This window comes from Agelaius tricolor, unplaced genomic scaffold (genome assembly GCF_023055355.1).
Source record: "Agelaius tricolor isolate 1412-34295 unplaced genomic scaffold, bAgeTri1.0.p SCAF_8, whole genome shotgun sequence".
Lineage (NCBI taxonomy): Eukaryota > Metazoa > Chordata > Aves > Passeriformes > Icteridae > Agelaius > Agelaius tricolor.
Genome location: NW_027269268.1, coordinates 20,127,462 through 20,188,409, shown reverse-complemented (window position 1 = coordinate 20,188,409; position 60,948 = coordinate 20,127,462). Strand labels below are relative to the sequence as shown.

The window sequence follows — 60,948 nt, the reverse complement described above, 5'->3', positions numbered from 1 at the left end:
GTCAGAAAGGGAAATACCATCTAGATGAAAGATGGATGTAAAATTAGAGCAAATAAAGCACCTTTACAAGAGCTATTCCTGGCTTACAGTCAGACTAGAAAGAAATATACAAAAAGGAACCGCAGGAAAATGGTCCTGGCTTTTATACTATTCACTGCTTCCATACTGTGGGTTAGAAATCACAATACACTGTCTTAGAAATATTGTGGAAAATGTTAAAGAAAACAAAGCCAGAGCAATGCCAGAAAGTAAACCCATCAGATGACCTTAAAGACCTGGCAAAGACAGGATTTGACATGATCCAGATGAAATTCAATTCAAGTCAGGTATAAAACACTTTGAAATTGGATCAGTCCACCCCATGGAGAGAGTGGGACGTGGGATCTGCTGGTAGGAAGGCTCTGGGTTGAGGGGCCGAGGTATGACAAGGCCAAATACTGGGTCCTACATGTTGGCCACAACAGACTTTGGCCTCTTCAGGGATCTGCTTTGTAGAGGCCTGAAGGGAAGAGGGGCAGAAAGATGACTAGTATTAAAGGATGACCGCCTGCAAGCTCCAGAGCAATGCATCCCAACGAAGAGGAAGACTGGCAAAAATGCCAGGAGGCCCATGTGAATGAGCAAGGAGCCCCTGGACAAACTCAAACTCAAACCCTCCTGTAGGGAGGCTACAGAGAGTGGCAGCAAGGCCAAGCAGCCTGGGAGGAATACAGATAAATTGCAGCCAGGGATCAGATTAGGAATTGCCCACCCTGACAGAATTAAACCTGACCAGGGTGTCAAGGGCAACAAGAAGAGCTTGTATAGGTGCATCAGTAATAAAAGGGAGAATGGGAGACTTGATTACCCAGGACATAAAGAAGGTTGAGGTACTCAATGATTTTTTTGCCTCAGTCTTCACTGCCAAGTGCTCCAGCCACACCAGCCAACTTGCAAAAGCCAAAGGCAGGGATTGGGAGAATGAGGAACTACTTGCTGTAGGAGAAACGGTTTGAGAACATCTCAGAAACCTGAATTTGCACAAATCTGTGGGACCTGATGAGATACATCTGTGGGTGCAAAGGGACATGGCAGAAGAAGTGGCTAAGCCTCTATCCATCATATTTGAGAAGTCATGGCAGTCTGGTGAAGCACCCACTGACTGAGAATGGGGAAGCATTTTTTAAAAATGGAAATAAGAAAGACACAGGTAACTACAAGCTCTCAGTGCCACCTTGGTGCCTGGCAAGCTCATGAAGCAGATCCTCCTGGAAACTATGCTAAAGGACATAGAAAATAATAAGGTAATTGGTCACAGTCAGCATGGCTTCAGTAAGGGCAAATTATGCCTGACAAATTTGGTGGCCTTCTGTGAGAGCGTTACAGTGTTGGTGGCTAAGGGAAGAGCAACTGACATAGTCTACTCAGACTTGTGCAAAGCATTTGACACTGTCCCACAAAACATAATTGTCTTTAAACTGGAGAGATGTGGATTTGGCAGATGGACAACTCAGTGGACAAGGAATTGGCTGTGTGGTGGCACTAAAAGAGCTGTGGTCATCTGTTCAATGTCCAAGTGGAGGCCAGTGACAAGTGGTGTTAGGTGGTCTCAGCTGGGACCAGAGCTGTTCAATGTCTTTGTCAGTGACAGGGACAGGGGGATCGGGTGCATTCTCAGCAAGTTCACAGATGACAACAAGCTGTGTGGTGTGACCAACATGCTGCAGGGCAGGGATGCCATCCAGAGAGACCTGGGCAGGCTTGAGATGTTCAACAAGGCTAAGTGTAAGATCCTACAGTTGGGTTGGAGCAATCCCAACCAAAAATACAGGCTGGGTAGAGAATAGATTGAGAGCAGCACAGAGGAGAAAAGCTTGGGGATTTTGGTGGACAAAAAGCTGAACATGATCTTCAATGTGCCCTTGCAGCTCAGAAAGCCAACTTGTCCTGGGCTGCATTCGAAGCAGCGTGGGCAGCAGGGGAAGGGAGGGGATTCTGTGCCTCTACTCCACTTTAGTGAGACCCTACCTGTCTCAGGTTGCTGTTGTTAATTGCTGCCCCGAGATGTGTGGGATGTCTCTGTTTTGGCCTGTGTGGCTGAAGAACGAGTCTGGATTCTTCACTTTTCGGTCTTGAGGTTGTTTATTAATTCTTATCTATAAAATTTTCTTTCTGCCCAGTGGAGGTCTGCTCAGCAGGGCAGCCACAGGCACTCTGACCGCCCCCGAGGCGGTGTTGTCCTTTTATACTACAAACTACGTATAACATATTTACATTTAATTCCCAATACCTATCACCTATGTTAGACAGTGTACTTCTACTCTAAACCAATCCCAAAGTGCCAACATCACTGCAGAAAATCAAGAAGAAGAAGAAGAAGAAAGGCTAGACATGCCCAAGTTCCTCCACCTTGTCCCCATAACCTCCATACCAAAAATCCTAAAATCTACATTTTCACCCTGTGATAATTTTATTATTATACTATTCAAAGTTCTGTGACTTTCAGGTCCTCATACAAAGCTGGTAACTTGCTCCAGGGGTCATAATCAAATCCCCAGGTGTTTTGGGCTGCATGCCAGGGTCTCCGAGCCCCCTGGTGGGGTCCTTGGCAACTCTGGACATCTGCAGGGATGTACTGAGTTCCAACATACCTGGAGTGCTGCATCCTGCTCTGGGACCTCCAGCATGAGAGGGACATAGGCCTGTTGGAGCAAGTCCAGAGGAGGTCCAGAGGAGGGCTGGAGCATCTCTCCTACAAAGACAGGTTAAGAGAGCTGGGGTTGCTCAGCCTGGAGAAGAGAAAATTCTGGGGAGAGCTTACATCAGCTTCCAGTATCTAAAGGGGCCTACAGGAGAGCTGGAGAGGAATATTTTACGGGAGAATGTAGTGGTAGAACAAGGGTTAATGATTTTACACTGAAAGAGTGTAGGTTTAGATTAGATATTAGGAAGAAATTCTTTACAGGGAAGGGGTCACAGCACCAAGCCTGCCAGAGTTCAAGAAGTGTTTAGACAATGCTCTCAGGCATATGGTGTGATTCTTGAGGTTGTCTTGTGCAGGGGCAGTAGCTGAACTGGATAATCCTTGTGGTTGCCTTTCAACTCAGGATATTCTATGATTCTATACTGTGAGGGTGGTGAGTCATTGGAGCAGTTTGCCCAGAGAATTTGTGAATGCTTCATCCCTGAAAGTGTTGAAGGCTAGATTAGATGGGGTTTTGGGCAACCTGGTCTGCTGTCCCTGCCCATGGTGGGGGAGGTTGCAAGTAGATGATCTTGAAGGTTTCTTCCAACCCAAAACATTCCGTAACTCAATGAAATAACACAGGAGCAAGATGCAGCTCTCTCTCCATGCAGAATTATTAGAACGCATTCCCATATACTAGAAGTTGCACAATTTCTCAGCCTCCAGAACAGGCACAGGGCACAGCTGTCTCCTACCCAGGGCTTTCTCAAGGGGAAAGGTTTAAGCAGGTCTTTTCCACTGTGGCCTTGGCCATATGTCCAGTGGTTTGACCCACAAAGCTGACCAAACTCCCAGCAAATGTGTAAAGGCACATGTATAAGCCATCTGCACTTTGGTTTCAGGTGTTTCAGCCCAATGGGAGATCAAAGTCCCTGCAGATGAGTCACATTTACAGTGTAATGGGATGAACCTCCATCATGGAGCACTGCTTTTGCCTTGCCAGTTGCAACATGCTGCGCACCCACGAGCATTAGCTTTGCCCTTTAGCTTGCAAGATCTGTAGCCCAGGAACTGGACAAACATGCAGTTTCCACAGCCAGACACAGCTTTAACTGCTCTCTTACTCCTGTCTGAAAAGGGCTGCACCTCCAAAACCTAGCACAAGGGCTTCATGTCTAAACTACTCCCAACCACTTCAGGACTGAGTCAGACAAAAATAGATACAGCTGCAAAAATGCTTTTTGTATCATTCTCGGAACTGAAAGCAGCACTGGGCAATCTGGCAAGTCCAAGTGCAGCAGTTTAGAAAGTGAGCAAGGTTAACGGATGAGTGAATACCTGGGGGGCATCTAATAAGGCTTTCAACAGCTCATTCCCAGGATCCAGTCTGAATAGTGCTCAGACTCACAGCTGGGCTGCAGAAAGAGAGCAGGAACAGCCTCAGTGCTCACTGATGGATTTACTGTTCCCTGCAGGCGTTACAGGATGCTGACCCCAAACTGCAGCTCCCTCACACCGAATTTTGAGCAGGGGGAACAGCCAAAACTGCAATGGCCACAGGCCTGGGTATATTAAGCCACTGCTGGGTCACAGTCCTGGAGTGAGACCTGCCAGTATGGGTGCTTGCAAGCCCTTCAATGCCCAACACATCCCTCTCTCAGATAACCCCTCTGGAGTGCATCCTCAGGGCTGCTGTTACCACTATGGCCAGCCTGGAAGGGGGGCAGGTCAACGGGCAAGTGGAAAGCTGATAAATCTGCTTGTGGAAGTGCCAGCACAAAGGCTGGATAGCTGGGGCATGGAGCTGCCTGCTGGGTGCTGGGGCATGAAGCTGCCTGCTGGGAGCTCTGGGGAGCACACACAGATCTCTCTTCCACATTCAACCAGCCAGGGGGATCACAGAGCCTGTCCTGCCTGGGGCTCATCCTTGGCCTCCCAGCAGGCACAAAGACAGCAGTGTGTGTGTCCAGGGAGGAAGCTGGGAGATGGGCTGGGAGAAGCCCATTGCAACTGCAGCTGTTAGCACAATGCAGAGCGTGTTCCAATTGCAATCACATGCTGCAGGGGCCATGGCTTGAGAGCAAGGAGAATCTTTAGTTTGCACTCCTAGAAATGGCCCCATGTGAAATGCTAGAGGAAAAAGTAGCAAAATTGAATGGTCAGAACAAAATAATTCAACCTGGACACCTGGCTAAGGAAATTTTCCTTTGGGATGGAGACTGAGGAGAGGCTTAGACAGCCAGGTCTAATGCTAAAAAGCACAGCATGGACTGTTTGAGCCATCGTGCTTTGATCCCAGCCTGCAGGGATTTAGGGTTTAAACTGAAAGGTAAACACAGATGGATAGTGGAGCTATACAAGTGTCTAGACCAGAGGAAATTGCAGCCCCCTAAGTGCAGGTCCTGCCTGCACAGGCACTGTTCTCAGCCAGTTCCCATCTCCTACATCAGGCAAGACACAGGTGACTGCCACACTCTGCAAAGTGAATTCTCCTCAGGTGAGAGAGAAGATAAATGATACACAGCCAGAGTCAGCTATTGTGCCTACTGGCTACCTGCCATCACAGAGCAACCCAGGGTGGCACAGTGCATGTCCACAGACCTGGCAGCCTTGTGGCTTGGTGTCCAGCATGGGCCAAGCCCACTTTGAGCCCAAGAAGGAATCAGGTACAGTGTAACTTGCAGGACACGCAGGCACTGTGGTGGTATGGGGGCATCTTGCCATATGTGACACAGGCAAAGCCCCAGGGTCAGTGGGATGTAAACAGGAATTACCAGCTGCAGGCTCCTGCTAAACAGCCCTGGCCCCAACTGTTCCTCACACAGCAAACAGGATGGTGAGAGATCCTGCTGCTGCTGAGGAAGGGAGTTGGAATAACCTCCTTGAAAAGGACCCTCCTGTCCCCAAGTCTCAGTGCCAACAATGGAGGGGCAGTGCTAACTTTGTTCAGGGAAGCTCTTCTCTCCAGAGCCACATTTTGAAAGCTCAGTTGGGCCTAGAAGTCTGATCAGACTACGAATCACATAGGAAGCTGTGGAGATTGTTGTGTGTGTGTGTTCTTTGGCCATTTCTGGCATCAGGCAAACCCTGCTCAGCTGGTGTGACAATGGGGTAATCCAAAAGCTTCTGGTCCTATCCACACTGACCTCACACTGTCACCTAAGAGACACCAGTACTTGTCCAGTCGGGGTGCCATCACCACTAGTGGCTGGAAGCAGACAGCTAGAGAGGCAGGGAAGAGATTGAACACAGGAATATTGCCCTGAATTCATTCCCAGCCTTCAGTGATGCAGCTATCTGAGGCTGGAAGAAGCAACTCAACACTAAATACCTCATCATGGAATTTTAAAAAAAAATTCTTCCTTGGAATCAAGTTCTGACTATCCTGCCCTAGAACTTTTCCAGGTCCAATTAGCTCAAGGCCTTCTGCTGCTCTTCCAATTTACAACGGGTATTAAAAAATAGTAATAAAATGCAAGCTAAGTCAACCAGGCCTGGATAAAGTTTCCATCATGTTCTTAAAGAGATGACTGTGACAGCGTAGGAAAAAACTAAGTCACAGCCTTGGAGAAGTAGGAAACACCAAGTAAGGTGGCTTTTCCCACTCAGTAGCTAGGGCAATGTGGGAAGGAAGGCAGTTTCAGCCAGACCATTTTATCTCTGAGGCCAGATGGCTTTAAATGCTTCCCCAGAGCTTGGAAAGGGCCAGGCTCTTCTTTGAATTTCTTTTCATACCACCTCATTAGAAAGTAAAAGAGAAGAAATGAACAATCTATAACTTTATGGCAACGGGAAACAGCTCTGTTAATCCCATTTCCTTCCCCAGGCTTACTCAGGGCAGGTCATCCAGCATCAGGGCCACATCACCTAATCTGCTTATCATTGTCCCACAGCCAGGAGCCTGGGCATCAGCCCAAAGGGCAGAATGCATCCTCCTGGGCATTATTAATAAATTGGAAAGGCCCAGGTTTTTAAACCTGCCCTGGTGCATAATTGTGATATTCCTGGGATCCAGCTTCTGCTGCAGCTGCAGATTCAAGGATTGGCCACCTCCCAGACTCAAGCCTGCATGAGCAAGGGAAAGAGGGGCACAGCACTGCTGGAGGAACAGATAAGAGAAAAAGAAAGGTGCTGCAAGAGAGGGATTCTAGGGCAGGCATTGCAAAGCTTAGGGTGGGCATTACCCTCTAGGTTTCTTAGCCTTTCTGGGTAAAATGTGGGCAAATCCAACAAAATGGAGAACTCCTCCCTTTCCATCAGGGTTGGCACACGCCTACCCACACTTCTGGGATGGGCAGATAAGTCCTGGCCAGCCATGCAGGACTCAGGGCTTGCTATCACCTGCTCACAGCTTGGCTTGGATGGTCCATGGGCAACCACTGCTACACCTGACAGCACTGCCACCAAGCTGTGATTTGTCACCTTGGTAAAAGCCTCCTGAGCGGGCAGGAGGCAAAGGGCACTGATAGGCACTCATCCATGGCACTGTGCCACCCAGCTTGCTTCCAGCCCTTTCCCTCTGCCCCCCTCTCCTCCAGGAGCACTACATTTCACAGCCAACCTCCACTTGGTGTCCAGATGGAAAGGTGTCCAGACACAGCTCACAAGGGAGTCAGGACTATAAGGTTTCAGGCTTGCAGCACCTGTTCCTGTGTGGGGATCCCATGGCAGAAGGCAGACTCAAGAAACACATCAGGCCAGCAGCATTTGGTGTGTTGGTTGGACCCACAGCTCCCAGGGCAGTAGTGAGTGCCTTGGCACAGAGTCAGTGGCTGGAGTAGGGTAAAAGTTACAGAAGTTAATTGAACAGGAAAGGAATCAGCAACCCCTGGCTTAGTTTCCCAGATGAGGAGTGCCAAGTTTTAGCAAGCTACTGGCTACATACCACAAAGCCAGGTGTTCCCGTTCTGGAGCTATGCTCATCTGGCTGCTCTGTAGATGTGGCTGGAGACATGAGCCTTTGGCTGAGTCCAACCCACCCCTGCCTTCCAGCTGGACTAAGATCCAGTGTTCAACAACTTCAAAATCCCTCCCCAAAATGATCTGGCACCCAGAGAGCTGAAGGGCTTCAGGACTTCGGGAAATAGCTGTGGGACGGAGGAGTGGGGAAGGGAGCCGGGGGCAGCTGGTCCAGCACAGCCCCACGCAGCCCTCTGGACGGAAGGCCTTCCTTCCTCCCTCCCTCCAAGGCCAGGAACCAGCAGCGCAAAGATGCCGTGGGGCACACACAGAGCCAGCCTTCCAGCTCAGCCGGCGTTGCTCATCCCAAATCCATCCACAGAGGATGCTGCCCTCTCCTGGGCTCAGTGTGACTGGCAGAAACTCAGGGAAATTTGGCGAGGCCCAGGACGAGTGCTTTTTGGGGCTCAAAATCCCACACTGGCGTTCTCAAATGTGGTGATTTCCCGTACCTGTCTCAGTGGACATCCCAGGGACTCTTCCTGCCCAGAGCCAGGCTGCTGCGGGTGCCCTCTGAGGGCAGCGTGGGACGGGAGGAGCAGGGCCGAGCCCAGCAGCTCTCCCTGAAGGACAGGGAGATGGGGAGGTTTCTTGGGCCAGTTACCAAATGTGAGATCTGCCAGCATTTCATCCTAATTATTTTAATTGATTAGTTAGCTAATTTGATAGCAAAATAAGCTGGCATGCAGTTAACGAAGGGAGCTGTAACAGGGTCCTACGCCGCCCCAGCAGCCCGGGCACGGCCCCCATCCCGCCACCTGCGAGGGGACAGCGGGGGCCGGAGATGCGGCGCTCCCGGCGGGCTCCCGCAGCCCTGGAAGGCGCTGTTCCCGCGGGCTCCGGCAGTCCTGGAAGGCGCTGTCCCCCTGGAAGGCGCTGTCCCCCTGGAAGGCGCTGTCCCCGCCGCAGGTGCCGGCCAGCCCGGGCCGGGCCCCGCCCGTCGGCACCGCCTCCTGTCCGCACCTCTCCAAGCCCGGCCCGGGCTGGGACGGCTCCGCGGGCTGCCCGCCTCAGGGGCTCCGGCACGGCCTCAGGGGCTCCGGCACGGCCGCGGGACCCCCGCCCTGCCCGCACCGGTGCCACAGCTCCTGTCCTGCGTGCCCCGGAGCTCCCGCGGACCTCGGGCGAGCGGGAGCCCTCTGGAGCCCGCTTCACCCACGTCCCCAGCATGCGGACGCCGGCGGAGATGATCGTGGGGCTGGTGCTGTGCCCCTGCGGGCTCCTGCTGACACTCACGGGCACGCTGGCACCCAGCTGGAGGCAGGTGAGCCTCGTACCTGACCAGCCCATGGACGTCGTTTGGGAGCAGGGCATCTGGGACATATGCAGGGAGCGGCAGAGCACCCACGACCGCCTCTGCGGGCAGGCTGACGGGCTGGGCTACTTTGAGCAGGTGCCCGTGCGGGTGGCCCAAGGGCTGATGCCCTCCTCGCTGGTGGTCACCCTGGTGGGCTTGGTGGTGGCTGCGCTGGGTGTTCGCTGCTGGCAGCTGGAGCCCCGGCACCTGGTGGCCGGCGTGGCAGGGCTGGTGCTGCTCCTCTCCGGGCTGATGAGCCTCGTGCCCAGCTCCTGGTACACCCAGGAGCTGTGGGCACTGCCTGCCCCGCCTGGCAGCACGCTGACCGTAGGCTACAGCTTGGTGCTGAGCTATCTGGGAAGCTGTCTGGAAATCCTGGGGGGGCTGGCCCTCACCCTCAGCTTCCATCACTGCTGCAAGGAGCGCAGAGCTCCCAAATTGCCCCCCACCACTGTGACAGAGGCTGAGTCGGGCTCCAGTAGAGCTTACAACAATCCCTGGGACGTGCTGGAGGATGAGAAAGATGGACAGCGCTGGGGGAGAAGCCCACCTTGTGATTCTGACTTGTAGCCCCAGCACTGGAACAGCAGTCTCGTCCCTGACATCAAGAGCAGTGCTGGCCCCTGCCCCTACCAAGCCATGCCCTTCTCCTGGGGCCCCTCTGAAGCCCCCTGGGTTCTCTCTTGCTGGAAACAAGACCAAGGACCTGTTCTGAATATTTGCAACTTCCTCAAAAGCCTGCTGTGCTCCAGGATCTACAACTGTGCCAAAGCCATGCTGGATTTGGAACCAGAGGTGGCTCCAGTCCTTCTGTGCTGCTTTTACCTCATCTTCCTGTACCATGCACAACAGCTTGGGCAGAGACAGCGTTGGTGCTCCCATGTAAGCAACATACAGGTCAGAAGTGTGTAACCTTCAGAGCTGGCAGTAGGGGAGGGGAGCACCTGTCTCACATCTCTGCCCAGCTCTGGACTGTGCAAAAAGCAAAATAAATTCAAAGCAATGCGTTTGTACTGTGGGATGGTTATGGGCTTTCTGCCAGGCAGGTTGGGCTGAGAGCCAGCAGGCATGGCACACCCAGCTTCCCTGTTTTGCCTGAAGCAGGGAGGAAAGGTCTGTAGAAGGGCACAGCTAGCTTTTATAGCACTTTCCCAAAGGACTTTCCCCCCCATGGTCAAAATCATCTCTTGAAGAGATTTCTCCTTCCTGGAGCACAGCCACTTCAGGGTGGAGTGGGGAGGGTGGGGGAAGGAAGATCACAGAAAAAAAATAGCATTTTATTTCCCCTTTCAAAATTAGCTTGGTGTGAGGTGGTAAAACTGGTCTCACTGGTTTGTAAGGGACACTCAGGAGGTCAGAACTCCACTATAAAATCCTTCTCAGCCCCCTGCATAACAAGGTAAGAGCCAAGCCAGCTTCCTGCAGAGTTATTTGGCCAGATTCTTACTCCAGGTGAGCCCAAGGCACCCTGGTCAGCAAGGTAAGCCTTGCTGCAGAGGGACAGTACTCAAGGGACATTCTCAGAGAGTGTGTTGGACTTGGAGACTTCCCGATAAACCTCCCAAACGTTTTTGTCTGCATTCTTATGTTCCCTAGGTCTTAGAAATCTACAAAGAGCAAACCAACCTCCCCTCCCCAGCCCAGACACAAACCACAATGGCACAAGAGACGCTGCACAACGTTCCTTTATGAAATTACGGTGTTGATGTGAGATGGTCCTTTCCTCAGCAGGGCTGGCAGCTCCTGCAGAAATCACAGATAGGTGTATCAGGGTCTGACCCAACCTCTCTAAGCCCACCCCACACCTTAGCACAGGGGTCCAGCCACAGGCAGAGTGGGACGGCCCTGTCAGACTCTAGGCACTATTGGTATTGCCCCTCTCCTTCAGCAGGAGGGCAGAGCTTGCTTCAGGAGTGGGCATCATGCCAGCACTGGGCCCTGGGGCACTGCAGGGTGGCAGTGGGGTCCTTAGGGCCTGCTCCAGATGCAACTCACCTCTTTCCCTTCATAAGCTTCATTCACAAATGTATCACTCTTGGGGGGAAGCTCTTCCTCCTCCTCATCCTCTTCCTCTGGATCACTTTCACGGTGGTACAGGGTCAGCACCCGAGTGGAAGCAGTGCTCGAGGTCCTGGAGAGGGAAAAATGTACACCAAGAATGGCACGGCCAACTCCTAGAGATGGGGCAGATCCCAAAGTCCTACCACAACCCCTGGTAACAGCCTGCTGGGGTGATTGCAGCTTTCCATATAACCCAGGAGTGCATCAGGACTCCACACTGTCCCTGGGCAGAGACCCTGTCTCTCTCTATTCCCAGCTGCACCGGCCCAGTGCAGCCCCAGAGCTCACCTCCTCCGCCTGTCCCGCCTCCGCATGTAGGCCAGGGCCCCCACAGCAGCAGCAGCCAGCAGCAGGAGCACGGCCACCCCCAGCACAATGGGTCCTGCCAGGGGCTGCACCTCGGCCTCCTCGCAGTAGTCGCCACGATAGCCCAGGGCGCAGTGGCACGTCACGCGGCCAGCCTCGATGGCACAGTCCCCGCGCAGGTTGCACGTCTCACTGCTGCAGGGCACAGCCCCCAGCACCTCCTCCGTGCTGGGGGGCACCACGAAGGGCTCTCCGTGCTCCTGGGGGCCAGGGGCTGCAGATAGGCTGGGGCGGGGCTGCCGAGGCTGGGGTGCAGCTATGGATGAGACTGGTTCCTGTTCTACGTGGGACATTCCTGATGGTGCCACTGAAGGGACCTGCGTCCCCACCTTCACTGAGGCGCCTGGAGGGATGGGCATGGATCAGCAGAGACTCAGGTAAGACCCCTTGCCAAACTGGGCGAGCCTGGGCAGGCTGTCCCATGCCCAGGACCTTGGCACAGCCCGGCTGTGGGTGGGCACTCACAGTCAGACTCATCGGAGCCGTCGGCACAGTCGGGGTGCCCATCACAGACCTGCTCTCTGGAGATGCAGCTCTGGAGGTCGGGGCAGGCCTGCAGCAGGGCGGGGCAAGGCGGTGCCAGCGCACACGCTGCTCCGTGCACCAGGTGGTACCCAGGAGAGCAGCGGCACTGCCTCCCTGCAGGGTTGGGCAGGCAGAGCTGGGCACAGCCCCCATTGCTCTTTGCACAGCCATTGGTGCCTGCCAAAACAGCGCTGGTTAGCATGGCCACCGCAAGGCACAGCTGAACCCCGCAGATGCCCTGGGCTAGGGCAGTCCCAGACCCACCTTCCTGTGAGAACTGGCTGTAAATCCTCATGGCTACCAGCTCCTGCTCCATCGGGAACCACCAGTTCTCAGCCTGCTCCAGCCGGCTGTGCCAGATCTTGCTGGAGCCTGGGGACACATGGGGTCAGCACTGCTCCACCTCCTCCCACAAGGGTGCCTGAGCTGGGAGGTGGGGGGGTCCCCTAGCTTCCCCTTGACCCCACAGAGGGGCAAGCCTGTACCCCATGGGGACTGGCAGAACCCGTGTCCTAGTGCAGTAGGAGGAGCTGGGCAAAGCACAGCAGACAGACCTACCATTGGTTGAGGTTGTGCTCCAGAGCAGAAAGCCTTCTCCTACAGCAAAGAGTGAGAGACCATGCAGCCCTTCCCGCACCAGCCGGAAGCGGGATCCATCCAGCTCAACACTGCTGATGGTTCCTCTCTCTGCAAGGCACAGGTGGAGAGGCTTCAGTGTGGCAACAGAGAGGGCTCCGGGCTGCCCCTCAGGGCTGTGCCAGGCTGTGCTTTGCAGACTGAGTGCCTGTACCACTGCTACCGCCCCGCAGTGCGCCGGCTCAGTCCTCACTCACCGTGGTCTGCCCAGTACAGCCTGGTGCCAGCACCCCCAAAGGCAAGGCCAGTGGGAGCCCGGGCTCTCCTCCAGACCGCTCTGCGGCCAGTGCCGTCCATGGCTGCACACTCCACCACGGCGCCATGCCCATGGCTGCCAGCTGCTGTGACAAAGCACATGGTGGAAGCACGAGGACACAGTGCCAGCCAGGCAGCACCCTGCAGCCCCTCGCTGAGTAGTGCCAGGACCCACCGCCCCCTGGGAGCTGCCACGTGGATGGTGGGTGGCTGCCCCCCAATCCAGTAAAGGTTTCCACTCAGCCAGTCCAAGGCCAGGGATGTCACCGCGCCCTCCACAGCTACTGCCTTCTTCCAGGACAGCCGTCCCCAGTCCTTCAGGCGCAGCAGTCCAATGGAATTGCCTCCCACTTCTGCAAAGTACAAACTCTTGTCTTTCACTGCATAGTCAACAGCTGTCAGGCGGCTCACCTTGGCCAAAGGCAGGGCCCGGTGTGGGGGAAGCCCTTGGGATCCAGCTGATGTGGGCAGGTCCTTCAGGTAGACCTAGAGGAAGGAGGCAGCACTAGGATGTGGACCCCTCTTCCCTGACAGTGGTAAGAACAGCAGCCCCCAGGGCTGGCTCCAGAGGGCGGTACCTGTGCCACAGCTGCCGGTGAGACCAGGAGGGCAAAGGCCGAATCACGGATGGGCAGGCAGGTGGTCTCATTGGCGGCCAGCATCAGCCCAGTGGGGCAGCGGCACTGCCCCGTGTGCCTGGCGCTCAGCAGGCACAGGTGGGAGCAGCCACGCGCCTCACACGGGTTGGGGGCCGCAGGGCGCAGGGCTGGGTGCATCACCTGTGGGACAGTGGGCTCAGCCTCAGCTCCATCAGCACCTGCCAGCAGAGCTGAGCATGACTGACAGCACACTATGCTCCCAGGGCCCACACACAGCCCAGCTCAGGGCAGGATGGTGAGGCAGAGATGGTCCCAGGGGACCAGAGACCCTTGGCCACAGAGACTGCTGCTCAAAGATCACTGGGATGGGGGTACAGCTTCCAGTGCCTCTTCGCTCAGAGGACAGCAGTATTGTGCAGGATGGGAGATCAGCAGAGCTGGCACAGCAGGGCTTGGGTTTCCCCAAGAAGGTACCTGGAGGCCATGGGGCTGCCCATGCCGTTTGAGCAGCACAGTCCTGTTCTTGCCGCTGGCCTTGTCCACCTGCTGCACGGACCATGTCTTCCTCTCCGACCAGTAGAGCTGCCCCTCGCACACAGCTGCTGCAAAGGGGCTCCGGACCCAGCGCAGCTTCAGGACCTGTCAGAGAGGCACCTGTCAGTGCCCATCCCGGTGCCCATCAGAGCCCCACCACCAGTGCCCCACCCCACCTTCACACTGCTGCCATCCAGACGCGCAGAACCAACACTGCCCAGCTTCTCATCCAGCCAGAAGATCCTCTGGGTGGGGAAGTCGAGGGCCAGTGCTGTGGGCCAGCCCAGTCCCTGGGCCAGCAGCACGTGCCGCCAACTCCCATCCATGCTGGCCTCCATCAGCCGTGAGTGGCTCCCCACCTCTGACCAGTACATCAGCCTAGTGGGAAGGCAGGAATGAGCCTATGGACCTGACACAGCATCGACCCAGCACCAAGGCAGCCCAGAAAAGCAGCCTGGAGCTTCCCATCTCATCATGGGTGCATTGAGAGCTCCATGCAGGGCAGGGGCAGGTATCTGGGCTCTTTCTTCTCTCCCCACAGCAACAAGGTGAGGCCATCCTCCCTCTTCCCCAGCCTCTCATCTGCCTCCACAGAGGAAAATGGGGCAGGGCAGGGATGGTAAGGAGGTCCTCATGTCCTCTTGTCCCAGACTTACCCTGCCAGAGGCTGGAGCACCAGGGAGTGAGGCTGGTCCAGGTCTCCATCCATCACCACAGTGTACTCTGGTATCCCTTGCCAGGCAGCCCCCAAGCGAGTAGCCAGAATCTGCCCTGCTACCCCATCTGTCCAGTACAGGTTTCTCCCAAGCCAGTCCACTGCTATACAGTCTGATCTCACACCTGAAATGCATTCAAGAGGCAGCAACTGCGTACGGTGACAACTGCACAGCCCTTTGGCATAATGCTCCCAGCCCAAATCCCTCCATCCCAGAAGCTCTGGCTCCTCCCAACCTTGCTCCCACTAGTGCTTCTCCACATAAGGGATCACAGCTTGGCACCCCTCTGCAACCTGGAGACTGCACAGTGGGGGAGGCCAGCCCTGCTAACCCCATGTTGTCACAGCCTACCTTTCACCAATGTGCCTTTCTTTCCCGAGCTGAGGTCCTGCCAGCGGATGCTCTCTGTGGCCAGGTCCATCCAGAAGACTTTCCTCTCCACCAAGTCATAGTCGAGTGAGAAGACAACACGATCCTTGTCAGTGGCCAGCACCACCTCCTCATGGCCACTCCGCAGGCCATAGGACAGCACCTCGGACTGCACAGCCACCAGCAGCTTGGGCTCTGGTCCTGGGGTAACACAGAGCCACACGGACCCTGCTCAGCACTAATGGTCCCATGGTCCCAGGACATGCAGGCAAGGGACACAGCACTCACAGGCATTGGAGCTTGCTGGGACTCAGCCCATTCACAGGACTACGAGGTTTCCCATGGGCAGCAGACACAGGAGGACAAGTATCCACCAGCCCTCAGTGTATCTTAGAGGGTCAGGGCCAGCCTCAGCGCTGCTTGGCCACCCCAGGACTTACCAGTGAGTTTGCAGGTGTGGCCATCGGGCTCCAGCAGGTAGCCAGGGAGACAGCCACAGCTGTAGGACCCTGGAGCATTGAGGCATGTCTGGCTGCAGGCTCCCTTGCCCCACTCCGTGCACTCATCTATGTCCATGCAGGACAGACCATCCGCAGCAAGGCGATAGCCCGGGCCACACCAGCACCGCTGGGGGGAAAGGAACCATCAGCTGCCCACCCTGGGGACATGAGGCTCCCTTCTGCAGCTGGAGCAGGGCATCATGGTATGACAAGCCCCTGCCCCAGGGCTGCTGGCACTCACAGGGCCCTGGGGTGAGGGGTAGCAGAGATGAGTACAGGACCGCTGGCAGGGCACAGAGCAGTTCCCGCCCTCGTCTGAGCCATCCGCGCACTCCTGCCGGCTGTTGCACACCAGGGATGCATTCAGGCAGGACCCCAGCCCACAGGGGTACTCATTACTCTGGCAAGGAGCAGGGTGGCCTGCAGGGACATGGGAAGGCTGCCCTGAGCCTCATCCACTAGCTCCTTCTGCTCATTTGGGGCAGATTTAGCTGCTCCCAGAGGCTGCTTAGAGCTCACTTGCAGCCACATCCAGAGCTGCGCCAGTAGCCTGGCTTCAGGCTACATTAATCCAAAGGCCACTGCTCCCTGCAGGGAGAACAGCTACCCAGGACCTGGAGCCACCACAGCTGCTTGGAATAGGCAGCCAGCACATGGGCCCTTAATCTCAGCACAGACACATACCCATCTCCCTCCATGCTAGGCACCCACCAGCCACCCCTGGGCAAGACAGGGAATAAAATAAAGGTGTTGCTCACAGCCAGCCTCATCACTGCCATCAGTGCAGTCAGTCTCTCCATCACAGCGCCAGACATCAGGGATGCACTCACGGCTACGGGAGCAGCTCCACTGCTGGTCCTCACACAGCTCTTCCTCCCAAGGGCAGCCCTGCAAGGCAGAGGGTGAAAAAGGCTACCTGCCCTCCCAGGCATGAGTGGGGACAGGCTGTGTCCCCACTGCTCCACTCACCTGCTCATCTGAGCCATCCCTACAGTCAGCAGCACCATCACAGCGCCAGGCCTCTGGCACACACTCCCCACTGTGGGAACACGTCACCTCACCCTCACGGCAGAGCAGCGGCCGGGGCACAGCACAGCCCTCCTCATCCGAGCCATCCTGGCAGTCGTGGTCACCATCGCAGTGCAGGGCCAGGGCCACACACTGCCCACTCCGACAGGAAAACTCAGCCGGACCACACTCCTTCAGCACTGTGGGCAAAGGCCAGGGCTGAGCAGGGACACTGGCCCCATCCTCTCAGCAGGCAGCCCTGGGCAATGCCTGCTTCAGGACCCACAAGAAACCTAGTGCATCCACCTGTGGGGCAGGCAGCCCCAAGAGTCCATCCCACTCAGCCGCAGGGTCTTACCACAGCCCTGCTCATCCGTGTGGTCCAGGCAGTCGGCATGGCCGTCACACAGCCAGCTCCTGGGGATGCAGCGGGTGGCAGCGTCGCAGCGCAGGGCACACTCCTGCGTGGGGGTCCAGCAGCCCGTCTCATCCGAGCCGTCGGGACACTGTGGCACCCCGTCACAGCGCTCTCCTGCCCTGACGCACACGGCTCCGCTCGCACAGTGGAAGGCCCCTGGGGAGACAAGGGGCTTTGCACTGCCTGCAGAAGGCAGCCAAGGTGCCCAGACCCTCTTCTAGCCCTCCAGTGACCTAGAAAGGCCCCGCAAGGGACAAGGCTTGGTCCCTCCTAGACAGTGCATCTCCAGGAGCCTAGGTCCCCAGCAAGGTGATTGTGGCAGTCTCAACTCAGCCACATGTAGGTCACTATGAGCAGTGAGATCAACTCTATCTTTTTCCAACAGCACCTCAAGCCCAGTGCCAAGCTCAGAAAGAACCAGTATGTCACATCACAAGCATCAGACTTTACCAGGACTTTACCAGGACCCTGTCCCAAAAACCCCACTAGGAAGCAGCAGAAGGCCTGGCACAGGGTGACCCAGACCCCTTTTGCACAGGGGACAGAAGAATGGCTCCTACCTGGGGTGTTGCAGAGCTGGGCGCACCCATCCTCATCAGAGCCATCTGCACAGTCCTTCTCCCCATCACACAGGTACTCCTGGGCCACACACCCAGTGCCATCACGGCAGGGCACATGCGTGCGAGAACAGGACAGATGGAGAATGGGGGTCAGGGGGTGTGCAGTGCTGGACTGGAGGGGTGGTGTAGGTGTCACCACCCGTGCAGAACTGTTTGAGCGTGGGGTGGTTGTGGTTGGCTGTGGGGCAGTGATCTTAGTTGTAAAAGATCGAGTGGTGCTGGTGACTGGCTGCACAGTGGTAGTCTTGGTCAGTGTGGTCCGGGCAGTTGTTGGTGCAGAGGTGGTGGACTGTCTGGTGGTAGTTTGTGATGTAGTAGCCTTGCTGGTTGGTGCAGGAGTAGTGCTGAGTGCAGTGGTGGTCTGGCTTGGCGGTGGTGTTGTGGTGGGGGTGGTAAGCCGAGCAGCAGCGGTGCTTGTGGTTGTCCTCACAGTGGTGGTCACAGGTGGAAGGAGTGGCACAGCAGACTCTTTGCTTGGTGGCACTGGCAGAGGATTTGGGATTTGTTGGGACCATACCCTCCCCGCACTTCAGGCACCTCCCAGAGCACCCCACATGCAGTAGCCAGGCACCCTGCCACAGCTCAGACTTTCACAGGCCACCCAGCCCCGTCAGGTACAGCAGCAGCACCAGGCACAAAGCCATGGCCACTCTTACCAGCCTGCAGCTCTGAACCCACGAAGGCCACCACTCCCTGCACACCCGCTGCCGGCAGGGACAGCACAAGGGCCAGCGTCCTCCGGTCCCATAGCAGCAGAGCTGTCCCATTTGCTGACACCAGGTATGGCTCAAAGGCGGCCACGAGGCCATGGGACCAGCTGGGTGCCAGGGTGACTGCTTGCTGCTTGGTCAGACTCAGTGCCTGCAGGCCTGTGAGGCAGAGGCATGGTAAGACCTGTGCCTGCCCACACCACTCATGGCTCACCCTGCACCCCACAACACACAGCTATGGCAGGAACCTCATGGCTGAGGCCAGGGTCCCGAGTCTGCCCCATGAGCACCCCACTGCCCAGGCAGGGAACTGCTGCATGTGGGACATGGCTGATCACCCCTTCTACATCCACCACCTCCCCTCCCTGCTTCAGACACCAGCAGGGCTCACCCAGGGCTGAGCTCCAGAGCACGCTGAAGGCTCTGCTGTCCATGGCTGCAGGCAGGTCTCCAGGCCATGTCTCATTCCAGGCATCCCACGGAGCACCCCCCGCCAGGCTCAGCGCCTGCAGGGGTTGCCCGCGGGCCAGCCAGTACAGAGTGTCACGCTGCCAGTCCAAGAAGAGATGCTGGATGCTGCTGCGAGCCCGGTGCAGGATGCGCGGGGCCTTGTCAGACGTCCGGATCACCCCGATGTCCCTCCGGTTACATGCGAGCCAGTACAGGTCCCCCGAGCGGATGTCCACACGGGCAGAGCAGACTTGGCAAGAGCAGGCAAGCAGTTATGAGGCTGTCCCATGACCCTGCACCTCTGCCTGGGTGCCCCTAGACCCTAAACCCAGGGTACAGCTGCCCACTGCCTCGACGTGGCCTCACTGTGCTCTGCACAGACCACTCAGACTGCTCAGACCACTATCCTCTGCACCCAGGAGATCCTCAGGCATCAGGAAGTATCAGGAAGGGGAATGTGCCCTCTATCTCTATCTGTAGAGTCTCACCTGGCATCCCAGTCACAATGGCCTCTCTCCAGCCAGGGTAGCCCACAACACGCAGGAGAGTCCCACGGTCATCTGTCCCATAGAGCACTGACCTCTGCCAGTCCACATCTTGCAAGTGAAGGGGCTCCTGCCACTCCTGCACCAGTTTGGTGTGTGCTCCAGGGCCCACATGCACCAGGGAGATGGCCTTTCCTGATGCATACACGATGGACAGCTCTGCAGAGCATAAGGGCGGTGTGTGAGCACAGCCCCAGGGATACTGGGCCGGGTCACCAGAATGAACTAAGACAGAAATGTCACAGCACTGGTGTGCGCTGGGAACCTCATCCCACCAAAGCCACAGCCCTTTATGACCCTTCTCCAACTCTCACATGGATGTATACCACTCCAGAGAGCCAGACCCTGCTCACCTGCACACTTCCCCGAGGGCAGGAGGAAGAGGCCCTCTGGACATGCACACTTGTAGCCCCGAGGATGCACAGGGGACAGGAGGCAAAGGTGACTGCACAGGCCCAGAGCACATGCAGCAGTGTCCCCTGGGAGCAAGAGGATGTTAAAAGCTCAGGTAGTCATGACCCCAGTATCTCTCCCAGTTTCCAAAAACCACAGGCTGTCCTGGGACTGGATAAGGGCTGGAGGCAGGGTAGCAGTGTCATGTGAGTTAAGGGGGCTCAGGTCTACCCAAAGCCATGGGCCTTTCCTACAGTTTTATAGGTCCCCTCTGTACCAACCCCACAACCCTTCATCACAGCACCAGGCAAACCATTGGGCAGGACCTGGTGAGCTCCAGAACTCAGTGAGCCTTCCCTAGAACCCAGGGATGCAGCGGGGGTTGCTGCCATGCTGCCAGCCCTGCAGCAGTGCAGCAACATGCAGGTACTCACTGGGAGGCTGCTGCAGGGCATGCAGCACAGTGAAAGCTGAGATAGAGGCACGGAGCAGCACTGCATGCTCCTGGGGAGAGGCCCAGGTGGCTGACACCAGCTCTGTGCCATCGGTCCAGAAGAACCGGCTCTCAAACACAGCCAGGCCCAGCGGCTCTGTGTGGCTCCGCAAAACAGCGTGGAAGGAGTGGCGCCCGCTGCCATCCACCCGCAGGGTCTCGATGGACTGGGGACAAGGCAAGGCATGGTAGCTATGTAGCATCCCCACACCTTGGCCCTTCTCCTCCCAGCCCAGGGATGTATGCTAGACCTAGGCACCGCTCCCTGCTCCCTCCCATGCTTTGGCCATGGACACAGAGGAACAAGGGCCACCCTCCCAACTCCCACCTCATCATCTCCCTGGGTGTGAGAGAGCCCTGCTGCCCCTCATCCCTACCTCCTTGTACTCGCTGATCCAGTACAGCCTGCCAGCCACATGGTCCAGGCTCAGCCCCACAGGCTCCTCCATGGACACAACCGTGAGCTCCCGCCGGTTTGAGCCATCCATGCCAGCTGCAGCAATGACTGTCCGGCCCCTCTGTCCACGGTTGACCCAGTACAGGGACCTGGGAGCAGGCACTCAGCACCCACTTCACAGGATAACACCAGTGCTGCCATAGCCCCGCAGCAGGCACCACCAGCATTGCAATCCCAGAAGCCTGGGCCAACCCTGGCTCATTCACTGCTCACCTTGCAGCTGGATGTACTGTCAGCTGCTCTGGTGCAATGTCCTTCCCCAGCACTGTCACGTAACCACGGCCATCACCCAGCCCTGCACAGATGGCTGGAGGATGGCTGCTGGCCCAGTACAGCTGCCCTGTGAACCAGTCCACAGAGATGCTGTTCACCTCTCCGGCATCTGTAGAAACAGAGCAGTTTTAAGGCACACCTGCTCCAGACTGTGTGACAAACTCAGGCTGCCCCTTCCTCTATACAGGAAAAGCAGTATGGGGTGGCAGGCCAGCTCTCAGCCCTGCTACAGCACCCAGCACGCTTGGTCCTGCTCACTTGCATAGAGAGGCTGTGTGCCTTTCCCCGGGTGGTGGACACGGAGCTCTGCATCCTCTGTCAGCCAGTAGTAGGTTTCTCGGAGCAGGTCATACACCAGGGCACGGGGTTCTGTCTCAGTGGAGAGCAGGGGCCTGTAGGCTTGGGTCCGTACATCCAGAAGGGCCAGGTCCTGCCCCACGGCCACCAGGATCTGTGTTGAATTGTCTGCCAGGGTGAGAGGAAAGTCACTCATTGGCCAGGGACATGGCTGGGGAGGGCACTCCCCTCAGGGACAGGGACAGGGACATGGCTGGGGGGAGTGCAGCCTGGGCTCCCCTCCTCTCCCTACCTGTCACTTCGCAGGCGGTGCCATGCCGCAGGGTGTAGCCCGGGAGACAGGCACAGCTGAAAGTGCCCGGGGTGTTGGTGCACAGCTGGCTGCAGGGTCCATACTCCAGGGAGCACTCGTCCACATCTGCACGGATAGGTGAGATCAGCAGTCTGCCACAGAGCTGCCCCAGACAGCACTGCCACTGCTTCCCTGGGACTACAGGCAAGCTGCCTAGATACCAGAACATGGGCCTCAGCCCCAAAATGCACCAGCTGCTGCTGGGACATTATCTAGATATAATCTTTACGGGACACACAGGCAGGAGCAGGGTAGAGGCAGGTGCTTCCTGCCTGTGGTGCAGCGCTCGCCAGAAGCACGGGCTCTGTGGAGACACTGCTGTCAGTGACCAAGGCCACACGTCATGGAAGTACATGCACCCTGACCTCCCCTTACCAGCACAGCTTTGCCCATCTGCCTGCAGCACCCAGCCAGCCCCACAGGAGCACTGCACTCCCCAGTGCGTGTCAGTACACGTCTCTGCACAGCCCCCGTTGCGTACAAAGCAGCTCCGACCTGTGGGGATGCAGCAAAGGGTGACATGAGGCAGGACAGCTCTGTGGCTCCCCTCCCAGATGGGCATCAGCCAGCAGCTGTGTGTAACTTACCACATGTGCTGGGCTCATCCGTGCCATCCAGGCAGTCATCCTTGTCATCGCACATCAGCGACTCCAGGATACACTTGCCCTCATCGCACCGCACCATGCCAGGCGTACAGGGAGCTATGGCACACACAGCTCATGTCAGCAGGGCAGACCAATACCCTGGATCCCAGCCTCATGGGGAGGCCCTGCAAAGCATCAGCTGGCCCAGACAGGTCTCACCCTATGGAGGAGCATCCAGTGTTCTTGCTTACCGCAGACATCTTCATCCGAGGAATCACCACAGTCATCGATCCCATTGCACTTCCACTCAGCCATGATGCACACCCTGTTCCTGCACTGCCACTGCCCAGGCAGGCAGGGCTGCTGGGGACACCCCTCCTCATCCCAGCCATCCTCACAGTCTTGGTGCCGATCGCACAGCTCCCAGTGCGGGATGCAGTGGTGGGTGCCGGGACACTGTACCTTCTTTGACCCGCACACTGAGGAAACAGCGCAGCGCTCGCCAGCCTGCCCTGCACCCCCAGCCGCCCCCACTCAGCCCCAGCAGAGAGTACATACCACAGTCCTGCTCATCAGAGCCATCCAGGCAGTCAGCAGCACCATCGCAGCGCCAGCTGCTAGAAACACACCGGCCATCGTCACACTGCCACACATGGGGGTCCCCGCCACAGGCAACATCTGCAGGGACAACACGCAGTCACTGGGACCTACTGCTACAGCAGAACAACAAGGGTCCACTTCATCCTGGCACGGGACAGGTGCTGGCAGTGCCCAAGGAGCACAGAGTTCCAGGATGTGTTCTCATGCCACAGATATTCCTAAGGATCTCCGGAGCACATTTGTCCCTGCAGGATGCTACACAGGCAGAGCCGGCAGAGACTGAGGTGCCTCTGTCCTGTCCTGCCCCACCATTCCCCAGGGCCCCATGATGTCTGTGCAGCACAGCTCCTCAGGCCGCCCCATGACACCGGATGGGTGCCACTCACCGCACTGCTCGTCCGTGCCGTCAGGACACTGCTGCTCGCCATCGCAGAGCCAGGGAACGGGGATGCAGCCGGAAACGCAGGCGGCCTGGCGTGAGGCTGCACACGTGGGGCTGGCAGCCGCTGTGGGCAAGAAGGAGCCGGGCCCAGGATCAGGCGGGGCGGCCGCAGCGGGCATCCACCTTCACAGCCCCCTGCAGCTCCCCGCCTGGGGGTCCCGGCATAGCCCAGTACGGGGAGGGACCAGTCCCATCCAGGGCACCTCTGGATCTCCTCTGGGGCTGGAAGGAGAACTGCACCTCTCGTCCCTACTCAGGGAAGGCAGGGACCCCTCCCCAAGCCTTTTAGGCAGCGGTACAGGGCCTCTCGGGACGCAGGGGTCCCCATGCTGTCAGGGTGACAAGTATGCACAGGCGTCAAGGACACACCAGCGGGAGATGAGTAAAACGGGGTCATCCTCAGTGGCAGGGGACCCCCCACTGCCCATCGCGGAGGGATGAGCAAGCTTCCCTGGTGCGGCGGGCGCCCACCGCAGCCCCTGGGGATGAGGCAGGGATTTCCCCCCCACCGGCCCGCCCCCCTCGGTCCTGGCTCACGGGCGCGGCGTGTCCCGGCGCCAGCGGCGCTCCCGGCCGGCGGCAGCAGCGGCGGCAGGAGGATGCTGAGGAAGATGAGCGCCCGGCGGAGCGGCGGCGGCGGGGGGCGGCCCATGGCTGCGGCGGAGGTGGGGAGGGGCGGCTCCGGGGGGCCCGGCCGGCGGAGGGAGCGCAGAGCCGCGGCCGCCGCTTTTATGTCCGGGCGCGGGCGGCCATTGGGCACCGCGGGTACCGCCCGCCGAGACCCCCGCCCGCCCCGCCGCCGCGGGGGCTGCGCCGCGCTGCCCCGGGGAGCCCCGGCCGGGACACGGGGGTCGCCGGCCTCGGGCCGGGCAGCTGCGGTCCCGGGCCGGGCACTCTTGGGACCCACCGCCCGCCAAGAGCCGAGGGGCACGGGGGGACCCCTGTCCCCCGCCCCGCCTCGCCTCGTCCCGCCGGGCGGGGGTTGTTGTGAGAGCCAGCCGTGAGAACCGGGCCCGCAGCACCTGCGGCGGCCGTGGGAAGGCAGCGACAGCCTTGAACGCGGGGGCACCCCCCGAAAACAGCGGGCTGCGCGCACCCCCCAGCCCGCCGGCCTCGACCTTGAGCGCTGTGAAAGAGCCGCTGGAGCACAACAAGGAGAGCGAGAACAGCGGCCGGGGGAGGAAAACTGCCCGGCCAGAGGATAAGGCGCCTGCCACTGCCTGGGAAAGGAGTCCCATCCACCAGGCAAAGCGGGGGGATCGCCCAAGCCGCGGAGATGGCCCCGGGACACGGGAGTTTGCGGACTTCTCGCTACACGCCCGGGGGAAATTGCCGCTGTGCTGCCCTGTTGGCTTGTCTCCCTGCCAGCTGCGGGTGGTGGCATGAGTGTCCATCCACCCTCAAGACTGGTCTGTACTCCAAGCACATCCATGGCCTGGAGTGCTGTGCACTCATCCTTTCCAGCCTTCCCATCAAACCTCCCTGCATGAGAGTTGAGCCTAGAAAGCTGCTGCAGTAGGCGCACACTTACTGACACCACTGTCTTTCTGTGAGACCTTCTGGCATGTACACGTTTTCTGGCTTGCTCAGAAAAGGAAAGCTCCAGGATGATCTCCTTTGTGCTGGGGAAGGGATGGAACCAGCCACAGGGCTGGCCCAGGAGGGGCTCTGACACAGCCAAGTCAGCTGGAAGCTCAGGGCAGAGACACCCTCAGGCAGATGGAAAGATCAGGGCGTTGCACAGCTCTGGGTCAGGAGGCCCAGTGCACTGGCACATACCCCAGGCCAGTGGCATGACATTTGTCCCAAGGTGTGGTGCCCACACCAGCTCTCTGGGCAGCATCCCAGTAGCTCTGGGCAACTGACTTCCCCAGGAAACACAAGTGTGCACATCCCAGGGATCATAAGCATCCTTGTGGCAGGAACACCAGGCAAAGTGGTTCCTAGTGGTCAGGGGAGAGAGTAGAAAGGACAGAGCAGTATCCAGGCAATGCTAAGACTACCCAGAAAGCTCCCATGCCCTCCTCACACCTGTAGGACAATGCTGAGATTTGTGTTAGGACCATGGGGATCTGCCCTGTACCCCAGCTCTGCCACCCCACAGTGTACCCACACCACCAAAGCAGTAACTCACACTGGATGGCTGGGAAGGGCAAGTGGCAGCAGAGGGACTGTGAAAAAGGGTCCAGAAGTTAGTGGGTACAGTAGAAATGCCCAGTGCACCTGAGCATCAGCTTGGGGAGCTGGGTCAGCAGTGAGGGAAAGGACACATGGTGTGGCCAGCCTCTTGAAATGCAGGAGATTTTTTTAGAAGCATGATTTAAAGTCCAAGTATTTTAAACACGTGTATAGATAAAAGAGCATACAGGTTATATGTATGTATAGACAATAGCCCACTGTACATAATTATATTTACATGTACCTACAGTGACTTCTCTCTAAGACGTACTGGTTATTATTTTCCTGGACTTCAGGAGAAATTTTTTGGATATTTTCTGTTTTTTCTTTACAGTTGCATTAGTAGGGAAGTTTCCTTTTCTCACTGACATTTAGATTCTCCCTTCCTTGCTTCCAAATCTAAGGGGATGTTGATGATTTGGAGAAGGCTGGGACCAAAATGAGAAGGAGCAAATCTGTGCTCACATGAACAGCAGGATGAAATATGCTATAAAAAAGTCCAGCACCATGTCCCAATAACACCTTTAACTACTCCAAGCACAGCAACTTTTTTTTCCCCCAAACATTCAAAGGCAGTTTCACATTAAATAGTATTATTGATTTTATATTGTTAATAGAAAATTGCATGTATCTTTTCTGCTGTATGATTGATCATATCCTTGTCTGTTATTGCTGTATTCCTGTTCCTTTCCAGTCACTTTAAAGCATTCTTTTCCTAAAGATAAGGGACACCATGCTGTTAAAAAAATAGACAACAAAAATTCTGTGGGACACTCTGCCTCATATCAGTTATCAAGCTTCTGCAATCTTGTTTCCATAAAGAAAGGACAGCTCTACTTGCCTCTGTGCTGTGTGGCCTGACTCTGCTCAAAATTAAACTGCCTGCAGTCTGTTGACTAAAATTTATGCCAGTGGGAAAACTGGATTTAATGAAATACCTGTTTCTTCCTAGGAAATCAACTTATTAAGTGCTTAAATTAAAAAAAAAATTTGGAGAGCATTACAAACTATTTTTCAAATACTGAAGCTTTTTCCAGGTAAAAAAAAAACCCCTTTTTCAACCCTGTGCCTCCAAGAGCTACAACTCCTATTTCAGGGTCTGGTCCACAGCCACACTGATAGCAACACTTCCATGAGACTTGCAGAGTGGTGCCCTGGTCTGGTGCCCAGACTCCCTGACAAATCAGGTAATCTCAGTAACTCTGTCCCAGGACAGCCTTGCAAAGTGGGTGACAGGTGCTCTGCTAGAGGTGTAGGAAATGGCTGGAGACATTGCCTTGTATTTGCCATTTTCCTACTTTGCTCTCTTAGCAGCATTGTCTTTTTTTTTTTTTTTTTTTGCTTAAATGTCCCTCCAACATACACCCTCATGGCCAGCTCAGTGCCCAGCAACAGCAAACAGGGATGATGGCAGCACCCGCCTCAGGGGCATTTAATGAGCAACAGAGTAGTCTCACAAGTGGCACCTCCAGCCTCCAAGAGCCTCAGCATAAGCAGGAGGAGCACAACACTGAGATCTGTGTGTGGGTAAGTGCTCCAATGTCCCAAAGGCCAAACAGCCTTGAAAAATTCAAGTTTACAAACTTAAGGCACCACTGGGGAGAACTGGGAAATATTAGCACCTGCTGTGATACAGCCTGGCAAGATGCTTAAGAAACAGTGTTGTTTACCACAGTATTATTTCCCTTAATTACAAGGGGTTTGAAAGGAACAACATTCAGGCAATTTGGAGGACTAATTTTATGAATACACTGAGGAAACAATTTCTTGTTCTCTGCAGTAACAAGAACTACACTGCTTTCAACACCCTAGGCAGGTTAGAAATTTGATGTGTTTGCCATCATGCTTTTTATTTCAGAACACAACCAGGTAGGAAGATATTTTTAAGAAGCAAGTGAATTATCAGGATAAGGAAATTGAGACCGTTTTGAGCTTTCATTGATTTGGGGAAATAAATGCACAAAGTACTGTCTACTGCCCTGAAAGGTTCCAAAAGTGTTTGCTTCTTTTCAAAAAACTCTAGGCTTGTGATTATATCTCCCCCACATCCTTGTCACCCTACTGTTCCCCAGCCCGCTGAGAATCAACTATGAGATCTGGGGAAGATGGAGAAAGAAATCACGGCCTCCACTTCGAGATGCCACAGCTCCCTCCCCGTCTCCCGTCCGGGCTTCACCCTTCAGGATCCGCCTGTGGTGCCTCTCCACGCGGCCACTGGGGAGCAGCAGAAGGCTGCAGGAAGGTCCTGCCTTGTTCTGCTCTCCCAGGCTCTGCGAGTTGTCCATGAGTCCTGGAGGCAACGGAGAAGGAATTCAGGACCTCCCCACCTGCAGATGCCATAGCCCATGCTCAGCCTGACAGCAGCCCTGTCGCACATGCCAACTTTCAGCCTCGCAGCTTGTCACCAAACCCTGCTCAAAGCTTCCTGACACCCTTGCTGGGGAGGTGGGACAAGGTTGCTGCAAGAAGGCCAAGCCCAGGTTTAGCTGAGGACAGGATGGTGAGGAGCAAGTCTCCTTGCCTGGCTCTGGGATTCTGATCCTTCCACACCAGGAGCAGGAAGGGAAAATCACTGCCAGCCTGCACCAACAAGGCAGAAGTATGTCTCCAGGACTGCAGGCATCCAGGGCTCTGTGAGATAGCTGTGTTAGGAGGACATGAGGGATCTGCCACCTGGTGACACACACATTCATCTCTTTGTATGCACACATACATATTTAGACAGGTGCCTATACAGATTCACACATTTTACATGGATGTTGAAGGACTGTTTCCAGTCCTTTGATACCCTGCTTCACTGAGGTGTCTCCTGCCAGGCAGGTCCATGAGGTCAGTGTATCCTGGACATGATATTTAGAGCAGTGTGAAGTGCTGCTGTTACCCATTGCTGCAGGGCTTGGCCAAGAGAGTGGGAAGGTGAGCAACTCATCCCTGAGCAGCTGAGTGTCCCCTGCACAGATGGGGGAGATTGGCTGCGAAGATTGAGCCTGTGACTGGAAAAAGGGCAGCCATTCACTGCTGCTTATAAGGACTGAGATTCAAGTCATCATTATGGAAGCCTTGTCAGCTATCCTGAGCAGTGGCTGACCCTTCACTGTCTCCTCTGGGCTCACCTCTGTGTCCCACCCTGCCTTCTGGCAGTGCCTCCACTCTTTAAAGCAGCCACACTGTCACACACACTCTTCTTGCTCACCCCTCCAGCCAGTCCTGCTTTCAGGCAAGATGCCACCTTGGACCAACGTGTTTCTAACTTTTGTGACCAGGGTCTGGCAGTTTTTTCCTTTTTCCAAGGAAACAAATAGCTGGACACATCTTGCGCTATTTGAAAGAAAGTAAAACTCTTCAGAAACAAAAGGAAAAACAAAACAAAACAAAAAGCAGCACTTTTCATTCCTGTTCTGTTTTCCATCCTCTATTTCGCAAGTCCAAGTTCTTCCTTGTCCATACCCTGTCTCTGGTGCTGCACACATCCCTTCAACACAAGAGTGAACAGCCCAGGTAAAGATGCTTTCTCACTGTATCCCCTGGCTGACTTCATTATCCAGCAGAGTAAAAACTCAAATAATGAGAAAAGGCCTTCCTCTTCCAGAAGCAGCCAACCCAAAATTGCTCTGTCATCACACATCCCTGCTAGCATCACATCACTGTTTTTAGCTGCTTAGTAAGGAATACCAAGAAAAAGAATTGTCATTGTCATCTCTCTCTAGATGAATATAACTTCACAAGAAAACATCTGATTCATCATTGCTTGGAAAACTAGCCTGGCTTTAACACGCCCCCAGAACAGTTCCTTCCCACCCACCTTTGATCAGATTATTTCACTTTTTTTTAGAAGGGAGTTTGGCTTTCTGATTTCCACTTGCCTGCAGATATTTCCTCATTCTCTGTATAATGAAGGCTGCATCTGCACTTGGCCACTAACATGAGGCTCAGCTGGAGCTGGCAGCAGGTACATCTTGGCTTCTTCAACCCACCCATGTGTGTTCCCTCCATGAACATCATGGTGCAGGTTGGGATCTAGGTGCATTGGTTCTCACTCCCAGTTGGTGTCCTGGACCAGGATGTCCCCCTTGTTTCACAACATTGCCCTGGAGCCACTGATTCCTGCTCTAGGTGTTTGCACTAAAGCCTCCCCTACTTTGATTGCTCCAGGCCTGGGGTGACAGTGCAGCCCACTGTGATGTGAAGCACATGCTGAAGCCACTCTTGAAGGAAGCAACAGCAAATCTCATCTTCAGCCAGCACTTTTCAGGGTCACTTCCTTAATGACTGAGCAGTACTGAGAGCTGCAGGGAGACAAAGGAGGCTATAAAACAGGCCAATCTGCCCTCCTCTCAGGCTATCCCGATGGTCTTACTTACTGCCAGCGAGCAGTAAAGCATTATAACCCTGGGACAGCCTGTGCTCCGCATATTATTCCCTTTCTCGTTTCCTGAGAAGCTTTGAACAAAAATAAGGAAAAAAAAAAGCCACAATGAAGAAGAAATTATGCTTAAGGAAGAGAGAACTGGGAAAAGGTGCAGTTCTCTCTGAAACCTCACCCAAGTTTCAGTGATCAGCATTTCTTGAGCCAGACATGGTGTCTCCATCTAATAGCCCTTGATGGCTTTTTCTTCAAGGTATTCCTTTTTGAACTCTTGCAAACCTCAATATCCCGCAGTGGAGACTTCCTCCTCTCAGTTCTGCACTGTGGAAAGAAACCAACTCCCCCTGCTTCCTTCCTACACCCAAGAGCTTAACTGCATGAAAGACAGTTCCTCCTTGCCCTCTCACATCTGCCCTCTCAAGGCTGAATATACCTACCCTGTTCACGGTGTAGAAGCCATCCCAGACCTTTAAAAATCCTTGGTGCTCTTTGGCTCTGGGGAGACCATTATTGTGCAGAGCATCTGAGACATGGGCAAATACTGACTGCAGATAAACCGCAGCATTTCTATTTTGTCCCTTTCCTAGACATTCCAAAGTCCCATCTCAGACAGGACAGGGGTTATTCCATGCCTTGACATCCTGAGAGCTGCAGCCAGCAGCCAGGTGCCTGTGAAATAGGGCATCCCTGCTGCAGCTGGCACATACTTGCACAGCTTCCTCTGGACGTCCTGCTGGGGCATGGTGTGGCCAACCCTCACTCTTCAGCCAGAAGCAGTGCTTCCCACCTTGCACCTGGTGGTGGGAGCCTGGGTCAGCCTGGGTCTGAGCCCAAGCCCAGTACAAATCCCAGATGCAGGATTTTGTGTGTAGGAGTACTTACATCCCTACCTGTGTGTTCCTTACCTAGCAGATGGCAGGAAGGTGGGCAGTTGGAGCAAGAAGGGCACCAGCTCAGGCAACTGCAGCTGTTAGCTACTGAAGGGTTGACATTTTGTGATGGGCTTTGGTATGTGCTGCATTTAGTCTTTATTGTTGAGTGTCTGCCTTGAGCCTGGAACCAGCAGAGAAATCCCAATGTTCAAGCAAAGGGGAGGAGCACTCCATGAAAATTTGATGGGAGTGAGAAACATAAATAGACAGGGTTTGTATTCCTCCCTGGAAAAACACTGCATAAATCCTTCTAACAAGATTCCAAAAGCCTCATGCAGGACAGGCATTTTGGCTTTATTTCCTGATTCACAGCAGCTTTGCTCTTTGCCAGATCAAACTGCACCACACTGACTCGGCTTTTAGCCCCATGGAAAACACTGCTGCTGCAGTACTGCCCAAAAACAGGCACCAGGGAGCTGGGGCTGCATGCAGAGCATCTTGCTTAATCTCATGAATACCAGTCCCTACAAAAATAGAAACAATTGCCATCTCATAGAGGAGCTTGCTGTATCAAGTTCCTAGTGCTCGCAGCAACCAAGTTAAATTAGTATTATCTTTGTGGTTGGTAGATTAAATTGTTTCTTTCCTGTAATGTTAAATAAATAAGGGACTTCTTTTGTGTTTTGGTGAGGTAGGAAGTTTGGATTATCTTCTTACCTTTATGACATACTGTGCCCACCTAATTTTTTGCATCGATGACATGGAAAGTGTCTTTGAAGCCAAAAAATGCAGTGTGTTTGCCATACATAGCAAGTATGTTGGCAGAGAGACTGGTTCAGCTAAGCAAGCAGCCCACATTATTTAAAACAATCCTAAAGTCTCCAGAGCTTAACATCTGGGACAACTCTGCCACTGCCATGTCAAACTCACTGGGATGAGACTGGAAAACAAGTGGAGGAGAGAGGCCTGTAGCCATGACTCTGACACTGCCTCAATTTCTCATAAGAAGTATTCAAATGGGCTTTCTGCTTTAGAAGCTAATTCCCCATCCAAGGGCAGGGTTTTAATTTCCAAGATGTAGTCTTTCTTTCATTTAACTGCCAGAATTTTAATTTAATCAACTTCTAATGAATAAATGCAAAAGATTTTGCCTACACTACTGCTCACTGTAACTTTACCTTGTCTCGGGTGGCTGTTGGTAAGATGCCCCACCAGATCTCCCTGGAAAACCTGAGGGAAGATTTTTAAATCTCCTGTAATCTGTCTTTTCCAGTGGGATGCCCAGAAGCTACCAAGGTCCTGATTTTTAAAGTGTGCAAGGCTTTTCTCAGAGACTGGCAGTCTCCCAGGAGGTGCCCAAATGCATGGGGAAGTGCTGACATCCACCCTCCAGGGCACAGCCACCTTTCTGGGAGCAGTCTGTCTCTGCATTTTTCCTTCAGAGCAATGTAGGAATGTCAGCATTGAACATTTGGTTGTTCCTTGCAGGGACTGTGCTGCTAAATCCTGGCACATAAAGCACTTTGCTCATTTTCTCCTTTCAGGGCGGCACCATCTTCCATTCTGCCCAGCTCACTCTGGTTTAACCCCTTTTCCTACAAGCACAGGATGTTTGATACTGGCCACTCAGTCTGAGTCCCTTTCTCAAAACCTTTTAAACCCACACGTCAACAGCCAGCCACAAGCCAGAGTTTGACCCAAGCTCAGGGTCTCCAAAATATCCTGGTTCCAGGAAGATCAAGCCCAGCAGAGGCAGCAGACCTCCTGGCAGGACCTCACCCCATCTCTGCAGTGCTATCAAACAAAGACCTGGAGCATCAAGGCAATGAGTTACTGGCTCTGCTTTCCAGGGGACCACTTGCTTTTCTCTTGCCCTGAGCACCCTTGGGATGTGCTCTTGCCATAGCAAAAGCTTTGCAGGGAACAGTAGGATTGAGACCTTCAGCATGCCTCTCCTGCAGTGAGTGGATGCTGCCAGTCCCTTTGGAAAACCCTGGGGTTGGCTGCAGCAATATATCTACTGCAAACTAGAGCTCTGGACAGCCACAGATTGCAGCACCTAGCACAAATTCACGGCCCAGCTACAATTTTTTTCTGGGAAGCAAAGATGTGTGAGCCTTAGGACTATTACTATCAGGCTCTAGCTTCCTAGGGGTGTAGCTGTGCTGATCCAGCCAAATATGTTCCCTGTGGCCTTGTGGCTTTTTGGGAAGTACCAAGAGGCAGATGACACCACCACGAGCAAACAGTACTGCCTGAGCTGGTTGGGAGGGAGATGGAGATGTCACATGGGATGCTGTCATACAGGAGATGCTGGGTGTGATTGTCATTGCATCCCTCATGGCTGGGGTGAGAATCTGTCCTGAGCAGGCTGTGTGGTTTGGATATACCAGGATAAAGAGAGGGCAACCCAAAATTTCAGCATGTGTGAGCTGTCCACACATCTAATGTATGCCTCACCAGTCTACAGCTTCTCACATGGGGAAGAGGAAGAGCTGGCACTGATCTTTTCTCTGTGGTGACCAATGGACAGAATCTGAGGGAACAGCATCTGAGGAGAGGTTTAGGTTAGATATCAGGAAAATGTTCTTCACCCACAGGGTGGCTGGGCACTGGAATGGGCTCCCCAGGGAAGTGGTCACAGCACCAAGCCTGATGGAGTTCAGGAAGCATTTGGACAACACTCTCAGGCACAGGGTGGGATTCTGTCCTGTGCAGGGCAAGGAGATAGACTGGATAATCCTTTGTCATTGCCATCCAACTCAGTATATTCTATGACTCTGTGATTCTATGCCAGGATATAAATTGCCTTATTCATGAAGAAAAAACACATATTTAACTTTGCACCCACCATCAGGGCCCCCATCTCAAATTAAGTCATTCCCAGGCCTTTGGGCAGATGATAAAAGCAATAAAGGAGGCAGAAAGTAATTGGGAAAAGCTCAAGGGCTGTAAAACCTCCCCCCTATTAGCTGCACTTGCATAAAACCTGCCAGGCTCTTTGGTCTTTCAGAGATAACCCTGGGGTTACACACTCAGGAGCTCAGTCTGTCTGAGGCTGCCAGCACCTCCCAGCCTCAGTGAGAGCCCCAAACCCAGGCAGCCTCCAGAGCAGAGCAGAGCACAGCCCAGCCCAGCCCAGCAGGCATTCCAGAGGCCATGGTAAATAACTGTGCCTTATTAAAACAGCCCCAGCCTGGCAGCAAAGAGTAAAGCAGCAGGAGTGAGACTTTGGTCTTGCAGCACTACCATGAAACCAGCTGCCAGATGTTTCCTTGAGTGTATCTGCCTGCCTCTGGAGGAAGGGATGAAGCAAGATGCTCAGTCTCAGTGCAGACACTCGGGGTTTGGTGTTACATAGCTGCTGCTGAGCCATATCAGCCCAGCAGGGCACAAACATTTCATCCTGATGGTACCTCCTGAGAGACAATCAAGCACCTGTGAAGGCCTGGCCCCATCCCAGCAGGATGCCAGGGAAAACCTTCTTCACAGAGGGGCGTCTGACCTCAGCCACCCAAGAGGGACATGGGATCCTGGTGACTCCTCTCTCCAGCTGCAGCTGAAGGTCTGGTAGGGGTCTGTGCTTACTTTGTGCTCCAGGGCTGCACAGGTACAGAGCTCACCACACTCTTCAGCAGCCCTGCTCAGCATAAATCTGGTACTTGTTTCCATCTGAGGCCTAGATATAAATTTGGAAAGTGTAGAGGTTCTTCCCAATCACTCTGCCTGACTTCAAAACAGTGGCAAATAACTAATTAGTGCAGTATGGACTGGATTAAAACATTGTAATATATGGTATTTCTGTGGGTGTTGGAATTAGTGGCATTTATTAAAAGTTTAATGCACTGCCTAACAATTCAGTACTTTAAAATAATCTGAAAATTATCATTGAACATTAGAGAATACAAGAAAATACTAAGTTCTGGAAAGAAATACGAGTCACATAGGGCCAGAGCTGCTAAAGAGCACAGTCACATACTCACCATCTCTATGTAATCAGCAGCCAGTACAGACTTCCTGCTCCCCATACAATGAGGGAAGGGGATGCTCAAAAGCAGGCAGGGAAAGGCCCCACTGGGTCCTGTACCACCTACCACAGGGGAGCCTCAAGACCCTTCTGTAGATCCCCTGTTTCACTGTCTCAATCCTAACACTGGGCAAAGCAGAGGGACTTCTCCCATCAGCTCAGCACTGGGCAGAGTTAAGGTGATTTCGTCTGTAATTCCTGAATGCTTCATTTCTGGCTTTTGGCCACACTCCTTTCCTGCACTTCTGTGGAGGTAGCGAAGCTTTCTACTGCTTCATTCAGCCCTTGTTTCACTTTGCTCTTGGACATCACTACATGGGGAAGAGAGAATGGAAGCAAAGCAGGCCAGGAACAGATATATATGCTGGGATACTGTTTGCAGTTGGTTTCCCAAAAATTTGAGTTTGTGGATAGGATTGATGGCAGAGAATTTTTGGCATGTTTACATTGCATCTCCACTGGATATGAAACGGGCACTTTACTCAATTGGACTCTTTGCCAGCCTTTCAGCCTCTGCTGAGCTGGGGCTCCCACGTTCCTCTTGCATTTGCATGAAGGGAAATTTGGGTTTCTGCTGCCGTCCTCCAGGCCTGCCTAGAGGAAAAGTCTGGGTTAGATTAAACTCTGCAGTGACAGAGGGCCTGAGGAAAGGGCTGCACAGAGGCACTTGCTTAAGGTACAGCTGCTTGTGCCTGAGGTGGATCAGCAGAGACCTCCGAGGAAGTCCAGACAGCCAAGGAAAAGGAAATCTTACAGTCCCCAGAGGGATGACAGGCAAGCCACCGTGCTGTTTGCTGGAGGCACCTTCTGGAAGGCATCTGATCACCGTGTTTGTTTGAAGCCTGGAGCTAAGACTGAACTAATCAGACATGAGCCCTGTGCACCCCAAAGAGCACCCACCACCAGTACAGGGGACTTGGCAACAATGCCCATGGAGCACAACTTTGTTGGCTACAACTGCTCAGCATGAGCACCCACTTGCTTTTTCCTCCAAGCCAAATCCAGGCTGAGAATGAAAAGCATTAAGCAACTAAAAAAAAAAAAAAAAAAAAAGTGAGAGTTTGAATATCCTTTTTCATAAGATGAAAGGAAGAGCAAGATAAGGACAATGTTTACTTATAGGTTAAATAATAGTCTCCAATACTCACATGGCACACAGTGGCTGGCTGCCACGTTGCTTGGTGCTGGGCTTATCTAACACGCTGCTCCCGGATGCCAGCCCATGCCTGTCTCTTGCAGTCTCTAGCGTGCTCAAGAAAGGAGTTTGCCTTACCTTGTGCTAGGATATCTCAGACAACCAATTAAAAGAACTCAGGAAAGCTCAGGAGCTTCTTTTGGATGATCTTTGGTCACTGTCAGACCTGGGCACTGAAACAGAAATTGGGTCACAACCTCTGGTAAAAGCAAAACCCCATCCAGCATAGGAAAGGCAAACCATGAGGGAGCCTCCAGGCACTACTCCATGCTTTGGAGCTAAAATCTGACTTTGATCTGCCCTCGAATTTACACCTTGCTCTGATGGCAATGTCTGGACTGGCTTTGGGTCAGATGCTTCAGCCCAAATTCCACATAGCTTGTGGACAGGATGACTATAAACAGCACCACAGAGACCTGTGAGACATGGAAATGTAGAAAAAACATCTTTTCTCTCTCCCTGTGATGCTCTCCAAACTAGGCCAACAGAATAGCAAATTATGATGAGAATGCTATGGCTGGCTGTATCTCCAAAACCTCACCCAAGGAGGCAAAGACTGAGGCTGGGGAACTTGGAAGGGCAGCAGGGTGGGCTGTGCCTCATCAGAGTCCTGGAGCATCCCAGAGGGAGGCCAGGGAGGGCTGTGCACCTTCTGGGGCCCTACCATGGTGGCCAGGCTTGGAGATCTCTTAGATGACAGTGACAGCAATGTGTTTGTGTTTGACACATGGGGCATGTGCCACACAATTCAAAGGGCTGTGTGGTGTGCATGGCTGGGCAGGCAGGGCCACTCTTCATCACTCAAAGTTCCATGGAGGCCTGCTCAAGCTCTGGGAACTGCTGGGGAAAATGACCCCCCTGCTCCTGCAGCTCTGTGTAGGGCAGGCCAAGGGCAGTCTCCACAGTGCCTTTGAGACACAGCACATGTCACTTGCCCCATGTGAGTCTCCTTGGGAGTGAAATGTGACACTGTGTGGGGCAGGTGTCATCTCCTTGCATACCGAGCCACACTGCCCCAGCCCATGTATCCATATGAGGCTTTCCCCAGCTGCCCTTATTCCTATTTCAGGACCACTTGCATTCCTGGCTCTTATCAGGCTTTTTCTAGACATGTGAGCTCCTGAGCTCAAATGCCACTAGCCCACATCTGGGCCCTTCCCTGTTCAGGCACTGAGCCAGCTGCACAGAAGCTGGGGTGCCAGTGTTGACAAAAGGGCAGCTTTTGGATTTTTTTTTTTTTCTCAGAGAATCACAGAAATCACAGACTCTTAGGCTGTTACTTCTCGTGGTCCTGTGTATTATCAAGCAGAGACTCATTTCACCTGCCACAGGGCAAGCATCTTTGAGCTTTATGCCAGTGCTGATCACCAGTGCATTTGCTGCTGGTCCCAGTTCTTCCAGTACAGTTACCAGAGCTTCCTGGGTTCCCCAACTAAAGCATGGAGGTGGGGAAGCATCAGGATGGCTGTCACTACTTGTCTCCACAGGTCATTTCAAGCTATTTGGAAACCCCCAAAAAACTGCCAGTTCAGCTTATGGCCAAACTTACTAGAATGGTGCTGTTAATTTTTTGGCTCCCTAGCAGCCTTGGTACTTTTAACACCAAGTGGTGGTGTTTGTGATTATCTGACCACCAAAATCAGAGAATATGGCTTTCATCTGCTGAGTGTAACATCTAGAGGGTATTAAAAGACACATGGATGTGGTGCTTAGGGACATGGTGTAGTGCTGGATTTGGCACTGCTGGCTTAAGGGTTGGACTTGACAATCTTAAAGATCTTTTCCAACCTCAACAATTCTGTGATTCTACACAGGAGCCCTCAGGTAGAGAGGAGTTGGGCTGTCTTGCTCTTTGCTCTGCATCTGACCCTCTCTCCCCATAGAATTTTGCCTTCTGTGAAGATTTTAGGGAGAAATTCGAATATACCTGTAACACTGAGTAAGCTTTTTTGTGAAACCTTAAGCTCACCTATTGTCCATCTCTCCCCTCACGCTGTCTGGGAGAGAGCTATGGCAGATACTTGAAAAGTATCTGTAGTGGTTTCCCTTCTGATTACTTTCCCAGCCAGGTTGATTTGCAGATCAAGGATTTCCGGGAACGGTGGGAGTGTCTTTGCAGGCAACAGTGGCATTTTTGAATTTGTGAATATATCTGGTCCCTTTTTGAACTCACATCAATTTTTAGTATCCACAAAGTCCTGTGACAGGGAGTGGCATATTTTATGTACACCTCCTTTACAAGTAGAAAAAATAAGAGTGGTCTCTTGATAGCAGCTGATGGGTTGACAGGATCCCTGATATGATCTTCATTCATGTAGAATTCACTTCATTCAGAGTGAGTAGTGAAACTAACCAGCCAAACTTACTTAAAACTGTTGTGCAGATCGCAGATGAGCATGTTGTGGGGAACAGTGGTGCCCAGCAGGAGCCCGTCTGCTCTGCAGCAGGAGCTAAGGCAGGCAGGAATCTCTAGAGGTGCAAGAGTCACACTGTGGGCAAAGGTCTGTGAGCCACTTCACTTGTGCACAGCCTGCAGAGAAGCTTAATTGCTTCATGCAGAATAAGATATCTCTGTATTAGTGAGGGATGCATGTGTTTACCTTAGACTAGGATATCTTGCCGGATATTAAATGTGACATCTTGCTGGATATTAAAAGTTACATTAAATGCCACGCTGATACATGAGTTCTCCATGTCTTGTCTGCCTCTCATCATTCTGTATTTGCTCACTGTAGTACATACTCTTAACTTTAAGCAGTGTGGGGGTTTGTCTGCTCCTGTGAGAGCATTGGTCCACTGAGAGGGGTCTGTGAACTACCACAGATGGCATCAGGGGCCTCAGCAGCCATCAATGCTTTCAGGGGGGCAACAGTTTCAAATGGGGAAATATAATCATACACTCATGGATGGATCTGTGCAGAATGGTGCTCTGGAGGTGTCTGTCCCATCCTCACTCCTTGTGTGAGGGACAGTCAACTCAGGATGTTTGGGCCAAGGCAAGATTGGTTCCCAAGGATGCAGGTGTGACCCCCTCTCTGGGCCATGTACTACCATCCTAGTCTGGAGCAGTGGTTTCCACCTGTCTCATCAGAGTTCCCTGTATTGCAGAAGTGCCTGTTGGCTCTTGTCCTTTCACTGGGCACCTCTGAGAAGGTTTGGCTCTGCATTCACTGTCTGTCTCTCACACAGAGTGGGGTACTCTTTGTTGTTTCTCCTCTGAGCTGAAGAAGCCCATCTCCCTTGGTGTCTCCTTACATGCCACATGCTCCTGTCTGGAGGCAGCCCCTGGGCTGAAGCCTGTCACCATTTATCTCACACTGGGGACACAAACTGGGTACAGTGCTCCACATACAGCCTTGGCAGTGCCTGGCAGCAAGGAACACAGCCCTGACAATGATTTAAGAGACTCACACTTTGGAATGACATGGAGAAAGCAATTAAACCAGGAGTGCTGTGCATATTGCAACCACGATGTCTGATCATAAGACAATAACACACCCTTAAGGGAGAGTGAGCTGCAAAACAAAGGAAGTCCACTCAATAAATAGGATGTGTGCTCATGCAGATAAGAAATGCTGGGGGCCAGCAGCACTGTGGTAGGCAGTGGTCAAACCCGTGACAGACTATGCACTGCAGCATCCATACCAGATGGGGACATTGCTGCCTTTGCAATGTTGGTGTCAAATGTCCTCCCCTCCCCTCGGCAGCTGCTTCCAACCCTTTATCAAGAGATTTGTTGTAATTATATTATTCAACTTTCAATATTACAGATTGCTTTGCACTTAAGTCCTAATTTGAAATTTATGCTTTATATTTTCAATTATGAATTGTACGTTGTAATTATGTACAAGCATTTTTATTGCCATATAATAGATAAATAAGTATTTTCATATTTGGAGGTGTCAAATAGAACCTATTCCCACCCCTCCATTACCCAGACTACAGGGCAGCAATAAACCAGGAGTAGTGATGAACTTGGCCCCCAGTCGACGTGAGAGTTGAGGTTGTGAGCAGCCAGTGACTCACACATTGAGCCAGTTCCACATCAAAGCCCCTGGGTTAACCAGGGGCCGCTGGTTGCTATTTATAGCTGCTCTAGCTCACGTTTAAGCAGAGGCTTGTAAAATCTTGGAGGCAGGTTGAGTGCCAGGGTAACTGTGTCCAGCACATGGTTCCCTGGACAGGAACGGTGCAAAGCCCCACTTGTGCTGTTGCACAGGCTGGATCAGCCCTGGCTGCCAGGGAAGCCACAAGCAGCTTGGGTTAAGCTGTTAATCAAACAGTACTTGGTTATTTAATTTGATTGAGCTGACTCTGCCTACCTCTTGGAGAACCTAAGCAAACTCCTTACTGGAGCAAACCCCACCACAGGCACAACACTAGAAGCTGTGGGACCAAGGGCTTTAAAGGTTGTCCCAAAGCTGTCAAACAGCTCAAAACCAGCTCACGTCAGCCACAACCTGAGGTTCATTAGGCATTGTAAAGGCTCCCAAGGAGAATCCACCCAGCAGAGGGAGGGGAACCAACCAGACCTTGTAGGAGGCAAAGTCAGAAGACTGGACTTGAGTAATTTCAAGACTAAGCAATCATAGAGAGCTGAGAAAGCTGGCAGGGTTTGAGGTGAGTCATTGCTCTGTGGGTCAGCCAGCTTAGATATACAGCCCATCTCCAGGATGTGACAGCAACTTCCTGTCTCTGGGACGTGCATTTGAGGAGATCCAAAGTGCTCTGTGAGTCTCAGATGATAAGGTTGCAGCAACCAGCCTCAGAAAACAGTGTTTGGTCTTTTCTGGGTTGTTGCCTCACTGGGAGCCTGAATATCACAGAAGACTTTGTGTTCTGAAGTAACCCTTAGATGAATGGAAATAATTAGAACAGAGTATTTGTTAGTGTCTGCAGTTTTCCAGCACTGCACTATGAGTTTTGATGGAGTGCTCAAAATGGCCTATTGTGGCCCTTGGCTTTTGGGCAAAAACCCTAAAGTTATCACTTTAGTTCTGGAGGTGAAAAAAACCAAACCCCAAAGTGTTTAGCTGCTATGCACTGTTTCACCTCTTCTAGATTTCTTTCTCCTTCATTAGGAGTAGATAAGTCTGCAAATTCAATTCCTAGCCTATTTGTGGTGACTTTCAGAACCATTATATTTATTTCAACTTGGTGATTTTCCTGCAGCCCCCAGCTATTGCTTTTTTTTACAGTTTTGCTGGTGCCACTGGATTCAAATCACTATAAGCTGGTCTCCTATTTACAAGCCAAAGACCTTCTTTTTCACCACCTGCTGTGTCTGCACCATCGTGACTTGCTTTCCAACACTTTAACTTCTGCTCAGGAATCAGTAGCATTCAGGGAAACTTGAGGGACACCACGCTGTTTGTCTTACTTTTGGGAGGAGGTTGCACTTTCTTTACTCTGGTTTTCAGCCACAGCAGGGTCCCAGTAGCTGCTGATGAAGGGAAGCTGAGTAGATCAGTAACATGAGATGAGCAAAGACTAGAGGAGGAGGAGAGCTGAAAGAGACAGATAAAAATGCTCGCAGGCTCTGTGGGCTTGGGACATGAGCTATTCCCAGCCATCAGCACTGGGACACTGCTTACTGTACCATTCAATGGCCTGACTCCCTCCTACCCAGCCAGAGACAGAGGCAGCCTTCCTATGAATAGCTAGCCTGCTTTCCAGAGCCCGTTAGAGTTATTCCTGCCCTGGGTGTGCCTCTTGTCTGCAGGCACATTTCCTAAATTCTGCTTTGTCCAATCCAAGTTTAGAAGCCCTGGCTGTGGTGCAAAGTCACTGTGCATAATCCTGTGAGGTGCAGATGAGATTAGCTGGATCATGTAAGATCAGGCAGGGAGAGAGCTGTCTCTGCAGGATCCTAAGTTCTCAGGAGACAAGGCAATGCCAAGGCACCTGCAGACACTGGAGGCATTTGTATGCTCCAAAACTGGGATCTCAAGTGACCTACTCAGTAGCATTTATTGTGCAACTTGAGAAGTACATGATCCCCAGATAGGGGTAATTTTTGCTAGGAGTTAGTTTCTGCAAGAAGGAAACTTCAAGATTCTGGTTAATTGGGTAAAAACATTTGAATAACTCTTGCCCACACGGGATTAAATTAAAACTGCCAAATAAAAAGGCCAGGTTACACTTGAAAAACATTTTCAAGAAATGCAAAAGGTGATAACTGGAGTAGCTTCAGCTGACCTTCCCCAGTACTGTAAGCTTTTATCACAGACATTGCCTTTGGCACTTGCACAGGATACTGTTTGAAAGTCAGGCATCTTGTCCCTGTTGATTTTCAGATTCTCCCTATAGTGAATGCACAAAGACAGGCAGGTCCAGAAAGCAACAGATCCCATCTTTCATTGACACTAATCTTCAGATGAGACAAAATGCTTCATGGAGAGATGGACCAGCAGAGAGCCTGGATCCTCAGAGAGGCTCAGCTGAAGGGTATGAACCCCTGAAAGGAGATTAGGATCATATTTATCATCAAGAACTACATGCACTCGTCAGTCTGGCTTTTTCTCCCCAGCCTTCATCAGCATACAAGTGGCTTTCAGGCAAAGCTCAGCCTCTTGCACAAAGATAAGCCCTCTGAGTCCCCAAGCCTGGATACATACAAGTTCCCAAGACAACTGCTCCACCAAATAAGTTTGCAAACTTTGCAGGGCACCAAAGTTAAAATATATATTGCTTCACTGTAAGTTATGCATCTAGGGCAGGTTCAAATTCAGCCATTTGGATACCTGTATGGTATAAAAAAGGCAAGCTGTCAATGCAGCTGGGCTGATTCCTGAGAGGAGCTGAGCATCTCTCTGGATTTGCAATCATACCAGTGTATCCACTGAAACAGCCCAAATTGCTTTTCATACTCTTGCCGCTCCAGCCCAGCCCTTGCTGTGTATCTCCTGCAGGAGCACATGGGGAATTTGGAGGATTTGAGGTTTAGTCCAAGCTGTGGCTGTGTCTTTATGCTCCTTTCTTTCTTCCTTCCTGTTTACTGCTTTTTTTTTTTTTTTTTTTTTTTTTTTAACACATAGTATCTGCACAACCAGGTACTCCTGGGTTCAAACAAACAGCAGAAGGGATGGAAAACCACCACGTTTCTCTGCAACAGCTGAAGCATAACAAAGAAAAGTTTCTGGGAGGTCAAACCACACATTTCCACAGTGCATGTCATAGAGGAAGAGAGGCTCTCAAGAAAAAAAAGTAAGGATGTTGCTGCACTGCTTTATGCAATCTTGGGACAGACAATCAACCTCCTTTCTATTGCTCTGAATTTTCCAGAACCACGCTGACGAAAATGAATTCTGTAGACTGCAGGGAGGCAAGGTCCTTGAGCAGCTTTCTAAAAAGAACATTATATATGTTGAAAAAGCAGGAGGTACTGTTCTCTTCCTGCAGGGACTCACCCCCTCTTGGGTCTCAGTCTCTAGAGAAAAGATTTTTTTAACTTAGTACCCATCCCCACCTTAGCACTGATACATTTTCAACAAGCACATTTTATGTCAGGCCAAGGACTCCTCTCTTTGTTGTTCCTGTCTGTCTGCCATTTGGTTTCTGTACTGTCATCTGTCTCCTTGTGCTGTCCTTTGAGCTCTTCCTTTGCTGAAAGCCCATTCCCCTTTTCTCTCTAAGTAGCAGCATTTGTTGTGGCTAATTTGCCTTCATTCATTCCCCTATAATTTTCCTTTATTTGCAACAATTTTAAAGGTCTCTTTTTTTGGGCATTTTTGATATTAAGAATCACAGTTTTGTAATACCCAGTCTTTCTCCATCACACACACTGGTACCAGGCCAGGCTCTGTATCTGGCCCCAAACCATCTTTGCTGTGCATGTTGGCCTGGAAGGGCAAGTGCCATGGTCTTCAGTGGGCAGAGTACACATTCCTCAGAGTGTTTGACCATGGGTGCACACGAGATCCAAAGGGAGTCATGCCAAGATAAATACCCCACCTCAGGCCTGCAGCCAGAATATTTAAGCAACTCTTCATTTCTGGACAGGAGAAGTGGGCCTGCTGCCCTGGAGCACAGCTCCCCAAAGCACAGTCAAGAGCCTTAGCCAAGACTGGGACTTCCTTTGATACTGGGGCACATTGAATGCTTTTTGCTTAATTGCCTGGGACAGACACAGGAGTTTGAGACCTATGGGAAAAAAAAAAAGAAGGAAATCCCATCACCCAACAGGACTTCTCAAGTCTGTCCTTTGGTAAAGCTGTGTTTTCTATGACACTAGAGAAGGTGGACTGGGGCCTGGGAGCACAAGGAGCTCCCAAGCAACACATCAGGCTTCAGCACACACTTACAGATGATGGTGAGAGTTACCAAGTTGACTGCAGTTACCAAGTTGATGGTGAGGGAATCCATGTTTCCTACAGCTTTCTGTCATGTTAGCCATAGCCGGCCATGGGTCTGTCTGCGCTGGCTGGCCAGCAAGCACACACATTGATCAGTGGCTGCTGGCCAGCTGGCCTCTGCAGCCAAGCCCTGCTCTGCTTTTGGTCAGCAAGGATGCTCACTGTGTCTCTCCCCATCAGCTATTGAGTCTCATGAAACCTAAAAGGGGTGGGAGGGGACTGCTGATTTGGGAGACAGCATGAGATATGGGAAGGGGTGCCCCATGGCAGCAGCCCCTGCACAGCTCCCTATTACATCAGCCACTCCACTGGTTTACAGCCCTTGCCCTTGAGCCTTGGCCCTGCAGCCTGATGTAGTGTGGACACATTGCACAACACTCTTGGCAATGAGTGGCAAAGCCCCTTTCCTGCTGGGGCTGCCCACTGGCTGGCTGCTGGGAAATTGAGCTGTTGCAGATTCCCAACATGGAGGAGAAGATGCTCCATCCACCCATGTTTCCAGCAGGGCACTAAGGAGGTGGCAGGACCAGGAAGGGTCCCTGAGGACCTATTCAAGCCAGCTGGTAGAGTAGCTCTTAAGGGAGGATGGCAAGGGAAGGAAGGCCCCTCTGGAGGGTTGGAGAAGCTCAGCCTCCCCTCAGGCAGCAAACCAGCAGGGCTGCATCCAAGAGGTGCAGGAGCCACCATGTCCTGTACCAGGATGTGCTGGGGTAAATACCCATTGAATGAGGAAGAAAAGCCAAGTGAGACATGATGGGAGAGTGGGACCCGCCTTCTAGAGCTGTCTGTCATGGATGGGACTAGTTCTTACAACACTCCCCCAAAGAAAAGAAACGTGCAGCCAATTCCTCATGCCAGGGAACAAGCTCGTCTCATCCCCCTGCAAAGCAGGAGGGGTATGGGGAAAGCTGTGAGGAAACCACAAAGATCACTGCCCAAGGCCATAGCACCGAGCTAAATATAGCCACTATCTTTGCTTCCCAGAGATAAGATTCTGTGTCCACAGTCTGCCACAATGCCCTGCCCAGACGTCCACCTACCTTTGCTTCAGGGGCAAACACAGCCACAGTTGTGCAACACCCTGCCCAATCATGGCAAACAGGGGCAGAAATGCACATTCTGTGCCTGGCACTGTGGGCTGGCTGGGCAAAGCCCGCACAGCCCAGAGCTATCCTGCATCTTCCTCATCACCTCAATGGCGCCCAGCTGCCAGCAATGTGCAGGAGAAACTTGTGCTGGACCAGAGTGACAAGTGTCAGTCAGGCCAGGGCTTCCACCAGTTTTGGGGCTCATTCCATTAAGTCCAGCACTTCCAGCCAAACCTCACTGCACTCAGTGATACAGTGATGCACTCAGTGAACCAGGGTGTAGTGGCTCTGCCTGGAGAAGGGGAGGCAGCACTGCAGGGGGTTCATAGGCCATGTTCACCTTATCCCATGTCTATCTCCTGGGGAAATCTGAACATGGGTCCCTTAATCTCTGTTGTAAACCCTGTCATTAAGTAACACATGCTAAAATCCCACCATACCCTCAGCACATGAAATATTACTGTAAATGTGCAGAACTCCTGCAACGGGTACATCTTTCAGCTCTCTCTCCCCAGCTTTAAATCCTACCATTGGTTTTATCAAAAAAGAATTTATGAAACAAAAAAGCGTGGCTTTTTTTTCCCCAACAAAACCCTTTTGCCTTGCAGAGTAATAAGTTTTTAAATGGCAAATTACAGCAGGAAGTCTCCAGCTTTAACAATAGCTGTTTGTGTTTCCACAAGTTAATGGAAAACAAATGTTGACACTTCAGTCCTTCTTTTTGCTCTGTAAGGAGAGAGCATTGCTTGCAGCTGTGCAGTTAGAGGCCAGATGTGGCACAAAAAGTATCCTCACTGCTACCATGGGGAGAAGGCAAATGCACCATCCCTACCTTCCAGCAGGCTTTACAGCCTCTGCTGCTTCCCAGTGGGGGTGGCATTTGTCCACAGAGCCACTCCCCTCCCTCACAGGGAGGCCAGATCCATGCACGCTTTCCAAATTATTGAGCACACTGGGCTCTGTGCTGACATGGACTTGGGAGCAGCCCAAAGGAGCAGAAATGCGAACTGGAGGCGGGAGGACAATTGGGAAGACCCCTTGGCCCAGCTGGCCCTGCAAACCTGTCTATACCAGAGCATTGACTCACCTGGCAGATGCTTCCAGCTCTGCACATGGGCTGGATAGGGATTCCCATGGGGCTGATCTCTTTGCCAGCCAGGCCCTGTTGATGTTTTTTTCCTCATGGATGGAAGCCACCTCTACAAAAAGAAAAAAGCTTTTTTTTTTTTCCACTGTACATTGTAAATATTGTCTGGAAAGCAGATTTTTGAGCATCCTCTGGAGACTTCCACCCAGAGCCAGCACAGCTCTGGTGCTGTGGCCGCAAGACAGGAGAGTGTGAGAGTCACCCTCCTGCCCAGCTGGCCCTGAGCACCCAAACACCCTGGGCCAGCTCAGATAGGAAGACTGGTGCCCCAAAAAGGCTTTCCTGTCTCAAGAGCACATTCCCGAGGGTTTAGCTGCTTACTTGTGGCACCTGGAAAGCCTACTCTGCCCTTCTCAGTTTTGGCCCCTCAGTTCAGGAAGGACACTGAGGTGCTGGAGTGGGTCCAGAGAAGGGAAACACGACAGTTGATGGGTCTGGAACACAAATTCTTAGAGGAGCACCTGAGGGAGCTGGGAGTGTTTAGTCCGGAGAAAAGAAGGCTCAGGAGAGATCTTAATCACTGTCTACAAGTACCTGAAAGGAGCCTCTTCTCCCAGCTAACCCGTGACAGGACAAGAGCACATCGTCTTAAGCTGCAGCAGGAGAGCTTTAGGTTGGACATTAGAAGGAATTTCTTCACAGAAAAAGGGTGGTTAGACATTGGAATGGGCTGCCCCGGGAGTTAGTGGAGTCACCGTTCCCGAGGTGTTTATGGAAAGACTGGACCTAGTATTTAGTGCTGTGGTTTAGTCGACATTGTGGTGTTTGGTCATAGGTTGGACTTAATGATCTCAGAGATCTTTTCCAGCCAAATTGATTCTGTGATTCTGGGCACGCAGGGACAGCAACCTGGCGCAGGAACCGACGGATGGTGAGGGACTGGGGGCAGTCGACGCCGGACACAGAGCTTGTCACTTTACCACAAGGAGCTTGCCGTGCCGCGGGGGTGTGGCGGGGCTGCTCGGCGAGCTCCCCCCACCCGGCAGCCCCGGGAGCTCCCCAGCCAGGCGGGCCGCCCTCCCCGCGCGGCCCCTCAGGGCCCGCCACGGCCCCGCCCACCGGGCCGGGCCTGCCCCCTCGCGTGCCGGTGCCCGCGCTCGGAGCGCGCTGATTGGCTGCCGCCCAGTGGGACGGGGCCGGGCGCCCTTAAGAGGCCGGTGCGGGGCCGGGCGCGATGTGAGGCGGTGCTGCCGGAGCGGCTTCATGCACTGCGCCAGGTACGGGCGCGCCGCCGCTGCTGCTTCCCTCCTCTGCCCCTCCTCAGCCCCTCTTCATCCCCTCTGCCTTCCCCGCCTGCTTGGCTTCTCAGCCTCCTCGTGTGTGCGGGAGCGGCTCTGGCGCTCCCCGCTGCGGCGGTGCTGTTCTTGGGGCAGTATCCTGCGGCTTGGCTCCTGCAGCCCCCCGGCTGAGGCGGGAGCGGAGCCCCGGGGCTGCCCCTCCGCGGGGCTCCGCTGCTGCTGCTGCCGCCTCTCCCGGCTCTGGGCGGCGCGGCTTGGCTGCTGTCGCGGAGGGGGCGGACTGTAGCGAGGGGGCGCCGCCGGGCAGGCGCCTGTGGGAAGCGGGCTGTGCCCGGGGGACGGCCCGGCCCCCCTGGATCGCGGAGGAGGAGGGGGTGCGGAGCCACCGAGCGCTGCTTCGGCCCCGCCACGGCTGCGGACTTTGGCTCTGCAAGTGCTGCTGCAAGTGTGCAAGGGCTCACCTGTCCCCAGGTAGCAGGTGGGAGGCAACCGGAGGGGCTCGATAAGGGAGGTGTAAGTAATTCCTTGGTTCTGCCTTAATTCTCCTTCATAGACGACAGATATCCTTCTCTGGAGGGGGTAAAGCTACAAGAAGAAGTCCGGGACAGACTCAAGTTTGCTCTCCTTTTGATGGGCTATGGGAAGGAGTTGGCCCCTGTCCCTGTATAGGGCTCCCTGCCTTGCACTTTCTGCTTCCTGGAGCTTTATTTCCTGAATGAGCTCTCAAAACTATATTTCTGCTCCCACCTCCAAAGCATATGGAGTTCAAGACAACCTTCCTCAGCCCCAGAGGGGAAACCTGCCTCTGGCTGAGAGCTGGGCATCAGTAGAGTCTCCAGTGCAGAAAAAGTTGTCTGGGATATCAAATGAACTGGCAGTTCATAAAAGCATGGGGCTCAGCATAGTTGGTTATAAAAAACTCTTGCTATAGTTTTTAGCTTGGAAAAAAGCTCCAAGTTATGCAGCTGGGCATTTGATGCCTCTTCATTCTTAAACTGTGAATAACCAAGGCTTCCTGAGAAACCTGGCTTCTCAGAAGTTACAGGAATTCAGCTGAATAAATTTCCCTGGGAAAAGATGCAATGCAGATGAAACTGACCCAAGTAGGAGAAGAAGCATTGGGAGCTGCATTAATTTCAAGGAGGAAATGACCTATATAAAGTGTGTATGAACAAAAACTTGGCAAAACCAGGTAGAGATGAGCAGAGTAGTGTTAGCAGACAGGTGGATCTGAGGTGTCTGTTTTGTGCAGCTGAAAGGAGGCACTGCAGAAGGAGTTGGCTGGTGGGTGTGTTGGGATGCAAGCCTTGGCACATGTGCTCTGAATAAACAGATACCCTTGCTGAGTGGATGCTGTGAAAGCCTGCTCAGAGCTGCTGTGTTGGTGTTACAGGGTGGGGAGTTAAAGCACTGAATTGGGAGAGTGTGGCTCTTCTTTTTCTTGGCACGGGAGCAGCAATCAAGTACTAGAGCTGGCTGTGCATGGCTTTGGCAGCCAGAACACTGCTGCATCACAAGGCCAGTGGTCACTGCTACTGTTGCTGCCTCATCCCTCTCTGTGTGGTGGGAGCAGCTTTTGAGCCTGGCCTGCTGCCAAGCAGGAATTTTATTAAAGGAATACACTGTGTTTAAAGTCAGCTACAATACAGTTGACTTAAGGGGGATGTGTGTGATAAATCCACCCAGCAGTTTACCCAGAGCCAGGCCAAAGAGAGTCTGCCAAAAGCGTCTATCGGAACATCAGTGTAAGGCCAGGAGCGATGGGTGCAGTGTTCTGGGAGCTGCCTGGCTGCAGAGGAATCTCCAGGGTACATCTGGCAAAGTGCCCTTCTATGGGTGCGTGGAGAGAGAGAGATGGTGCTGCCTCCCTGGAGGAAGGGGCTGGGTGCTGGAGGGGAGGCTATAGTGGAGAGGCACATGGCCTGTGCCTTCTGGGAGAAGGAATTGCTTCCAAAGCTTCAGTGAACCTCGAGTAGGTGAGTTGTGTTTGGCAGAGCCCTGTGGCTGTATGGATGTTTTCCAGGGGTTTAGCACAATCCCCCTGGAGGCTTGAGGTGCAGTCTCTGTGCTGGAGGTAAAACTGGCTGATGTGCCTTCTGAGCAGATATTATTTTAAAATGGATAGAGGGAAGAAAGCTCCAGAGCAATGTTGGCTGAGCCTGTGCCCTGCTGCTGTGTCAGACTATTGCTATGTTTGCAACACTACTTGGAGGCACTTTGGATGGAGCAGTTCTGGGGGACAGTGATGAGCAGAGTGTGTAGCTCAACTGAATGAGTGCTTTTTGGCTGACATCTGGGGTTTTATGAGAGGTGAAGTCAGTTGTGTATGGCAGCTTGTGACAAACTGAGTTCCTACTCCTACAAAAGCTTGTGAAACCCTGGGGAGAATCTCTCCTGAAGGGAGGAAAGCACAGCAGGAGTAGTGCTGAAATTTGATAATCTGGGGATTTTGTGAGCATTGGCAGGATTGAGCCATGGGCTTTGCTTTGGGTTGCAAATGCTCTGGAGCCTGCTGTTGCTAGCCTAGTAGGACAGTGCTTGTGTGTGTGCCTTCAAAGGGTGACTCTGTCCCTGTGGCAGTTGGAAGAACTGTTCAAGGGCACAACAGGCTCTGGTCCTGCCACTTCTGTAGTGTTTTTGTCAGTGTCTGTAAATCAAACCATGCAGGTACCTGCCTTTAATTAAGAAGCAAGCTTATTTGGGATGGCATGGGAGGGAAGTGATATATCAGCTGTCTGACAAAATTTGTATTAAAGTGCTTTTCTGGCATCAACTGACCCTTCTTCTCATCTTCCAGAGTGTTAGACTATTTCCCTCACAAGCAAGCAATGGCTGTGGACGTGGCCATGCAGCTGTACCTGTGCTCCTCACCCTTGCGCAGAGAGAAGTGCGCCTGCAATATTGCTCCAAAGGCCAGCAAGCCGCTGCGGCCCTGCATCCAGCTGAGCAGCAAGGCTGCCCTGAAGGGCCCAGGAGAGGCAGCAAACTCATTCCCACACAGCAAGGCGAAGAAGAGGGTGTCCTTTGCAGATAGCAGAGGCTTTTCTCTGACCATGGTGAAGGTGTTCTCGGAGTTTGAGGATCCGCTAGATATTCCTTTCAACATCACAGAGCTGATAGACAACATCGTGGGCCTGACAACCGTGGAGAAGGACAGCTTCGTCCTGGATTTTGTTCAACCCTCCGTAGACTACCTGGACTTCAGAAACCGCCTCCAGACAGACTGTGTCTGTCTGGAAAACTGCATGCTAAAGGAGAAATCTATTGTGGGAACGGTGAAGGTGAAGAACCTCGCTTTTGAAAAGACGGTGAAGATCCGGATGACGTTTGACACGTGGAAAAGCTTTGTAGATCACCCGTGCCAGTACGTCAGGGATACGTACGGAGGGTCGGACCAGGACACGTTTTCCTTTGACATCAGCTTGCCTGAGGGGATTCAATCACATGAAAGAGTTGAGTTTGCCATTTCCTTTGAGTGCAATGGGAAGGTGTACTGGGACAACAACAGGGGCACAAATTACAGGGTCATACGGTCAGAACTGAAGTCTGCCCAGGAAGCTGTCCGTCCCCCTCAGGCTCCTGACTTTGGCAGTGCATTTGACCGCTTTGGGAGCCCTCGGTGCTCCTATGGCCTCTTTCCTGAGTGGCCCAGTTATTCAGGCTATGAGAAGCTCGGGCCCTACTACTGACCCGAGGACAAAGGCCAGGCTGACTAACTGTTGCTGGTGTGTCTGCAGGCCTTGAGGCTGGTCTGAACACAGGTGTATGAATAGGTGGAAGAAGTATGGCTCTGTGTAGCTTAGCCCAAGCCTCCCAGCAAAACCAGATGTGCAGTCTCTGCTGGCAGGGGGCTTATAGTCAGAGAAGCAAATCTGGCTCTCCAGATGATCAGAGGACCAAGGACCGCTCATGTCTCTTCAGCGCTTCTTCTTCCTCTTCAATAAAGATGCCAGTGTCCAGGGAAACACTACAGTGCTTATATTGCCTGTTCAAGCTGTGTTGTGGTGGCTGCTTTGTACTGCCTGCCTAGTATTAAAAGGCTCTTTCAAAATATTTCCTAGTATTATATTGTTAGTGGGCTCTACTACAGCTGCAGGGTTCTCCTTGCAAAGCCAGCCTGTGCCTGTCAGGTAATAGTGTGGTTGGATTGCTGGGAATGGAGTCCTCTCTTTGCACATATCCTTGTAGTGAGGCCCTTCCTATGGGAGGCTGAAAGCATGTTTTGGAAGTGAAAATTCCATGTGATGGCAGGAAGTGTAGCCCTACAGCCTGCCGTATTAGGAGATGTGCCTGTGGTGGAGGATCTGATGTGCTTAGTCACTGGTTGTTATATCAGATGATCTTGAAAATCTCTCATACCACTGGTGTTACCAAAAATAGAGATTAGCTGTGGCTGTGTGGTGCTTGTAACACAGCTGTGGGTTGACATCCTTCACTGCCTTCTTCAAAACCTTCCTTTTGGTTTAATCACAAGTGACCAATGATGCTTTTTCCCCTTGATGGACATCTGAAGTTGGCTGTGCTGGACCCTGAAAATGCGTTTCATCCTCCTGTGAACTGTAAACCAGAGTTTTGTCCAGCTGGGGCCCAGGGTCCTGTGCAGGAGACTCTGCTCAGGTACTACAGGAGCCAAACACAACCAGACCCCATGGCTGTCTCTGCTGTGTCCTGTACAGGAAGGTGACTGTTGTGTACCTACTGTGTCATGGAAGTGCCTTGGTTGAGAAAGGGGTGGGTGGTATGTGCAATCCCAGCAACGCTTTGGGATGAACGGGCTTTGGAATTGATGTTGCTTTTAAGATCCGGTAATGGTTTGTTACTCTGTGCCATGGACTGCTTGGCAGATAAAGGCACAGCACTGCTCATGTGTCAGGGTGCTGTGGCTGTCCTGGATGAACGTGCTGGGCTTCCCTCTCTGCTGAAGCAGTATCTGCCAGTTTGACCTGCAAATGCCCAGACTTTGCATCTCTGGCCATAAAAAGTGGCTCACCCCGGCTATGCAAAGAACTAGCCACGAGGAGAGTGAGATGTATGGTTATCCTGACAGCACCCCTGCATGTGAGACAAATCACAGAGGTGAGCCATCCCTGTGATTAAAGAGGTGGCTTGGCTTCAGGCTGTGTGCTGGACTGGTGAGATCAGCAGTGCCAAGCAGCTTCACAGAGCTTCTTGGGTGCTAACCTAGCAGAATAACTTAATTCTTCAGCTCAGAGAGAGAGTGCTGAACAGTCTGTAGAAATAGAGGTCAAAAGAATGCTGCTTTTTCTAGTGCATAAGCTTTACATAATTTTGGGTGCCTATAGTAGCCTGTGGATGTGCTGGAGAGAATCAACAGGCTAGACTACTTAACTTTGTTAACATAGCTTTTAATTCTGGAAACTACTGTACAAATACTTAGAAGCTGTTTTACTCTAACCTAGAAGGGATACTGGGATCACTGTTGGATATCAAAAGGGACAGGAGCTTGCAGGAAGAATAGCTGGCCTTCAACTGCTGCTTTTTTCAAAATACAGAATCAGTATGTGTCCTCAGTGTGCCTGATCACTTAGCTGAGGTGGTGAATCTCCTTGCTAGCCCAGAACTCATCAGGTTTGATTCCTCTGTTCAAACAGCTTCCCAAGTCAGCCCTTAGAGCCTGCATCTGATCTCTCTGGAGGGGACTGTTGCCTAGTTTGGCTTGGTTTTAAACTTGAGGCAAGTTTGTGTGACACTGATACTTTTTATTTATTTAGTGTATGGTGTTGATGTTGTAAGACACTGACTGTAGAAAAGTCGTGTTCTCCTGGCACCTTCTTGTGCCCATGGAGAGCTGTTTGTGAGCCAGAACAAGGCATGTGGGTCTGGGGTGCTGTGGATGGTGGTGTCTCCTCATGGGCTTGTTTTCAGGCTGTGCCTTGGGTGTGCTTAGGGAGGAACATGGAAGATAAGCTAGAAGAGTAGCGCCATAAGTAAAAGCTAGGTTGGGAACTGACTATTTGATCAATAGCAGTTTAAGAATACTACTTGTGGCCTTTCCCCTTTTCCCTTTTTCCATTGCCAATGTGAACATAGAAGTGAGGGGGTTGCTCTCCTTGCTCTATGCCTGGAAGTGCCTTGTAGGATGTTTTGCATGTTTGTTTTTAAAAGATATTTTTGTACACAACATTCAAGTGGAAAATGCACTTTATAATTGCCATGTAATGACTCTTTTAAAAATATGGCTGTTTTTATCTGATTGTTAAAATAAAGGTGGAACAAAATGTTGGCTGTGTACCTTATTTAAGCACCCATGGGGCTGGGGAGGCAGTTTGGACACGGGTCCAGCTTCCTGCAAGTGGCCATTGGCAGGGAGGAGCACACATCCACCCTGAATTCTGCTGCCCGAAACGGGAAAGAGCTGCCTATTCCTGCTGCCTTCCTGCCAATACAAATGCTTCCCTTGCCTCTGCAGCCCTGGGATGGGAGGAGCCCCGAGCCTTTTCTCTGCTCCCAGGTTTCCCTACTAATCACTGTGTTCCCGAAGTGCTCTTCACTCTTCCCCTGCTTGCAATGCCAGGGACAGCCTTTTCGGGTTTCTCTACTTTTGTTTTGAGTCAATCTCCCTCTTCTCCCCTTCCCCCACCTCGGCTTGATCTGGGAGCAGGGGTTTACTCTGTGTACTGGGCTGTGATGGATGCTGGGAGAGGTGTTGCAGAAGCGGGGGCAGGCTCTTTTCTAATACCAGGATCAAGCAAAAGTTAGACCCTTCCTTACGTCCAAGTCATTATCCCTGTTGTCACTACAATAAGAAGCACGAGGAGGAAACATGCCCCTTTGCAGAAAGGGAACAGCTGGTGTAAATGCCAGCCAGGGCCAGCTTTGGCATTTGACCTGGCTTTCACCACAAAGATTGAGCCTCGGTGGTGCTCTGAAGGGGTTGTATTTCAATCAGCTCCTGAGCTGGATGGGATTTGCTGCTTACAGATAAGGTAAGATGGAAAGCTGTGAGGGAAGGGGAGGGAGATGTGTTTGTCTTGGTGTGTGCTGGTTTGAGCAGCTCTAGGCTGTGCTTCCCATCTTACTGCAGAGCCTTGCAGAGAGTGAGCTTGGCCTTTGCTCTATACAGTGATAAAACTGAGCACCTCCTGACTGTGGCTTTCCCCAAGTCCCTTGCTGTCATAAAATTACTTTTTTAACCACTGTGGTTCTTTTAGTCAAGCATACAACACAGGGCTCTTTTAAAAGGTAATTGGATTGTTTTTCTGGTAGCATAAAAGAAAAAAAAATTAAAAGGTACTTGTGTCCCTGCCTCAGGTGCTTGGGGTGGCTTGGACAGGGCTGTTTTCACATCTGAACGCTGGCCCAAGCTCACGAATGAGAAAACTGCAGCCAGACATTTCCTGTAACAGCTTTGTGGCTGAAAACCCCATCTGAGGACAGCTTCAGTTTAGGATATAAGGGAAGTCCAAGCCATCTAGGGGAGCTGAGGAGATGGTGCAACATTAGAAGGGCCAAGAGAGCTCAGCTCTGGGGTTTCTCCCTAATGCCCAGGTGTGTTATATGCTAGATAATACAGATATTGCAATTGCTGCATTTATAAAGCCCTTGGTGGCAGGTGTGATTGTGTACTTGCTGGTTAATATACAAGGATTTCTTAGAATGCTCATGCCATTGCACCCCCTCCCCCAACCACTTTTCTCTGTGTGTCCTGAAGGATTTTGATGCCACCTCTGGGTAGAGATAACTAAGCTGTGGTATCATGTTGATCTTGGATGTGTTTGGAGGTTCAGGTTTCCAAAGTTTGTGTTCTGGGGACAGTTTGGTTAGGGAGAAGAGGGCAAATATTCCCCTGCTCCACATCCACCTCCCATTAGCCTGGAGATGCTGTTGTACAGGGGGGCAGCTCTGCTGAGCCACTGCTGTCACAGCAGCCTCTAGAGCACACTGGATTGCAGGTACTGGCTACAGTGACAAAGGCAGGATGTGGGCTCCCTGCACGTGCATCCTGGCAGAGCAGAGTCCCTAATGTTGTGTAAATGTCAGTTTATGAGCACCCTACCTTCTTGCTTCAGATATTTGCCAGGGGCACCCATGTGGGAATGCTCTGGGGAAAACTGCCCAGAATGAGATAATATGCAGAGGGACATGTCTCTTCCAGATCATGGGAGTGCGAATGTGTCCATGTAGTACTTTGCTGCTGGACCAAACTTTTCCTTGGTTTTAAATGTAGCTCTTTAGAGGCACTTGCAGTGGAGAGTGATGTGTGGAAGATGTGTCTGCCTTGCAACTGGTGGGCTGCATAAGAGGGGAGAAAACTAGAGCAGGTCATTTCCCAACAGCAGTCAGCTGTTCTTCAGCTTTCTCTCCACAAAGCATCAGCAAATGAGCCTCTCTAAGAGACTGGGTCTTCGGAGGAAAGTCTCTTGACCAGAAGGCAAGAGATAAACGGGATAAACATGTTTCAGCATGGCCCATGGACTTCCCTGCTGCTTTGTAGTATCTCCCTTGCGTGGGCACTGCCCTTTTCCCTCTTACACACCATGATGCTGTTTCCAGTGTAGCCATCACCAGACTGAAGCATCAGCTTGATTTCACAATGTCTTCCACAAGCTCGTGTGTGGTCACAGGGGGCAGGAAGGGCACTTGTGTGTAGTGGGAGGAAGCTGTGCTGAGGACACAGCTCTCAGCAGCACCAAGAGCACCCTGTACCCCTGGGAACAGCACAGAGCTTTGCCAAAAAGCCAGAAGCATGGGGCTGGATTGTGATGCTCCCAAACTCCCCTGGTGTTTCCACAGACTTGTTCCTATTGGGCAGTTCAGCTGGCTCTAAATTATTACAATAAACCATATATATGTCCTTGGGGTTTTTTTGATGGAACTAAGCTCCAAACCAGCTGCTCTGGCCCAGCAAGATTCTGCTGCTCTGCAGCCAGAGAAGCTGCCCAGCCTGTCTTTATCCTCCCCCTTGGAGGGGTGCCCTGCCAAACAGTTAGCTGTTTCTAAAGACTGGTTATTGACATTTACACAAGGCTTAAAGAAAGAAAAAGGGTGTCTTTGTGGAAAAATAACTGCAGTTGGCCTGTTCCTTTGGCACAGATAAGTCAGACCAGTCACCAGTTTAAGTACTTTGGCTCCTGGAACGGGATTTGGGCAAGCCCTTCCAGCTGATGCATTAGTCACGGATCTCTTCTCCCCTCTGATGCTGCTATGCAGTCTCAGGAGGAGGGAAGGCTCCACTCCATAACTCAGGAGAAATATGCTTAAAAGGCATAAGAAAAGGGTGAAACATGCATAAATACTTTTATAGCTTCCACTGTTTCTGGTGTGGGAATCTTGTTGAGACCATGGTGATGCCTTCTACCTAGTGAATCCTTGAGAAGCTCAAGTGGGAGGAGGTCTCTGAGATGTCTGCTCCAAGCAAAACCACTCTCACAGCTAACCGTGGTCACTCAAGGCCTCATCCATGTGGATGAACTCAATGATGGAGATGCCACCACATCTCTGTGCCCTGTCCCGGGGCTGCACTGCCCTCCTAGGGGAAAAGACTTCTCCTAGGTCCTCAGGAATCGAAGGACTCTGCACAATGTTGTAGTCTTGACAAAACACCTGGTTTCTTCCAGCTCCTGGCCAGATTCAGGACATATAGATGTGGGGGTACAAGATAAGCAGCCACAGGACAAAAATATTTCAGGGCTGGCAAGTCCTCATATGTGTAGTTTGGAGCAAGGGAGCAGCTGCTATGTGCATACAGCAAGGTACTTGCCATCCTCCAAGGCATCCTGCAGTAAAAGGTAGAGCCATATTCCCTGCACAGTTGCTGGAAAACCCCTCTGTCAAGAGTCAAAGGCCTAAACTGACCTACAACCCACCTTCCAATCTAAGCAAAACAGAGCCCAGTTTCCCTCCCAACACTCAATATTTAGCAACTGGGAACTCATGATCTCCTACACCTGCTTCCCATCATTATGGCTCCTGCCAGAACAGAACTGGAGCATTATCAGCAGGAGTGTAACTCCTCAGTGTTTGTGTGGTGACACTCCAGTGCTATGGAGACAGCCACTTTCATAGGGAGAAATACAATCGCTCTCTCCAGCCCACTGAGGGATTTATGACATTCCCCTTTCACATGATGTTCCCTTGGACACCTGGCAGGTGTTGCTTCTCCTGCATTTCCCTACTTGCTGTGAGTTATTGGTATCTGAGTGGCCATCAGAAATGCAGTGTTTCTTTATCCATCAGTTTGGCAGAATGGGTCCTTGATGGTGTTGCAGGCCAGGCTTCAGGGTAGCTATAGGTGATGTGGCACCTTCTGCCCCTTGTGCCACAGCACACTTGGTCACTGGGCTAGGAGACATTGGAACAGGTCTCCCTCTTGGGCTGAGGACTGTCACAGTCCAGCTTTATTTTCTCCAAGAAGCTGTCTCTGAGCAGATCAAGTCACAAAAGGAGGCAAGCTAAACCCAAATAAATCTACCAAACCCTGTGCTTCTCGGCAGTGGCTTCGGGAGGAGAAGAATTTCACTTCAGAGGCCACAACAATTATCTCTTGAATGCTTTATAGCCATGCAAGCAATCATAGCAGACACACACTAACTTTTAAGCTGGTGGTCAACAAGATCTCTTAGACAACCAATGAATCTACACACAAATCTTTCAATGCTTCTAAATGCCCTGCAATAGCAGCCCAGTGCTGATAAACTGAGCCATAAAGCCAGCAGGGATGCACTCCTGGGGGTTCATAGCAGCATGACTGAGCACTTTAGTAATTTTTCCTTTTTTTTTACAGGATAGCAATGCTGCAGCAAGGCAAGTTACAACAAACACTCAGAAATAATGCCTGGTCTGGTAGACATGCATAGGTGAATGATCCAGGCTGCAGGCCTCTCCTGGAGTGGAGAAGATGGTCTCACAATGTAGGGCCAGGGACAAGCCCCTCATGCTGGGTTACACAACCTGGCATCAGAAACACTCACTGCTCTTGCTTTCTGTGGGCTGGAAGGGCTAAATCTATCAAAGCTGCAGCTGGATACAGCTTGGGAAAATCCTGCATCACATTTGAATGTCTGGGATGAAAAGGTGTCAGCATGCTTGTGCATCATGCCAAGCTGAGCCAGCAGAGGCTCTCAGGTTTCTTCTGTCTGTGTACAATTAAGGTCACGCTCAGCATTAAAAGCACTGCTTGGATCCCCAGACTTTGCAGCCGCACGGCCACACTGGAGAAGGCACAGCTTCTTTGAACACCTCTAAGCCACCTGTCACCTTGAGCCATGCTTTCCAAGGAGCTGGGAATTGGCTGCAGGTCACTCCTGACCGGTCCCCTCGGTCTTCTGTGGCTCAGTAGTCTCTTAGCTGAGTGGAGTCATGCTGGCATTCCAGCGCAGCACACCAGTTACTCATCTCTTCTTGCCATCAGCCAGCTCCCTACAGCAAAGCCCCCCAGTGATGACAAGCATCTTCCCCCGTCCTGGGTAGAAAGAGCAAGGGAGAAAGACAATTAACAAAATGAGAGATCTGCCAGAGTCTGGAAAAAGCGCCCATCTGGCAGGATCTCGCAGCTCCACCCTCAGGGAATCTGCGTTTCTGACACTCAATCTGCCTGCTTGAGGGAATACCCTCCTAGAATCAGCCACAAGCAGAGAGACTTGTGAGCCAGTTCTGTACAACTTGGTCTAACTAAGGGTCCTCCCAGCTCTATCTTCAGCCAAACAAAAGCAAAGGCTCTTTTTTTTCTGAAATATGCAGGAGGTCATGAGCTAACCTGCAGCTAATCTGTATTTTCAGCTCTGATGTTGCTTTTCAGCTCTGCTGCTTGTGTTTGTGCTTGGCTCCTTCCTCCTTTCCAAATTCCAGAGGTGGGTTTGTTTCCTTAACAGAGAAAGAAGAAATTTGGATATGGTCTTACAAGAAAAGATCAGATGCAGTTTATAGCGTCTTGCACCAAAGGAGCACTGAGAACAGCTAGAATCATCAAACTCATCTGAGCTTCAATCAGTAGCCAGATTTTTTGAAGGTGCAGGAGACCCAGCAAGAGGAATGGGTGAGCAGTCACCAAGGCAGGTTCCCAGTTGCAGTATAGACCCTGAGAACAGAAAATTTTGAATCCTGGAGGTATCTTCATAACTCAAACTTTTCCATTGATTGGAGAGAATGATCTCTTCTCTGTTTGGCATGGAGCAGCTCTGCAGCCCAGCAGACCAAGCTGTAAACAGAGCCCCAGGGAACCAGACCACTCCAAACTGGTGCAGTTTTTGAACTGTGGGGATGAATCATCCAAATAACTTCCTTCAGGCAATACAGGGAAGAAATGTCACTAACCATGTGAAAATTGAGACCATATGCTTCTAGGATGCTTTTTGAAAGGAGTATCCTTGAGAAAGCTATTTGAGTGATCTCAAGGCTGGTTCCCAGGTCAGACCCCAGCAGATCAGTCCCTCCTCCTCTGGTGGCAGGGACTCTCTCCTGACTCTGGTCATTATTTTCACTGCAGCCAGTATCTGTCTTTTTCTGCACCACCTAGTGAAAGCCTGCAAGTCCTTCAAGGCCAAGATATAGCTTGTGTTTTGTTTGTTTGGAAAAAAATTAATGCCAGAAAAAAACCAAATGCCTGAGAACTGCCTCTGGCATCTCCCATCTGTGCATGAAGGCAACTCCTCCACAGCAGCAGCAGCAGCCTCTCCTTCCACTTGGCAGGTGTTGTTGGACCAGAGCCATGGGTACAGGATCTATTTTCTGTTGAGCTTGCAAAGGAGATGTGGCTGCCTGGCACAGCCTTGTATTTCAGCAGCTGATCTAATGACACAGAGGTGCTGGCCTCTGTTCTCTGTGATCATTCCCTGAAGAAGCAGGGTGATCATTACTTTTTCTTTCCATGAGGAAGCTGTTGGATATAACCTGGCACCTCAAAGAGTTTTTTTCACTGTGCAATTAGGAATTTGGGTTCTTTCACATTCTGAAAGGTGGCATTTTGCCCCTCTTGGGAGGCCTGTCCCTCATCATGCAGCTCTCTGTGTGCCATTAATGCAGCCACATGTGTGTGTGCCAGAGCCTCCCCAGTGCTTTGACCTGGTTACCCCACCCTGAACAACCTTGGCTACAGCGCCCACATTTCCAAAGGACATGCACCAATGGCTGGGAATCTGGGAGAAGTCAAAGTGAGCCCTAATAAGGCAAGGCAGCTAGTTATTACCAAGCTGCTATTTCTACTGCAAGAAGCCCTGGAGCAGCAAAACTGCTCACTTCATGTATGTTCATTAGCAGCATGGATAAGAGCAGCATTGATTGCAGGCTATAATTAGATCTCTGGGACCTTTTTGGACCGGCTTTCTCTGGCATTGTGCTACTTTGAAAGGACTTCCAGTTTCTTTTCTGAATGGTTGGGATGGCATTTCCCTATTCAGCAGA

The 60,948-nt window shown here is 52.3% G+C and overlaps 3 protein-coding genes across 3 annotated transcripts; 2 read left to right on the top strand and 1 right to left on the bottom strand.

Annotated features, from left to right (window-relative positions):
- The first annotated feature begins 8,792 nt into the window (after positions 1 to 8,792).
- On the top strand, positions 8,793 to 9,491 carry CLDN23 (claudin 23). The gene has a single exon (XM_071432698.1). The coding sequence runs from the start codon at positions 8,793 to 8,795 to the stop codon at positions 9,489 to 9,491; it is 699 nt and encodes a 232-aa protein (XP_071288799.1).
- A 1,100-nt stretch (positions 9,492 to 10,591) lies between these two features.
- On the bottom strand, positions 10,592 to 23,874 carry LOC139592265 (low-density lipoprotein receptor-related protein 2-like). The gene is made up of 33 exons (XM_071431865.1): positions 23,662 to 23,874; positions 23,069 to 23,188; positions 22,641 to 22,760; positions 22,334 to 22,561; positions 22,086 to 22,199; positions 21,874 to 21,993; positions 21,439 to 21,564; positions 21,108 to 21,314; positions 20,790 to 20,958; positions 20,497 to 20,665; positions 20,061 to 20,286; positions 19,587 to 19,712; positions 19,177 to 19,392; positions 18,630 to 18,938; positions 18,185 to 18,397; positions 17,469 to 18,011; positions 16,849 to 17,064; positions 16,452 to 16,690; positions 16,241 to 16,370; positions 15,724 to 15,902; positions 15,423 to 15,609; positions 14,965 to 15,183; positions 14,554 to 14,737; positions 14,074 to 14,275; positions 13,838 to 14,002; positions 13,343 to 13,543; positions 12,707 to 13,250; positions 12,432 to 12,560; positions 12,138 to 12,245; positions 11,814 to 12,050; positions 11,271 to 11,691; positions 10,917 to 11,052; positions 10,592 to 10,664 (listed from the first exon to the last, which is right to left on the bottom strand). Exons 1-33 carry the CDS (start codon positions 23,774 to 23,776, stop codon positions 10,608 to 10,610), a joined length of 6,675 nt encoding a protein of 2,224 aa, XP_071287966.1. The 5' UTR covers positions 23,777 to 23,874; the 3' UTR covers positions 10,592 to 10,607.
- Positions 23,875 to 47,522: 23,648 nt separating this feature from the next.
- Positions 47,523 to 53,816, top strand: PPP1R3B (protein phosphatase 1 regulatory subunit 3B). The gene is made up of 2 exons (XM_071431864.1): positions 47,523 to 47,568; positions 50,387 to 53,816. The coding sequence occupies exons 1-2, from the start codon at positions 47,555 to 47,557 to the stop codon at positions 51,276 to 51,278; spliced, it is 906 nt and encodes a 301-aa protein (XP_071287965.1). The 5' UTR covers positions 47,523 to 47,554; the 3' UTR covers positions 51,279 to 53,816.
- Positions 53,817 to 60,948: the final 7,132 nt, after the last annotated feature.

Excerpts from the sequence above, each read along its gene's own strand:
- CLDN23 (XM_071432698.1), top strand. The coding sequence starts at position 8,793 with ATGCGGACGCCGGCGGAGATGATCGTGGGGCTGGTGCTGTGCCCCTGC.
- LOC139592265 (XM_071431865.1), bottom strand. The coding sequence starts at position 23,776 with ATGGGCCGCCCCCCGCCGCCGCCGCTCCGCCGGGCGCTCATCTTCCTC. Across the intron at positions 21,565-21,873 it reads AGATGGGCAAAGCTGTGCTG|ATGTGGACGAGTGCTCCCTG; the intron begins GTAAGGGGAGGT and ends CTATCCGTGCAG. Across the intron at positions 16,691-16,848 it reads CACGGATGAGCAGGGCTGTG|TGCTGAAGGAGTGTGGTCCG; the intron begins GTAAGACCCTGC and ends CTTTGCCCACAG.